General features: G+C 40.0%; 1 protein-coding gene across 2 annotated transcripts; it reads right to left on the bottom strand.

The window, feature by feature from the left end:
• Positions 1-12,423: 12,423 nt before the first annotated feature.
• On the bottom strand, positions 12,424-46,970 carry Tmx3 (thioredoxin related transmembrane protein 3). Of its 2 annotated transcripts, none has more exons than XM_004654637.2 (16): positions 46,841-46,970; positions 45,904-45,958; positions 43,384-43,423; positions 41,949-42,072; positions 35,084-35,129; positions 33,766-33,846; positions 31,290-31,389; positions 29,417-29,494; positions 28,206-28,272; positions 26,450-26,548; positions 23,438-23,495; positions 23,207-23,260; positions 21,904-21,960; positions 19,509-19,638; positions 17,364-17,432; positions 12,424-15,520 (listed from the first exon to the last, which is right to left on the bottom strand). In XM_004654637.2, the coding sequence occupies exons 1-16, from the start codon at positions 46,899-46,901 to the stop codon at positions 15,263-15,265; spliced, it is 1,377 nt and encodes a 458-aa protein (XP_004654694.2). In that variant the 5' UTR covers positions 46,902-46,970; the 3' UTR covers positions 12,424-15,262. The 2 variants fall into 2 exon arrangements, with proteins under 2 accessions (XP_004654694.2, XP_044990903.1); XM_045134968.1 differs by lacking the exon at positions 46,841-46,970 and adding an exon at positions 46,324-46,418.
• Between the last annotated feature and the right edge of the window lie 25,119 nt (positions 46,971-72,089).

A 72,089-nucleotide genomic window follows, 5' to 3' on the forward strand; every position in this document is an offset into this window, starting at 1 on the left:
ATATTGCATGGGATGTTCAGTAAGATATCATTTTGTTGGTATTCTGCAATTCTAATTTATCTATTTCATTTATTTTTGTTTTGTTTTTCAAGGTTGGTTCTGACGCTAGCTCAGGCTGACTTAGAATTCACTATGTAGTCTCAGGGTGGCCTTGAACTCATGGTGATCCTCCTACCCCTGCCTCCCGAGTGCTGGGATTAAAGGCTTGCACCAGCACACCCAGCCTATTTCATTTCTTCACAGCTCTATCACTAAGCTTAGGATACCTCCATCCACTGAACTCTAACACAGTTGTTATAAGTGAAAAAAATCAGAAAGATATTTATTTCTTTTTATGTCTCTCATGTTTGCACAAGTGAGAGTCAATTAAGATGCATGTAAAAAATTAAGTAAAATGATAAGCTAGTCTTAAACTTTGATTTTTTAGGTAATTTGAATCTTGGTTCTACATGTCCTTTTCTTTTGTGACTTTTGATTTGCACAGTTTTTTTGTGGTCTCTTAAATTATAACAACTGTGTTAAGCAACAGAGAAATTAACGTTAATTAAATTCAATTTCTTCACACACAGAGAAATATGTACTAGCTTTCAACTACTCTTTAAGGGTGTAGAAAATGTGACCTGCAGAAACTTTCCTTTGATGAAACTACCAAAATACTAGCTTTAGGAATGAAATTTATCAACTTGAACATTATATACAATATTGCTTACCACATTGAGATTCTACATTATTTAGGGATGATAGAGTATTAAATCTGCAGTCACTCACACTTCCTTGACAAGGGGCAATAAAAACAAATACTGGAAGTTGACACACACACACACAAAAAAATGCACCTTTATTTCCACTGTGCTGATCCTATTTTCAAGAACAACTTAATTATAAAATAGGTCAAGTCCAACAAGGTAAGTTGTTGAAAAGATTAAAATGAAGCTAAGATAACAGTGAGTTTTTTTTTTTTAAACTCTAAACCACATAAAAATTTCAGAATACATATCAAAGACAGCTCGTGTAAAAACACAGCATGTCAAAGTGCTGTTTTTATATGTTCCCTTAAAACCTCTACAGAAAAAAAAATTAAAAATGTATTATTTCATTTAAGTTTAAACTGAGCACCACCAGGAATCACTGGCTGTAGGAAATTTCATGGTGACGCTATTGATACTAAAAGCTAATATATAGTGTTTTTTACATGTGCCTGCTGGATTCTAAGCTACACATTATGCTGCTTCATTCTCAAATCAATGTCATGAATTGTTTCCATGTTACCGGTAAGAAAGCTTGGAACTATAGGATGTGTTGTGGCTTGATTGTGTAACAAACACCCGCTGTGCCATTGTCTCGTGGATTTGAACACTTGGTTTTCAGCTACTAGCTCTGTTTTGGAAGGGTGCAGAACCTTTAGAAGGTGGAGCCTTGCTGGAGCAAGTGGGTCACTGGGTAGGGCGTGGGGGTTATCTAAAGTTTAACTGCCGAGAGGCACTTTCTGGTCTTTCTCTGCTGTTCTGTAAGCCAGCGGATGCCCTGCTCCTGTCCTGCTTTCCGTATCCCAACAGACTCTGCCCTCGGGAACTATAAGCCAAAATGAACTCTTTTCTCCCTCAAGTTGTTTCTGACTGGGTATTCGCTCATGGGAAGGAGAAAGCAATTGATATAAAAGGCAAATGATTCCCTAATATTACAAAACTAGGAGGTCATTGAACAAGGATCACTCCATGAACTAAGAATTGATTTGGTTGGAATCCATCCCGCAGTTTGTTCATCAATGCCTTAATCAACAGAAGCTGTCCAACGTGTGTCATTGACTAAAGTATCGGAAATACAACATATAACCTGTATTGTCCTACTTTATGCCAAAAGCTTATATGTTGAAGATAGTATAATCATATCTATTTTATTGTCTTATACAGTTGAGACTAAGAGAAAAAGACAATGAATTCATGCAGAGTGACAGCTAGTCATTGGGGAAGCCAGAGTGTGACAGCTAGCTTCCTCATCACGCCGGTCAGCCATATTTGACAAGAGGCTGTGCCAACAGAGCTAGTCAACAGAGGTGAATGTCTGAGGGCCATAAGTTATCATGCAGTTGAAACCCATGACACAGTGCTCCAAAATCCAAATACTTAGCAGGTCATGGATCAGGAAGGTGGAAGTCAGCAAGGAGAGCGGTTGAATATTGTCAAAGTAACCAGGTACAGTTCCCTCTCTCCCTTTAGCTAGTAGGAAAGGCCTGAATATTATGGTCCACAACAGATCCCCATCTTATCACTATAATCAGCTTTATCCATGAACACTTGGCTCCCTGTTGGTGGGTTCTGCCCTGGAAGGTTCTGGAAACTATGAAAAGTGGAGCCCACCTGGCAATGACTAGGGATAGGTCCTTGCTGGTATGTTATTTCTGCACAACTCCCATCTCGCTCTCTGCTTCCTGGTCCACTGTGCTGTGAGCAGCCACAGTCAGGCAACCCTAGCATCCTGAGTGAGCTCCTCCCATGCCTTCCCCCTTGATGGACTAAGACCCTCTGAAACCATGAGTCAAAATAAGTCTTTCTTCCCATAAATCATTACTTCCAGGCATTGTGGTTATATGAAAGTAACTAATGCTGATGTTTGTAGTAAGTAAAAGAGATTTTTTTCAAAGGAATAGAAGGAGCAAACCATAATGGAAAAATATAACCTAATAAAAATGAATTAGCATATATGAAAACAACCATATATGATATTTATTAAATGTTTTAATTTAGAATAAAGTGTTAGAACAAAAATTAATTTAGATAAGCAGATATAATTAAGAGGTTCCATCAATGCCACACCAAGTTGCTCACATTGATATTTTACATTAGTGTAACACATTGGTCACAATGAACAAACCATACAGGCACATTATTATTAACTAAAGCTTGTGATTTCTTCAGACCTCCTTTACTTTCACCTAGTGACCTTCTCTCCCTAGGTCATGTGGAGATAACACTGCTATAAAGCAAAGCAGAATAATTAGGACCTTGGCCTCCAGCAAAGAGCTCCGTATCTACATTGCATGGTGACAGGTCTGGACAAACAAACCTGACCGGATGTGGAGGATGTGCAGACCCTGGCCCCGACAGGCCCTGCTAGGGTCAGAGTAAGAAGGTCACAATGTCAGATGGTTTGGGTAGACCACAGCCCAGCTCACCCAGGACCCACCACCCCATTAATATTTCCCTTGTGCTAGGGTGGACAACTGGAGCCTATGTCCAGGCCGGCTTGTAGAGTCCCTGTGTCCCCTGACCACGCGATGGGAGCTGTGATGAGAGCACGACGGAAGCCACTGGAACTGAGTGTCCCTCTGAAGACAGAACTCCAAAGCACTGCCCCACGTGCATAGTATCTGCCCAGGCCATCGCTGTCTCCAAAGCCTGCAGAGACACCGACCAGTGATTCTCGTCCACTCGCCTATTTAGCCTGCACATGACAGATGGAAATAGATTTAACAAAAATACTGAAAATGCAGTAAGGGAGGAAGTCCCACGGCAGCAGCTGTTCCAGATGTTCTTTTGCTGCTGCAGATTAACGCATCACCTCACATTAGGTATGAAGTGAGTCGGGGTGAGCGCCGGTTGTCTCTCCCCCAGCCAGACTAACGGTCAGAGCAGCCAAACCCAGCCTGTAGCCTGTTTATAAAGAGGCCTCGGGCTAAGCAAGGCTTTTACATTTTTAAAGAGTTGAGACAGAGACAGAAAATATGGAAAAAAAAATCTGAATGTGATCTTCAAAAACTAAATTATTTATTGTTTGGCTTTTTGTAGAAAAATGTTGCTGACCCCTTGTGGCGCATTAGAGAAAATATTTCTCTGTTGTGATTCCACACCGTGAGGAATTTCTCTTTTTCTTATTTATTTTTCATTAAATAGTTTTATGTTCAGTAATTACAGTCAGTTTGGTATTATTAGGCTCATCCGTGACCTACCCCCTCCCATGAGCCCCTTCTTGTTGAGGTATATGGGTCATGCATTCTGAAGTTAGCCCACAGCTATGGGTACCATAAATGTCTCTGCATATCATGACCCAACATGTGGCTCTGACATTCTTTCCGCCCCCTCTTCCGCAAAATTTCCCTGAGCCATGTTGGGTTCATTTTTGGTCTGCTTCATTGATGAGGTGTTGGGGGCCTCTGGGGCTCTGGCTCTCTGATTTGGTAGGAGTTGATTTTTCTCTGTGTTTATCTCCTTCCCCCTTGTGTTGGTATCCGGTTTATCAGGAAAACAGCACTCTTGCTTGTTTCACCATTTTTTTTCTTAGTTTCAGCCAGGGCTCTTTTGAGGTATGATGGGGGGGGGGGTGGCTCTCTCATTATCTGAAAAAGAGAAGCAGTTTCTCATTCCCTCAGTGGAATGGGACCCATAGCTGGAGCTGGGAAACAAGTCGGAACCATATCCAAACATAAGCCCACTCTCCATTATCAAGCTACCATCAATCATGGGCTACAAGAGGGTCTACACCTATTTAATTCTCTATTAAAAAAAAAAAAGTAAGGGTTATATCATTTGTCCTAGTGCTAACCTACTCTCTGTGAGGAATTTCTGAACAAACAGGACTGGAACTTGGGAGCTAGAATGAGAGGAATCTTTGGAGGTACATCTGACTGGTTTTGCAGGGTGCTGCAGAGGGCTGCCTTCTGAAAGTGCTTGTCTGTATTAGAAGGGTCCCTGAGTCTGGGCTTACAGACATCTCAAGTTGCTGATCTAGAGAGCAGGTGTTACCATCCTTTGGAGGACTTGAATGAGGATGCCAGACTCTTTGCAAGGGACAGCGCTATTTTCTCTTCTCTCAAGGAGGAACTCAGCAGCATGCACATTAGCACTAGATTCATTTCTGCGGGCTTCTCCCAAATAGCATCTCTCTCCATAAAGTGTGTTGTCATATCTCACAAGTCCGGGTACAGGGAACAATGAAATTGTTGTCTCTAAAGTAAATGATGAATTCACTGTGCTTGAAAGACAACATGGATGCATTCAGGATGAAGTCACAAACAGGGACATTTAAATTAAAAAATTAATGATTATTCTTTGTTTACTTCAGCAAAGATCAGAACAAGTATTTTTTAAGCTACTGAAACCAACAATATACCTTCACTATCTTCCTCCAGGAAGTTATCAGTTCTCTGTGCCTACCTCAGAACTTAGTCCAAGGGAACTTAGATGGCACGTTTTTTTTTTTTTTTTTTTTTTTTTTTTTGTTTTTTGTTTTCTTTCTTTCTTCTGTTATAGTATAGCATTGGTGATATGATGCTAACCAGGTCAGTTTTCTCGGGTTGTCATAATAATATATCTGGTTGGGAAGGTGACACTTAACAGCTACTAATTTTCTCACAATCCTGGAGGCTGGGAGTCCAAGACTAAGACATTGGCTCAGCGTACTGGGGAGATAGCTGAGTCATAAACTGCTTTGGGCTGGAGAGATGGTTCAGTCGTTAAGGTGTTGCCTACAAAACCTACCAACTCAGGTTTGATTCCCTAGTCCTCCCGTAAAGACAGATGCACAAAGTGACACATGCAGCTGGAGTTCACTTACTGTGGCTAGAGGCCCAAGCACAGCCATTCTCTCCCTCCCCCCACCATCTCTGTGTGTTTGCTTGCAAATAAATGGGGGAAAAAAAAAAGGCTTACCTGAAGAACAAGCACGTGAGTTCAGATCTTCAGCACACATATAAGAACCAGGCATGGTAGTATTCATGTGTAATTCCAGCGTGAAGGGAGGTAGAGATGGGGGGATCCCAGGCACTTGGTGGCTATCTAACGTAGCCAAATATGAGCTCTTGAGGTTCAGTGAGAGACCTGTCTCAGAACACAAGGGAGAGTGACTGAAGAAGCTGAGGAGACTCTCAGTGTCAATGTCTGGATTCCACACGTGCACACACACAGGCATGTATTCACGTGCACACATACGCGAATGTGTTTGCACACAGAGACACATACAGACCACACTAAAAAAACTGTGGGCAGATCTGGTCACCTGTGCGTCCTTCTTGGCCTCTGGACACTGCCTCTCTCCTGTGACTCTCCAATGGTTTTGAGTTCAAAGTTCTACTATGAAGGCATTACTTGTACACGGTGAGTTAACCTCTTCCACACAGATCCTATGTTCCAATGTAACCACAATCTGAGACTCAGTGGTGTAGAAATTTTCATATATGAATCTGGACAGGCCCAGGCCATGCCAACCAACCATGTGATCAGGAAGCAGAAACTAGACATTGCGTATTAGACGACAGAAAATAAATTTCACAAAAATTTAGAACCCTTACATCGTGATGAAATGGCCCAATAGTATGCAAAAGTAACTACTTCCAACACAGCAATCGTTACTCACTGGCTGGATTTGACAGGATTTATAAATTACCCTGGAATTAAATCTCTGCTCTCATCTCTGAAAGGTTTTCAAGATTAGGTTACTTGAGGTGGGCAGACCCCATGCTAAATGTAAACCATTCCATGGACTGGGTTCCTAGACCATATAGAAAGGAGAAAGCTAGGTGAGCCTTCAGCATTCATCACTCTTTACTATTCCCTCTCCCCCTACTGATGTGACCATGTAAACAATTTTCTTGTTGTTGCCATGTTTTCCCCTCTGAGAGCAGAATTTAATAAACTCTATTCCTTCCAGAAGCTTCTCCCAGTCTGGTATTTTGTCCCAGTTAAGAGGAAGTAACTGATGCAAACATACATACAAAGTTGGGGCGTCTAGCCCCTACCTCAAGCAAAGTGCACATACACTGACTGCATTTGGGTACACTTATACTATCAGGGGGCTCCCAGAATTTCCCACAGAGAGTGGGGCTCAGATGAAAAGAAAGTTGGACAAGAAATACAAACTACTATTTTGGTCATATGTTCTAGTGGATGTGATGGCATTTTTCTATGTGGTTGAAGAGATTCTGCTGAAAGCTTTTGGCAGGTTGATCTGTAATAATTCAAAGGCTGAAGCTTTCAAAGTAAAATGATGGCTCAACCTTGGTATTTTCTCAGTAATATCTTCTATCTTGCTTCTGGGCATTGCTAGCTCAGACCTTCATGTTTGGCCACCAACTGACCATGTGAACTTAGCTATCCATCAGGTTTTAGGTGACCCAGTAAACCATAGGTTTACTGAGAGTTGCACTCTCTCATCAAAGTGATACAGAACACTTCTATAAGCCAATGAATGGTTCAAAGACTGTTGGTTGATAAATTAAGCTTCAATCTTTGTGAATATTAATGTTACTCTAATATAACTAAACAACAGAACTCAGGCATTAAATACTTCTCTGAAAAACTACTATATAGTATTTACACACACACACTATATATATTATTTTCCAAGTTGAACAAAATGGTTGAAAATTTCAGCCTATTTCTCAGGCTTCTAAATAAAATTTATTCATGTATTATTAATGGTAAGCACCCCCTTTAAGTCTCATGAGCCAATTTTGTCCAAACTTTAATGTGTATCTTCGTAACAAGATTTTATCTTAAACCTTTAGGTATTAGGGTTATTGGAAATAGTCTTTCACAAATCCACCTGTAAATACTTCCATTGCACTTTACCCAAAGCCATGAGAATGTTCCATCACGTTTAGTAGTTTTAAAAATCTGTAGGGCATATATTAAATTCTCTACTATATACCACAGAGGCACATGCTCAGCCATTTTTCATTTCTGCTCTTTTCACAATAGCCGGGAACTAGATTCAGCTCAGATGCCTATCAACAAATGAATGGCTAATAAAGATGTGGTACACATACACAGTGGGATTCTGCTCAGTGGTAAGGAAAAATAAAATAACAAAGTTTGCAGGGACATGGAGGGACTTGGGGGATAAAAAAACAAAAACAAAACATGCCAAATGAGGCCACACAGGCTCAGAAAGACAAGTGCCACATACCCTCTGTCCTATGCCGTTCCTAAACTGGGTAAACCTTAGTTAACTGTAAGCTGTTTCAGTGGTATGGACATGGTACTTGAATGAAGCTAGGAAGAGGGGAGAAAGGGAGGAAGGGTTACTGCAGTAGACAGTCAACATAAAGAAAGATAGGAAGAAAGAGAGAAGGAGAAAGAGATAAAGAAGGCAAGAAAGGAGAGAGAAAAAGAGGATGGGAAGGCTTTGGGAGGGAAGGAAAAGGGGGTAGGGGAAGTCACAAAATTACTGGCAACATTAGTTGCTATGTGCTGAGTACCCCTCTCTTTACTGAGGGTAGGATGATATCCAGGAAGGTTCTATGGGACTGATTCATTTGTTCAGCTGGGCACAAATCCCTTTCAACTGCAGCTGCAGCCCTTGCAGTGCAGGCTATGGCGAATACTTTTCCTGTTACTCTCAGTCTTTACAGATAACTCCCGAACACGAAGGCAAAAAGTCTGACACCTGGATGCAGATACCAGCACCAGCAACTGATTAAAGTCGCCAAACTGCTGCTCATCTGCAGAGGGAGGATGGAGGCATGGGGACGGAAGTTAATCCCAGTAGTAGGACACAAACTGCATTCCTATTTGCAGGGATGAATACTGCTGATGCAGCCATGGCAGCGGTCCATGCTCTTGGACTGCACCTGCCTTCTAATGCCTGGAAGAATATCACAGAAATGCAGCTTCTCTCTAAGGCACTGGCACATGTACCCCTCCAAACCACCACTTAAGTGGCTGGCTCACACACTATGAGAACACATAATCAGTGGCTGAAGATCTTTCCCTTACGTGGGAGAGGAGGCTGTTTCCTAAATGCCCTCAGGATATTTTTCACATAAATAAAACATTTTGCCATGTTTCCCACACTAATATTTGACTTGCTATTTTAATGATGCTGGAGAGAAAAAAAAAACTTTGAAGGTTATTCAATATTTTAGAATATATGACCAATAGCTATAAAGAACAAACTTCATGAGAAAAGGCAAAAAAAAAAAAAAAAAAAAAAGAGAGAGAGGGAGAAAGAGAGAGAGAAACATTAAAAACACTTTCAAATGAGTTACTTCTACCAATTTAAGTAGAAGCAATCAATGCCAATTACATGTGGGTATTACTTGGGTAGATTTGACTGCCAATATTTAGCAAATTTCTTGCAGTCAATCCAATATCTATATGATTTTCAAGTAAGATAATCCCACTCTAACTTTACATTCTAGAATTCCATCTGTAGAATTCATGTGCTAATCCTATATAATTAAGAAATTTGCATTGTAATGACATCACTAATGTATTTGCATTCAAAATGTTCTCAAGCATAAATATCTAACTGATAAATACACTTTAATACAAGTTGAACATATCTTGCATGGTTTATGCTTTCAAGCCGCAATTATTAAGTTTAGTGGGTAACTTAAGTTTAATGTTTATGTAATTTTTAAAAACATATTGCCAGGGCTGGAGAGATAGCTTAGCAGTTAAGGTGTTTGCCTGCAAAGCCAAAGCATCCCAGTTTGATTCTCCAGGTCCCATGTAAGCCACATGACAAGGAGTCACACATATCTGAAGTTCTCGTTTGTAGTGGCTGGAGGCCCTGGCACGCTCATTCTCTCCCTCTCTCTCTCTTTGTTTTTCTCACTCTCAAATAAATAGAATATACTTTTATTTTTATTTATTTATTTGACAGAGAAAGGAGAGAGAATGGGTGTGCCAGGGCTTCCAGCCACTGCAAATGAACTTCAGACGCTTGTGCCCCCTTGTGCATCTGGCTAATGTGGGTCCTGGGGGATCGAACCTGGGTCCTTTGGCTTTGCAGGCAAATGCCTTAAACTAAGCCATCCCTCCAGCCCATAAAATATAATTAAAGTTATCCTCTGAACAAGGGATGCTAAAAAAAAAAAAGATACATTGCAAAATTAAGCCTTTACCAAAATGTTTCATAAATATCTTTTATCTAATAAGTCATCTGATTATCTGAATTATTTTTAAATTATTTATTCATTATTGAGAGAAAGAGGCAGAATGAGAGAGGAGAGAATGGGTATACCAGGGCCTCCAGCTGCTGCAAATGAGTCCAGAGGTGTGTACCACCTTGTGCATCTGGCTTACGTGGGTCCTAGGGCATCAAACCAAGGTAAGTAGTTAAGGCAAGTGCCTTAACTACTAAGCCATCAATCCAGCCCCTGAATTACTGATGACAGTACACTTTCATAAAGTCACACTCTTAAAACTTAAATGCTAACAGTTCAGAATTTGTGTAAAAATATCCTGGTCATCAGTTTTATAGAAAAAACAAAGGGATTTAAGACAGATTTATTTACCATTTATATGGAATATTTGTTATATGGGCATTTTCATATAATTACTGTATTTTTTGGCTGGGTTCATACAGGAAAAGAATTTGTGGGGCTAACGTAAAATACATATAAAACAGCAACTGTGGTGCTGCACAATTCACATGAAAAAAAATATACTCATTTACATAAACCAAATCAAAGGTGTATTTTCATATGAGTTTGAGTGGAAAAAGAAATACTGTCTCTGAATTCCTCCGCTCCATGGACTTCTCATCTATCTACATACAGTTGAATGCATCAGTGAACTAAATTTTGGGTATTTGTTGCTTTGAGAACGGGCTGTGGTATAACTGGATATAGAGTGTGGCTTTTGTGCTTGTCTCAGTGGCATGGGATCATGCTTCTCTCAGAATATTCCTTTTGCTCAGTGTTTCCTGACCCTGAACTCGACTCAAGCTCCCTGGACCCTCATTGTAGAAATGGCCACAGGAGCAGATACATGGAGTAAATCTGCACCCTTCACTATCTGAAAAGAGCTGATGTGTTCCTTTTTGCCTTAACCACTTAGCCTCCTCTGTAACCCTTCTATGTTAAGCAAGAGATTATATGAGAAGGGAAACAGGAAAAAAAAAAAAATCACTTCAAACTGAGCAATTTAAGGACTGATTACCCATTGCAGTGGCTTACACTCCAACAACTGATGCTCACTGTTGCTGATTTATCTGCAGCTGAACAGAGAAGACATTTCATGAAAACCCACTGAAAGAATAAATCATGAGAATGATCACTAGCTTTTTACTGCTTGATTAAAATACTGCTTAAGTTTATAGGAGGTGGACATAGAGAAAAGTTGAAGGCTTGACTAGTCAGGAATGCTGGCAGAAAAATAATTTGGCAATCTGTATTCAACATTCAAACCTACATCTGCCTCATCCCACACAAATCTATCTAAATAAGCTATTCACAGGCATCAATCAATAGTCTTTCTAGGCAGTTATGCCCTCTGGTGTGTATTCATTTTCACTAGAAGCACAGAAGGGGATTTTCACAGATGTCTAAACCTAAATATTTGTAGTTGTTTAATGTCAAGGTTTTTTTAAATTTCTATAAGAGAAAATGTTAGAATTTAAAATTGCAAAAAGTAGCCCAGTTTACATATATAATGGATTCACATTTTTAACGGCTTGGGTTTTCTCTGTTGTAAGGTTGACAGAAGTTCTAGTTGAAGCAAGAAGTCAGTTAAACCAGGAAGACAAGTTAATGAACTGTGACCTCTATGCCAGTCAAGAGTTCTGAATACGCCTCATGTAATCTTAGCAAGCCAGAGGTAGGTCACAGGTAACTTGATGAAATGGCTCCGAATATACACCCACGTAAGTGTTTCCATCATGCACACTCCTCACTTGACGCAAAACAAGTAAAACACAACAGAGGCTCACTCTCACCAGACCCAAGGCTCACTGACAATGGAAGTGAGGTGTCAACATCAAAGTTCAGGATCATAATTAAGCAGACCAATTTCAAACCCAGCTCTTCTAAACTGTAATTTCGGTACAATGATTGAGGGAGCCTTTGAAAAAAATTAGTATTTGGGCTGGAGAGATGGCTTAGGGGTTAAGTGGCTTGCCTACAAACCCAGGTTCGACTCCCCAGTACCCACATGAGGCAGACACACTAAGTGACACATGAGCCTACAGTTCATCTGCAGCGGCTAAAGGCCCTGACATGTCCATCCTCTATCTGCCTTTTTCTCTCTCATTAACAGACAAGCAAAATTAGTATTTAAAAATTATCAGGTCTGGGGGCTGGAGAGATGGCTTAGTGGTTAAGCACTTGCCTGTGAAGCCTAAGGACCCCAGTTCAAGGCTTGATTCCCCAGGACACACACAAGCCAGATGCACAAGGGGGCACATGCATCTGGAGTTTGTTTGCAGTGGCTGGAGGCCCTGGCATGCCCATTCTCCATCTATCTGACTCTTTCTCTGTCTGTCTGTCATGCTCAAATAAATAAATAAAAATAAACAGAAATAAATTAAAGGAATTAGGCTACAATCCCCTCCCAAGCCAGCTTAAAATTGAAAATTCTGTTTTTTCTTATTATGCATAACTTAATATCAGAAATAAATACTCTGTAGAAGATCAGCTTCTCCTTTTGCTTGTGTAGAGTATGCCAAACTGCTGGAAGATAAATAGCAAAAATAACAATTATGAAATTATGTTTTGAATTACTTTATTTTGGAAAAAACAAAGGTTTTACAATTGTTGCCACAAGGCAGTCTATCATGATCCAACAAGTTAGTAGGAATACAGACTTTCAAAAACCTCTATAGCTTTTAGTTCAAAGTAGAAAATTATTATTATTTTTTACCGACTCTTGGACTCAAAACACATTCAGGAAAAAATATAGATTTATAAAAGTAAAAAGGCAAACTTAACGCCTTCATTTGATAGTCATAATATCTCACATAGTTAACATTTCTGCATAAGGGCTGAGCAATTTTCCCCTGTCCTACTTCCATGTCATATTAAGCAATGAGGAAAATATTGTTTTGCAAGCCTAAAACCAAGACCCTGAAATCAAAATATTAGAAATATTATGGACCACTTACATGTCAACACTGGAGACAACTGCTTTAGCCAAGACCCTTCCCTCAGCCTTCTGATATTTGGCACCTATGTTACTTCTAAACCAGGTACCAGAAAGTACTATATGTGAAGAAAACAAAAATTCCAGGCCTAATCAATCTCAAACATGTTTTCAACATAGGAGGTATAAAAGTATTGATGCATACAATGAAATAAGGATTTTAGGGTACGATGGGTGTGTACAGAACTTGATAAAAACATGTACTTTCTCTCTTAGAAATATTGTTAAATATTGTTTGAGCACCAGAATTAGGAAGGATCTACAATATCAAATTCAGAAATGAGAAAGACATCATCATTGCAAGTCTGAAAGAAAAGGAGGAATATCAATTTCCTGAAGGGGTCTATTATGAGTGTTTAATTGAAGACACATTGGGTAAGAACATCATATATCCTGATGGCATTAAGAAATTTGCCTTGTCTCTGAAGTATTTTTGTGTCATGAAAATGTTCAGAGTAAAGCTCTGACATCCTATCGAAGGGAAAAATCTCACTACTTGGTTTTTAATATCTGTTGTTTGAGGCATTTGACAACATAAATAAAAATGTATCAAAGTAGAAACAAATAAAATGTAAAATTTTAATACAAAAAGATTATTATTCACTCAGATTTTCCCAATGAACACATTTTAACAGTACAAATGGAATGAGGCAACAGTCAGGTTGTGAAAAGGACATGAGAGCTAAGGCATTCCTCACAAGGAATAGTACCACAGGTTACCAGGACGACCTCGGTGCTGTGTGTGGACACAAGTTGCACTTCACTGAGATTCCGCTCACGGGAGATGACTGACAGCACTGGCTAGTGACAGACACGAAGGGAGAAGGTCAAGGTTACTCTACTCCTTGTGTCTTTCTGAGCAGACAATTTAGAGTATTGAATGAGGCATATGCGTGTACTTAAGGTTTTCACCATTCAACACAAGCTTGGGAATCTCTCCTGGTGCTGTGGAGAGGGATCTACTTATTAATGTAACAGTACCCATCTCCAGGTTCCATCTGAGACTATTTCTTTCTAATTTTTCCTGAAAGTCCCTGTGAATGCATATTTGTTTCATTATCACATGACAGGGCACCAACTATCAGGAATGGGTATTTGAGTATTAAACATGAAAAAAGCTCATGGACACAACCAATCACTGATGATTACTGACTAAGTAACATAGATGAGTTCTGGGTCACTTCTGAGCTGTTTTGTATCAGAAGCAATTAAGAGATGCTCCCCCTAGAAACTGAAGCCCTAAATAACTTCTGTCAGGACCATAAATTACATATTTTAAAATGTCCCATACATCCTTTACAAAGGACAAATAAATTATTCAAATAACCTTCCAAATGAACACTTATGTAACAAAAATTCTAAACATAGCTAAAATCAAGGCCTCAAAACTACAAAGTAATAAACATGCCAAACCCATCACAAAATTCCCACTTTTAAACATGGCTTGGAATGGAATTCCTGCATGACTGTGTCATGGAGAAGCTGAGAGGTGCTCACCAGTGGGGTGACAGGGATGAAAGAACGAAGAAGAGAACCCCCGTCTCTTTCTCACTGCTCAGGTCCCAGGCATGCTGTGCACCCCATAAGAGATGGGTGACAGATTTTATGTGTACAAACACAGACACGCATACACACATTTTTGGACCAGAAGTACTTATGAAGTTTACATATCATAAACTTACATGATCTTTTAGAACACAGATTGTTTTTTAAATGATTTTAGAACTTTTAGCCCAGGCATAAAATAAAAATGGAGCACAAGAATGCAAGGCTGCTGTGGCCGGAGCAGGTAGACGGAGAGGGCGCTGCCCTCCTGCGGGAGGGACACGGCTGAAGAGCGCCGCGCGGAGGGCGTGGCCAGAGCCGCTGCTCCCGCGGGCCTGGGTATTGTGTGAAGTCCATCATGTCGCTCTTCCCTCTGGCATGGGCCCATACAAACACGTTATAACCCCAACTGCGTATAAAGGTACAAAGCAACATTTCTTCTCCTTTAAAAACTAATAAAATAAAATCACTATCTTATATAAAACCACATTTTCAGAATCTTAAAATTGATACATGGGAAATGTTTAGTAGTTTTTCTTAAATTACCTACATTTTGAAGACTTACTTCATTCATATAAATGTTATGAATATTCAGATTGAGAAACACGCATGGAGCTGGCCAGGTAGAACAGCATCTGTCAGGAAAACTGATGGAGTAATGTGACTTTATTTTGGACAAACTATCGCTTTCCTCCACACATTTCCCATTTATGGAAGGACTATTTTAATCCATGCAGTTGTTATAGCAAAATACAAATAACATGTTCTTTTCTGTAAGGATCATGATTAAATCTCTAGATTCAATAAATAGACTCTTTAATAATTTGAAATCCTATCAAATACTCTGTATTTGTAAAGTCTCAATCTTTCTTCTTCTCTAATACATCTTTAGGCTCTGGCACAGGAGGCACCTGGGACCCCTCACTGCTTGCCTCTTGCTCCTGGCTGTCTTCTATCTGGCCCTGGCTTTCCATCTCTCCTTTGGACACTTCGTAGCGCTCTTCTATGTACCCTCCATCTGTGTCGGCTGTATAGATCCCGTAGCACATGATGCTGATGACACCCAGGGGCAGGCCGAAGAGAAAGCAGCCCATGAGGGGAGAGCTCCTGAAGATAGACTGCAGACAGGGAGGCCTCAATTGTGGTCAGATGGAATTTTGATATAAAAAGCATGATATGAATTTTAAAACACCACAGATTTCTTACTACTGCTACTTAATATTTTCATCCCAGTGAATAATTGTTAATCTCTGGATAATAACTACCATGATCAGGACCCTCTGAGAGATAGAACTTCTCTATTAATGCATATATGCATGTGTGTACATGCGTGCATATGTGTGTGTGTGTGTGTGTGAGAGAGAGAGAGAGAGAAAGAGAGAGAGAGAGAGAGAGAAGGAGGAGGAGGAGGAAGAGGGGGAGGGGAGGGGGAGAGGGAGGAGGAGAACAACAACAACACCTGAACAACAGCTATCATGATCAGGACAGTATGAGAGACAGGCTTCTCTATTCATGCATACACAGATGAGTGAGACAGAGAAAGAAGAATGAAAGAACACCAGCAAACACCAAAGAACCAGTAGTTATGGAAAGCACAAAAAGGAATGACACCCCCCTATACTTTCTCAAAGCATCTATTTCCCCATACTATTCACTGTGGTTGTGATTTTATATTTACCAGCATTAAAGCCACTTGCAGAACTACATGATTCTGCTTGTGAAGACTAAGTTCTTTGCCATGCAAACAAGCATACACATTCACTTCATATGCCATGTCAACATTCTACTTAATCTGGATAAAGTAAAGCCACAAGAACTCACTAATTCCCACCAATTTATGTGCTAGTTCTACAGTTCTCAGAAAAGTAACTTTTTGGAACATGTTTTTCCACTAAGATGTGTGCGAAGGCTACAGAACAGTCCAGAGGACTGAGGTTCACTCTAAGCTGAAGTAAAAGGCTCTATAGAATATGCATATACTTGGAGTTGGGAGTAAATGGATGATACACAAAGAAACAGAGCTAAGTAATGGAAGTGAATCAGCAATTATCGCCTAGAAACCTCAGCACAATCCAAAAGCCAGTGAGGAATTACAGCAGATGGTGGCCTTCTGATGTGTGCACAGAGCTGCTGGTACCAGTCACATTAACCATGCAGTGGTGCACAGAACTGACTGGAGCCCAGGAAGGAGAAAGCATGGGAGCCGGGGAAGGCAGGAGCCACTGTGCAGCTCACGCAGTAACGGGAAAGCAAACATGCCTGGTGAACAGGAGGCTACGTCGGTGACACTCAGCCTCCTCACACCTGCCTCTCACCAAGACAGAGGCTGTATGGGGGGGGGGGGTGCAGCAATGACAGACAACTGTGGTGAGCAACGATGGAAACAAGTCCTGGAAAAGGTTGGACCATCACGTGTGAATTTTACCATTAAATACACTTCTCAAGGAGGTGAAGAACAGAAAGAACAAAAGACAGACAGAAGAGAAAGAGAAAAGCGGGAGGCTGAGAACATCTGTACATGACTCTAATTATTTACCAACTGGAAAAAGCATTGGTCATGTGGATGTTAAAACTTTAAGATCTAAGTTATTTCAACCACACAAAGGAGTAACTGACTTCAATTAAAAAAAAATAAGCCATTTATACAAGATAACAATTAATGGAAGCAAAAACTCATGGCATCTACAGTTTCATCAAAATGACAGAAGCCTAGTAACACCTTCACATGTCAGGTCAAGGAAAGTCACCTGTCATATTATCAACATGATTCTGAAATTTGTGACTCACCAATCATAGAAATAGAGAAAATGTTTTCTTAATGTGAATAGAGACTAGTTTACAGCCTGAAAATTTAAGATGTATTTCATCCTAATCTTTCATAAGATAGAGTTCACCAATGTTAGTGATAATGAACCTCACTTTCCTAGGTACCAGGACACAGATGTAACTGTCAAAACTCACCACAACTGTGGACTTGGCATCAAATGCTATCCTTCTTAATCTCTGCAAGATGCTGTCACCTCCTTGGGCCTTCAGTTGTAAAACAAAAGGAAATGTTACTCAAACTTTATTATTCCAAGCTTCTATGCAATAGTTAACTGCAGCTTAAATGCTATACACACCACCAAAAGTGTCAAGTATTAAAACTTATTTCTCTCTCCATCTCACAGTACTGCCTTCTCATGTTATCATACCAGTTCTATGAAGAATCCATTCTCTCCTCACCCACCCAGCTCAGGCCTGCCCATGTCTGGAGTTTAGCTGGGATCATTTAGCCAGACTGCTGCAGTTTACCTTTGCGACCAGTGAGGGTGAGTGTTCCAGAGGAAATGCAGCAACATGCTGAGTGGCTCAAAGAAATATTCCTGGTGAAAAGAAGCCCCTGCATCTGGCTTTGTAGAAGGATGCTCACTGCCAGATTCCTAAACCGCAGGGCCAATGCCATCTCTGTACTGCTGAGAGCTGTAAGTCGGGCTTCATCCACTACATTACACAAAGAAGGATTCTCACTCCTACAGGTGAGCTCCACTTCTACCAAGATATCATTTCCACAAATATAAAATTGCCACTGAAGAGAATCAGTGAAGAGGTTCCCACCCCCCTTGGCTAAAAGCAGGAAATGTCCTTGAGCTTATAACAGACAATCTGTTTTTTCCTTATCTCCCCTTCTCTTAAAGGAGTTCCTCTCCTCAGGCACATGAAGATTTACAAGATGAGGTTTTTCTTTATCCCTTGAGGTTCCCTTCCCTAGAAACATGTGAGATTTAAATCACCAGACTGACCTGCACATTCCTCCACCCAGTCAAGCTTCATTAACCCCAAGACTCTAACTTCGCTGCTTTTCCATCTCTGGGCACCCCTCATCTCTTTCTCCTGAGCTCTATGGTAAAATCTTTCTGAACCCTCTATGGTGTGTGGATTTCTAAGGCAAGAACACGGAAGCCACTAACTCAGTGGAGGTTTTGTGTGACTGTGACTGTCTGGCACGTTAACTCCTTGGGTTACACACCAAGAACAGAAAAGGCTCCAATGCTCTCCAAGACACCCCAAATTCCCATATCTCCCCTACAGAATAAAGAACATTTTCTAAACTTCTAGACTTCAAACCAAGATATGTAAGCTTGTTGGTCTTTCAAATAGCTTGTGTAAAGTAAACCAAATGTATCAAAAAATTGGTTAAACTTTATGAAAGCAATGAAGACTCATGCTTCCTTATTTAGCTTATTGAATTAAAGACTGTGCTGGTTACAACCAGTAGTGATTTCATAATACTTAATATGAGCTGCAATCTATCTGGGACATACTTCAGTCAATCTATCTGGGACATACTTCAGTAAGATTTATAAGCAAACAAAAAGAAAACAAATGAAAGAAAGAGGGAAGGAAGGCAGGCAGCCAGAAAGGAAGTATTTTTGACAAATATTTTATAGGATTTCAGTAAGAACTCTCTTTGCTAGGGCTTTAGATTATTTCTTTATCTCTTAAAAAACTGGTAGGTTTACAGGTTTTCTTTTTTGTTAAATTTTTTTGGTTTATTTTTATTTATTTACTTGAGAGCGACAGACAAAGAGGCAGAGAGAGAATGGGTGCGCCAGGGCTTCCAGCTACTGCAGATGAATTCCAAATGCATGTGCCCCCTTGTGCATCTGACTAACGTGGATCCTGGGGAATCAAGCCTCGAACCGGGGTACTTAGGCTTCATAGGCAGGCGTTTAACCGGTAAGCCATCTCTCCAGCCCCAGGTTTTCTTAGATAACCAATTTTCTAGCCTACTGGAACTAACCCAGAAAGGTCTTTGTGTGTGGAAGGCTTACTGTGAGGTCACTCCACAGTGCAGGCCTCTAAAAGTTCCAGCACAACCATAAATACCACCACTTTTCATCACTATAACCAAAAAGCCTCAAAATAACCCCTAGCAAGGCATTTCTATCTCAGAGCAACCTCTGCCACACTAGAACCATCTGCAACTGGAGAGTGTGAGTGCTTGAGGCAGTAGCCAGCATTGCACAGGAGAGACTCCCACTCACACCCAGAGATGGGAACTCCTTTCAGAGTACGAGTAATGGCACAGCTCTTGTACCTGTGCAGTGGAGATCAACTACCTACCTGCACTGTGCCATCCAAAATACTGTTGATAAACTCAACCATGTCACTGGTGTCCTTAATATGTCTATCCAGCAGAAAATATTGTTGGTTTGAAGTATTCAGGACAACGACAGTTGGGACTGTCAATTCACTGAAAATATAAGAAATCAAAACTTTTATTCTACACCGTGGTAACAAAGATTTTGGTACTTATTTATATCTCAGTAACCATAGTTACATAGAGGAGCTATTTTTAGTAGCATTACTCAAGTTGACTCTAAGAAAATTTCAATTTTTACATAAAAGTCCACCACTAATTACTATTATATGAGAATGTGCTAATACACAATAGACAGCTGAATAATCACAGTTAAATTTCCAAAGTTATGGTATACAGAGGTTCAATGTTCCTTCCCACATTATCTTTCGGTGGCATGAATGTTAATCATATACAACCCCACCTCATCTAGACAGCTCCCAGGAAAGTAGAAGACAGGGAAGCGTAGAGTATGGTCTCCAGTGTCATAGTGCTGTGTCTCAATCTACAGCTTTGCTTCAACATTTTTCATATACAAAAAGGAACACAATGAATAGTTCTCCTGCTACACAGATTACATGAGGACAATCAGACTAAACTTTCACTAGTATACTTTGCATATGACATGTATTCAATCAACTCTATTGTGAACTCTGTACTACAGTGTTTTGGACGTTACCCGACAGCAACAGAATACACATATTTTCAAATATACATTCACGAGATCACATCCTAGCATAGGAGCATGGATGTGAAACGTCTGCAAGGTTCATGTGCTGAAGGCTTGGTCCCCAGCTGGTAAGGTGACTTTTGTAAGTGGTGGAATGTCTAAGAGGGAATGCCTAGCTTGAGGTGGTGAGTCGCTGGTGATGTGCTGTTTGGGGATCGGTCTCGCCATTTCTTCCCTTCTTGTTTCTTTCTGCTTCTTGGCCGTGTCGTCCTTCCCCCTTGCACCGCCGTGGCGCTGAGTGTCCCCTTGTCCTTGTTCTGGGGCAGTGCAGCCAGCCAGACGCTGGAACTTGCAGCCCACCAGTTGGAATAAATCTTATCTCCTAGTGAGTTGGTGCCTCAGGGATTTGTCCCTGGGACAAAAGCTAGCATTCCCTTCAAACCCAACAATTTAAGGGTATGTTCTCTCAACAGCACTTGTTACTTGTTAAAGAATTGTTAACCTATTGCTAGATTTTCTGAATACCATCTTGGGTAAAGTTGTTTATTGGAACAAAACTGCTTTAGCATGTTGCAATGCTGTTTTACTGAATCATGTCATCTTATTGCAAAGGATGTTAAGAAACAGTCTTGTCATCATCTCACTAGATACCTGGTAGAATTACACTTCTATTACAGAATCCCCTTCAAGAGACTGTACATCAGTTCTGTTCAGGTTTATGAGAGACCAACCAAACAACTCCTATGAATAAGCTGTTCCACAAACCATAGGAAATATGTAAGAAGTGTTTTCCATGTTGTTCTGAGCATTAAAATCTCAGTCTCATAGCAGGACATGATGGCACATGCCTTTAATCCCAGCACTCAGGAGGCAGAGGTAGGAGGATTGCCGAGAGTTCGAGGCCACCCTCCATAGTGAATTCCAGGTCAGCCTGGGCTAAAGTGAGACCCTACCTACAAAAAAATAAATAAATAAAAATAAAAATCTCGGTCTCAAACATCTTTAGTTATGACACACTTTATTTTCCTTTAGTTGATTTCACAGCATATAAGTCTGGCATTATATTTTGTAAATGCTCGTACTTTTCATGAATTTTTAGTAGTGTATTAGAATATTTTCTAGAATACATTTGACTTTAAAAGCTAAAATGTCTATTTAGTAAAATAATTACCTATTAAAAGTGAACTTATTAAAGGCAAAACCTACAATAGATCCACGTCTTCAAGTACTGTCTTTTGAGAATACATTAAGACGTATAGCCCCACGGCCTCACATTTGTAATGAAGCTTCCTAGTCAGCCCTCAGCCGGTGGAGGCGTGCTGCTGGGCGAGGACAGTGGGTTGCGGAGTCCAGCCCACTGTGTTCGCAGGCAGCTCGCTCTTGCCAGCCCTCACTCTGCTATGGACAGGAAGTTGTGTGCCAGTGGCCAAGCTTGTCTCCACTGTGATGAGATTCCCAATAATACCAGTGAACCTGAAATAAATTCTTTCCTCCATAAGCTGGTGCTGGTCAAGTGGTTTGTCTCAGCAAAGAGAATGTAAGTACAACAATATTTCATGGGAGAATACCTGCATCAGAATGTAACAACCAGTTTTATTTTTATTTTTGGTTTGATAATCAGCTACCTAGCCTTTCTGCCTATGTCTCAGAAATGGAAGAAATTTAAAAGTGAATAAATTGACAGAAAAATCATTCTGCACAGTACTTACTCCATCAGCAAGGTATTTATGTAGTCATTTCCATCCATATGGCCAAACTGAAAGTCCCTAACAACAACAACACAGAGAAAGAACACTGTATGGGAATTGTATAAAAGGTTAAGAGTACAACAGAGATTGAATCAAGGGCTTGGACGTACATGAACCACAAACAGGTAACATGTGACTCACTACACCACACATACTATTTGAATGCTTCCTACTTGAAATAAAGAAAAATGGCCCAATTACTGTAAAATAGGACTTCAGAAGGTGCCATCTACTGTCTACCTCTGATTTGTACTGCTATTTAAACTTAATCTCAGATTCATGAATACTTATTCCTGGTTTCTTCCCATGACGCATATGAAATAGGACCAGGGAACAGGCATGAAACAGGTGTAAATGACAGGAATTTCCTTAACTTTCAAATACAAAGATGTGTCTCAAGATTAAGACAGGTCTTGTGGGAATCACCATTGCCACTCAGTGCAGTGCATGCTGAAAAATCATTGCTGCTGCTCAGTGCAGTGTACACTGGAACCACTGCTGTTGCTCACTGCAGTGCCAGCTGGAATAACTACTGTCTCTTGCTGCAGTGCATGCTGGAATCACTGCTGTCGCTCACTGCAGTACATGCTGGAATCACCACTGTCTCTCGCTGCAGTGTATGCTGGAATCCCCACCATCACTCACTGCAGTGCATGCTGGAATCACCACTGTTGCTCACTGCAGTGCATGCTGGAATCACCACTGTTGCTCACTGCAGTGTGTGCTGGAATCACTGCCATCACTCACTGCAGTGCACACTGGAATTTCCACTGTCACTGCAGTGCAAGCTGGAATCACTGCCGCCACTCACTGCAGTGCACGCTGGAATCACCGCCCTCTCACTTGGTGGAATTCCCCGATTAGACTTGAAGAGTATGAACTGCAGAGTGTCTTGTACCCAAAATGCTTGGGACTATAAGTTTCTTGATTTCAGACTTCTTAAAAGTTTTGGGACATTTGCACATACACAACTGGCTACCTTGGGAAGGGGACCAGTTTAAAATACAAAACTAACTTGTGTTCCATCTGCACCTTATGCTCTCATCCTGAAGGAAATCTCATACACTGACCACTGCCACAAGGACAGATTAGGCTTTTCCTCACTGCCACGTCCGAACTCACTCTCAGATTAAAGAACACTTCATGATTTCAGATGTTCAGATGAGAGAGCCTCCACCACCTTACTGTCTTTGTTTGATTACACTAAAAATGTCATTAAACAAAAAAAAGAAAAAAAGAAACCTTCTAGAATGTAAGCACATACCTATGGAAGTGGTCTCTGTAATCTCTAGCAACTTCCTGAATAATTGACTTTAATCTGTAGAAGAACAAACAAATATGTCACAACTTTGCCTGAACAGGGTAATTACTCATAGTATCAGTTGGCTTTTCTAAATCCTGAGGGAAAAGCAAGACACCTCAAGTTTAACTACAGTGAGGCAAAGCTTACCTCAGAGGACATCTGAAACTGAAAATGATTTCAAGGCAACTCTACCTGGTGTGCTCAAGTGATGTGTTCTTCTCATCTATAACTGCAATGGCCACAAGCTTTCCTGAAATTAAGAATGATGTAGCTCTTATTACAAACTCTTCAATCATCACCTTCATTCTGATAAGGAATTAGCAACAAACACTGCAAGATTTTAATTCTTATCACCCTTTACAAAAGCTGAATCACCACATTATGGTACAATATGTCTGGAGACTGAATCAATGAACTAGTTATCTGCAAAGCATAAATTTCCTCCCTCTTCTAAAATGTATAAGATGATAAATGTATAACAACATTTATTTTAATTATTTTATGGAAGCCTAAAATATACTATTTTCTAAAACCATAAAAAGAATAGGTTGCTTTAAAGGTTGTGAGAACTGTTACAGCTGAAACAAAATGGTAAATAAAAGATGACTTTCACATGCTCATTTCCTTTGGTACAATGGATCACTACAATGCCTCTAACACACACGTAAAGTGAGTCCATTTCTGAAGCTGAAATGGAACTAGATCTACGTTGATGTTGTCTGGGAAGGTAGCATGATAACATGTGTGCCGGTGCTGATTTCTAAGCACTACCCAAGCCCTAGACAAAATGGTCAGGCACCCTCACCCATTCGCTGTGTCAGTTAACTTCAGGAAACTTACTGGAAAGTTGTATGAAGCTGCCACAACAACCATACTGGGATTTCTATTTCAGCACCACCTCCACTGAACTGCTGCTTCTTCCCTGCACCTCTACAGTCTCCATTCACTTGAACATGCTGCTTAAGACTCCTTTCTTGTACTAGTTCATGTATTATTCTATGTAGTTTTTGTTAAGTGCATCTTTAATTTTCAAATGTCCCTTAAATAATTCTGTTTTCACAATGCTACAGCACGTGGAGTATTTTCCTGAGGACCAAACAGGATTCCAAGAAGCACAGGCACTGTTTTCCAAACAGTGATTAACTGCTATAGAGTTTCATCACAGAACTGAAATAGAAGCTGGACTGGTCAGTAAGATGCAGCTACGGGCTAGACAGAGATAGGCTTCCCTGAGCTACCTGTGCAGGTTAAAGCCACCATGCGTGCTGAGGGAAAGGAGCTACTCCTGGAAAAGCACTTTTAGAGGACGGACATCAACACATCTTAACAGGCCAGGGAAGGTTTTCCAGAGGAGGCAATATGTAGTCTGGGTTTGGCAGATGGAAATGAATTAAGTACATGTCTCAGGTAAAGCAAAGGGAGGCTATAAAGGCGCACTGGCAGAGAGATGGCAGCTGTGATAAGAAACTGGGGCGTTGATGTGGCTGGAGAGGGAGTGTAGGGGAGCCCAGAATAACTAGGCTGGAGGTGGATGCAAGAGCTAGAGTATGCAATGGCCTATTGTCACAAAACTGCTGAGAACTCAGTATGTGTTAAGCCAGAGTCAGAAAGCAACTGCTATGTCAGGAGCAGGGACACAAGCACAGCAGATGCCCAGACAAGGTAAACTGTGGCAGAAACACAGAAGGAACACCACACAAGCTAACTGCTTGCTTCAGAGTAAAGCGGGGAGGTAAGCTGTTTAAGGGGAGCCAGAGCAGCCTACTTTAACCTCCTTGAGGGCACGCTGTCTGTCATGACTGTCACACCAATAACCAAGCTGCAATCCTCTTAAGGTTTTCCTCTTTCCTCTCTTCTCTGAAAGAATCAGGTAATAAATCCACAATCTTTGACAGTAACCATGGCATATCCTACTAAGTACTTAACATGCAGCTCACCAAATGCAGTGCACTAAGAGCATGTTCAGGAACTAAACAAACTCCTAAGTGGGAGGGGATCTAATTTGCACTTTTTCTTTTGCTTGGGTGTGTGTGTGTAGAATATATGCAAGCTGTGATGCATACATCTATGTGTACATATGCATGTGCTCCATCCATGCATGCCACACAGGTGGAGGCAAGAAGAGAACACCACGTGTTTTCTCTCATCACTCACCTGCCTGTTTCTTCCTCTGAGACAGGACCTCTCCCTCAACCTGGAGCTGCTGTCTTTTAGGTCAGCAAGCCCCAGCAAGTCTTGGGTTTCCGCCTCCCTGTGGACTGGGGTACAGATGCATGTGGACACATACAACTTTGGACAAAGCTTCTGGGGAGGTGAACCTGGTGGTGTCCAGCTTCAGAAACCCTCATGTTTTAGCACCAAGAGTTCTTAGCCACTGAACCGTCTCCTCAACTCATCTAATTGGCATTTTTTAATTTTAAAGATTTATTTTTATGTATTATTTATTAGAGAAAGAGAGATGGGTGGGAGAGTGAGAACGGGCGCACCAGGGCTTCTTGCCATTGCAAACAAACTCCAGACACATGCACCACCATGTGTATCTGGCTCATGTGGGACCTAGAGAATCAAACCTGGGTCCTTAGGCATTGCATGCAAGCACCTTAACCACTAAGCCATTACTCCAGCCCTAATTTGTATTCTTTTTTTCCTCTTTTTATTTATTTGACAGAGAAAGAGGGAGAGAGGGAGGGAGGGGAGAAAAAGAGAGAGAATGCCAGGGCCTCCAGCCACTGCAAAACAAACTCCAGACATGTGTGCCCAGACTCTTTTTGTCTTCCCAGTAACCTTGAGTCCTATGGGTGAACCCTCTCAGGCTCACCTGTGATCGTCACAAAGGTACATCCTTTGGTGATATTATTCTCTGCTTATTTATTTATTCATTCACTCATTTATTTATTTGGGGCTGGGGGAGAATGGGCATGACCACTAGCTAATGCAAAGGAACTTCAGATGCATGCACCACCTTGTACATCTGGCTTATGTGAGGACTAGAGAAGCAAATCTAGATCTTTAGGTTTCACAGGCAAGAGCCTTAACTGCTAAGCCGTCTCTCCAGCCCTCACTCTCTATTCTTACAAAACAGAAGTAGCAATCACACCTACTTAATTATGAAATGCAGTTAAGTTCCAAGTTTTAAACAACCACAAATCTAAGTAAGAAAAGAATAATTCTGTGGAGACATGGGCGCTGTACACATGCTGTTACCTGTGTCTCCAAGTTCATACAAGAGGAAGCCATCCATAGTGAGGTAGTTCTGAAACCTCTCCCTGCTGATCCATGACGACAGGTCACCATCTTCATACTCTTAAAGACAAAGCAAACAGAACACTTCAGAGTAGCACTACAATCTGGTGAGAAGAAGTAATACTGATTTGCTTCAACGGCCAGGTACATAAAAATACAGTGTCAAGGAGTGGACAAGTGAAGAGGTGTACTCACTTTTATATATACTAAGTTCCTTTTTCACTTGGAAGCTAGCATAAACTTTCCATAAGCATCCGCTGAATGAGCGGCAGATGTCACAGTCTAAGCCTCTCTACCCAACATTCTCAGTGACCTCCCTTTTGAGGTCAGGGTCATTATATCCATGTACTGTCTAGCCAGAAATCACTGATTCCAAGTTACCTATGTGAGACAGTACAACTACTGTGTAACAACTGTGTAAATGGTGGCGAGTTATTAATGTATAACAAGAAACTAATTCTATACAGTTAAAGGCAATGAAAAATTGAAATCCTTAGTTTCTTCAAGATGACTGTCAAAATACACCCAACACTCCTTTACTGAAACCATAAAAAATGCTCTTTTCATTGGGCATTTTTTTTGCTCTTGCAGATTATTTATTTAATTCCAAGTCTATGGCTGTAACCTAGTTCTAGCTTCCTTTCTATAGTATAGCTTAATGAGAAAACTAGGCACTCTAGAATGTTCCTCGAATGGATCAGATGCCCACATGTGGTCATTTTCAGTATGGGGCCATAACTAAATAAACTGTAAGTCAGAATGTTAGTAGGGTTACTGTCACATGGGACTCTGCATTCACATTCAACTTTGGTGGCTGTGGTGTCCAACAGATGTCAACTTGCTGGCATTCCTCAGTATATAGTACCTCCTGGCATCTTGTGAGTTTCCTACTCTACCCTGGGGTATCTCATATCACAGTTTAGGAACCATGGATGTTGTTATTGATAACTATCAAGGAATCAGTAATTGCCTCAGGTAGGCCAAATGTTGCCAGATGATTATCTAAAAAGTACAGTCTACATTAACAACAACAACAAATTACAGTGATGGGATTTGCTTAAAAATGCTTAAAACAAAAGAGAGAAAAAAAAAGCACCAAAAGAGAGCTGAAGTAAATGTGTTAGGATCATGTTAAGTGTGTAAACTTTTAGCAATGGGTAGTAGGGTTTTATCCACTGTGTCTGTATGACAACAGAAACAGAAATCTAAAATGACATCAGTATGCATTGTAACAGAGCAGTTTCTCTGACAGACAGAGAGGTATGAAGAAGGCCATGCTACTGAAGACCTTTTTTTCTTCATCTTTGTGTAGGTATGAAATGTTCTTAAAAGTATCAAAATTGCACACAACTTACTTTTCAAAACAGGCAAGAATTCAACGGGGAACAAAAACACGGTAGTGAAATTCAGAAGGGAAGTACAGCAGATGGACAAAGTACTGCTGAAGAATCAAAGCATCTCACTCAACTGAAGAGAACCAGAACCCCAGCAGCATCTTAAAACACCGTATTTTCCCAGCGCTCAAGTGGCAGAGGCAGAGGCAGGAGACTCACTGTGAGTTCAAGGACAGCCTGAGACTACAGAGTGAATTCCAGGTCAGCCTGGGTGGGCTAGAGCAAGACCCTACTCTGAAAAACCAAACCAAAACAAACAAACAAAAAACCCACTGTGCTTTAAGTGCAAAAGGTTTTATATGAGTTAAAGCTCTAGAACTTACCATCATAAACAAAGTAGGTTTCGTCTTTGAAAACAAGCACAGCAGGCATTTCTTTCAATGTGACATACTGGAAAACATTAGGTTAGCTGTTATCACTCAAAGTTTTTTTGTCACTTTATTTTTTTATTCTATCTTATTAAGAACATATTTTGTACAGATACATCATGTGTTGGTAGCATCTTTTCCCTCCTCCCTGTTAACTGATAGGTATAATTTAAAAACTACTAAGAGATACCAGAAAACACCTATACACATGTGCACAGGAGCAAAAGAGAGACAACTAAAAAGAACAGTCAGTCACAGGTCCCTGCAAAAGCAGGGTCTGGCTGTTTCTGGCTGTCCTTCCACACAGTCATCAATCTGCATGGTAAGAGCCGAGTTGGTAAGGGACAAAGAACAGCCTCCGGAGAGGCAAAGGACAGGGTACCTCTGAGCAGCAGGACATGTCACTCGGCCCACCACCGGCTGCTGCTTGTCCACCACTGCAGCTGCGGGAGCCAGAGCCAGACCCGTGTCCAAGACCGGCTGCCCCTCCTGCGAATGTGAGGCCACTGTGTGCACTCAGCTCAAGGGGTACTTACAATACAGTCAATAATCAGCACTACCAGAATGTACAGTATCTATAAAAAACACACTGCTACAATGGACACCCCCTACGTGGTTTCTGCTAGCTCCTGTCTCCTCTCTCGCTGCACTACAAGCTCACTGGCTAGCCTCTCTTTCTCAAAGACGTCAAGTGTGCTGCCCTGCACCATCTGTGCTACGTGTTCTGTCTCTGGAGTTGCGCCCATGGCTCTTTACACCACACAAGTCCCAGTTCATGTGTTTTTCCTCAGGCTGACATTTCTTAATCAACAAACAGGGCAGTCACCCCAATTTGGGTTGCCCAATTCTCTCAGTGCCCTGATGTTTCTTCTTGACAGCACAGAAGGAATCTTGTTTACAGATTTGTTTACTGTTGGGTGTGAGGGTCTAAGAGAAGACTTATCTATAAAACACACACCCCCAGGAGCTGATTCACTACTGTAAACAACTTAATGGCTTGAGAGCTCACTTGTTGCCAGTAATATCATTCAAAAGATGTTTAGTCTGATACCAGCAGTTAAGTATTTACTCTCTCCACACATCACAGTAACTATATCAGATAACTAAAACCAAGTAGTAATTGTTAAAAGGCAATTTGCTTCATCAGGCCTAATTTCAAATATTACCTCCGGCACCACATCTTCTGAGGCAGAAAAAAAGTATGTATACACGATTAGCTCTGAAGCAGCATCTATGTACTTCTCCTATGAAGCAAACAGAACGAGGGTTTAATATTTCAAAAAATCAGAATTCAGTTCTCATGAAACAATCAATGCTGCCTTCTGTAAATAGTATCAGCTATTTGCTACTATGTGACTTTTTCCATGAAAAGACAAAATATAAAATCAAATGAGTTGCTTGTAAGGGAGATGACTATTGTAAAACATACAATTCTAGGCAGCACTCTGTCAAAGTACTTGATAACCTGCCTGAGGCAAAAGCTAAGACTATTGCTGAAGACACCATATGCTGATGACACAGAGCACAGAGAGACCTGGCTAGAATTCAGAAGAAAGCTAGTCCCCACACAGCTAGCCTGTCTAGTCTGGAAAGTGCTACATGAGCTACTGAGGAAAAATGGACAACAACAGTCTAAGCAACCAGAGGTCTAAGCTACTCAGAAGGAACCCTGACATGATATAAAGTCCAGTGCAACCATGGCACACAGCTTCAGTGGGTAACCAATAGCTTTCTGATTGACTAAGAGACCTGCTCAGTATAAAGAAATCCATATCTGGAATTGGGAACCAGATCAGAATCCTGTGGAGACAAAGATTATCTTCACCAGTGTCAAGCTCTCACCAGTCTTTGGCTAAAAGAGGGGCTACATACATCTAATTCTGCCTAAATTAATAATGCTTATCCCATTTAAAAAAGCATACTGACTTCACTGCCTTTGGGGAATCTGTACTTTTTCAGATGGTAGTGAGAATGAAGGATATAAACTACCCCTCACACTTCAGCCGAGCCACAGTTGAAACCACAGAGGAATTGAGACAAGCAAGAGTGCTGCTACCATTCTGTTCCTGATAATAATAAAGAGGCAGACTCTGGGGATACTCAACACCTTATCAAAATAGAGATCCAGAGGCTCCTAAAGAACTCATCAATGAAGTAGACTTAAAAATTCAGCCAACCGCCGGGCGTGGTGGCATACGCCTTTAATCCCAGCACTCGGAGGCAGATGTAGGAAAATTGCTGTGAGTTTGAGGCCACCATGAGAACACAGAGTGAATTCCAGGTCAGCCTGGGCTAGAGTGAGACCCTACCTCAAAAATAAAATAAAAAAAAAAAAATTCACCTAATCAATGGCTCAGAGAATTTTGTGGAAGAGGGAGAGGAAAGATTGTTAAGAGCCACAAGTTGAGACATCATGCTGAAAGCAAGGCATTTCCTCCACCCAAAAATAATTGACTGCTGCTCCCACAATGCATAAACTACAACCCCATGGGGAGTACCTGCAACCCTAGTGAGGACCAACCTCAATGTAATGGGGGCAGGGACCACAGAAAAGAGGGTACCAACACATGATGCATCTATATGAAACATCTTGTTAATAATAATAATAAGCATTTTAAAAATTGCAAAAAAAAGAAAGCACTTCTATCCTCCACCAAATAGTTGATTAATTATTATAATTACTGTGACCTCATTAATTCATATTTATTAATTTACATTAGCAAGGATGAATAAAGTTGACATTGACACTGCATTTTGCAGTAGCTGATTTACAATGTTAAAAAGAAATATAAAATATAAATAATCAGGTCAGTACCAAAAGAAATACTAAGGCAGGCAACACCTAGCTACACTTCTACTCACTTCTGTTTCAATACTGGCAAGTATTATAGAAGACATGTATACAAGAAAGGGTTTTCACTGTAAAAATACTTAGGTTGGGCCACAATATAAGCATTTTCATATTTTGGTTAAAGTTTAGCTACACAGCAAGTGAAACTGTAACAGTATGTCTGTTTATGCAGATTTATAAGCCCGTACTTTCAAGGGTGATTCTCCACCTATGTAAACAAAAAACACACGATGTCTCTTCTGGACATGTCCAAACATTTGCTGACTTGGAAGTGGACGAACCAAAGCCCTGTTTGAAAAAGCAGACAAAGATGAAGTAAGGCATACACACAATTCAGTCTCATTTATGAGATTCATCATTTCTCAAATTATAGTTTCACTACTGAAGCTAAGTGTATCACCAAGTCCATATAAAGCTAATAAAACCCCAGCTGATGGGGACTCATTCATCACTTACTGACAATTTATATAGTACTCATGATTAAACCTGTCAGCTTTAAAAGTTATGTCAAATATTCCTCTCTAGAGATTAACATTATTGGCATTATTTTGATAAGTTAAAAGCAGAACTATTATCTATTTGCAGTCCATGGCTAACAACAAAGGAATTCACCTGAGAATTCTTTCTCCTATCAAAAGAACATTCACAGAATCTAACTATGCAATAGTGTCCCAAGAGTAAATAGCAGGTAAGAATATTTATACAAGACCTGTCAACTTAAACATTACATAGTTCTTAAGTATTCTATGGAGGTTAAAACCCTGCTTCAAATTTAGATTAATATTTTTCAGAAAAATAAAATGGAAAACAGTTATACTAGTATATGAGTAACTCCAAAAGTCATAATTCTACAAAAGTTTATTATACAAGCATTTCTCAAAGCAGATCGACTGAGAATATGACATCAAAACAATGAGCTCTGTTACTGAAGGTGCAGTCAGTAACCTGACACAGTCTTCCAAGTACGACAAATACCATCACACTCGTAGCTCAGAAAATTTGGAAACTACACAGAACCTGTTTTGCAAAGTCAAGCATTTTCAAAGCACAAAGTTCTTAAGACGGTTGCATCACTCTCCTCTGGCCTCTGTTTCAACACCTAGCAATTAACCAGCAAGTGATGCAACCCCAGAACTGACTCTTGAAATAGCAACTATAACAGAATCACCCTTGGTTATTTCAGAAGACTCTCTTCTTAGGCATAATAAACGTAGCACATGAGGGGATATAGGACACTACCAACATGCCTCTCATATGACACAGCCATTTCAAAATTCATTTACCAAGTACATAAAGAAAATGAAACATGATATCACAATGAGAAAGTACAGTCAAAATTATTCGTAAATACTACAACTTTAATAAAGTTTAGTACATATTCTGGGCATGTGCACAAATTTACTGTTGTTCCACATAACAAACCCATCCTATTTTAATTTAACACTAGCAAGTATTACCAGTATGTCATGCCAAACTAATAAGGAACTGCCTACACGTTAAGGTCAACATACAGTAATGTGTCCTGACAAATGTTCTCAGTAAGAATTTCATGTAACCAGATTAAACATATGTAAACCCTGATTTATTAGTCAGCAAGATATGGAAGAAAATCACATTCAAACAAGAATAACTTGTGAAGAATTTGCTTCCTTGCCAGCAATTCCTCAGAAATTTGTAGACCAATCCCAACGATCTGCAAGTACTGTGAGAACGCCTCCTTGCAGCTGGTATGAAACAGCCCGTGGTGATAAGGAAGGATTTAACTATCTAAACTGGCATTTTCCAGCATCACAGGTTAGCTATTCGAGTAACATATTGGAGTAAAATTGCAAAAATAAAAAAATTCAGATCTATAAAGCTGCTACAGCACCCCCCCAGTTTCTCTTTCCATGTATGAAATTACCCATACTACCTGTGGTATGAAAATATTCCGTGGGAAACTACCACCATAAGCAGTTCTTAAGTGCAACAGCGCATCGTTCTGAGTCATATGAAACCTCACCCCATCTCTACCAGATGTGAGTCATCCCTGTGCCCAGTGTATGCAAGCTGCACATGACACCTGCCCCTGAGCATGCCCCAGCCCTCAAGTCATCACACTACAAGTACGTCAGGGATTGTGTCCAACCAACTGTTACTTCACTTCATAGTGGCCCCCAAATATGGGAGTAGCAATGCTGCAAATTCAGATACCAAAGAGAAGTCATAGAGTGCTTTCTTTTAAGTGAAAAGTATATTTTAAGGGGAAAGAAACCACTTTCATATCACTTTTATTACAGGGTCTTTTTATGATCTCTTATGGGATGCAGTATTAGCTACAGTGTCAAGCATCTCCCGGTGTGAGGAAGGGGGTCTCAAAGGATGTATCAAGAATAAGGAGGGGCTATTGTGCAAGTAATCAAAAGACTGAAAATGTGTTAAAACTCATTTGGGATAAGTTTTCCTACACAACAAATGAATTAAAATGTAGAACAAAAAATATAAAACATGATCTGATTCTTTGCAGCATTTCCTTGAAGATGCTACAGACTCTGTATTTTCCAAAACAGGAAGCACATTTAAGTAAGTCTCTAAAAGGTGTGTGTTCAATATATCCTACAAAAATGTACCTAATTTTCAAATAATAAAATCATAGAGTTAATACTTTTCCTAACAGGAACTTACCCAGAAACTCTGTGTGCAAACTCAATAATATCATCTTTAGTCCGTGGTCCTTTGTAATTATATGCCAAGTCCCCCTTCAATCTTAAAAAGAAAAACAGAGGATAAGAACTGGAAATGATTTTCACTCTGAGTATTAAGGGCAATCATTCCCTCCTGTAATGTAACCTTGCAGGCCATACAGCAGTAAGTGCAGAAGCCTTGGGAAGTACACATGCAGTACGCACATGGAGGGACAGCAGCTCCCCCCACATGACAAGAACCATGTGCCGCACTGAGTTTACACTGGCAGGCTTTCCTGTCTCCACAGCTGCATATGCGTGCCTTCTGAAAGGTGAGTGATCTACACCCCAGCCAAGGGCTGCACACCAGCCTGTCACTGAACTCCCTGGAGCAGGATGTGGGAGGAGGCAAACACAGAACAACATAGTACCCTGGCTCCTCCGTGAATGCTCCAAATCCTCCAGTTATGATAATGACCACACTTCTAACACCCAGAATGATTCTCACAAAGCCTCCCAATGAATAACATGTCTGATTAACATGTCTGAAAGTATAATCAAGAGGCCTAAGGGGAGACTTGTGAGTTACAAAAGGTAAAGACAATTAGCATAAAATGGAACAGAAATGTAGCAAACATTCGTCCAAAGTGGAGGGATATGGTCAATTAAAAAAAGAAACACTGACTAGTGTTCTCAAATATTATAATTTGAGACTTTAAAATATGTTTTTAAAAACATATTTTAAAAATAACTGAAAACTACTCCCAAGCTCTCTATATTACTGATGAGAAACTTCAGTAAGATTATTACATATAAAACAGTTCTTTTAGGTTTACCAAACCATTTTTTCCAATCTGTACCTGTATTTGGATTAGTCAACACACCTACAGATTAATTATCCACCAATTTGGATTCTCTTATAGTTAATATCTTCAGTGAAGTAAGTTTCCTTAATTATTCAGAAGGCTGAGTCTACTAGGAGACTGACTTCAAGGACAGACCTGCGAGAACACACACCAGGGCTACTCAAGGATGATTTTCCATAATTTATATCTCGCCTTGCCCAGTAATGACAGATAGGAAGTATTCAAAGCACAGCACCGAATGAGCCCTGAGCAAGACTACTTCAATTTGAAGAAAGCATAGAGGAATGGACCCTCTCCTTTCATCATACACTCTGCCTTAAAAAGAAGATACTGATCCCAAATCCTCAGCCTTTCAAAGAAACTATTAGCAATAAGTCCAATGTAAGCAGAGTGAACCTAAAAAAAAAAAAAAAAAAAAAAAAAGCACATATAAACATACAACACTCAACTTACAGCTTAATTGTTGGATAACCTCGAACTCCAAACTCTGAAGCAAGACCTTGATAAAAAAAATAATAATAATTCTAAATCTTTTTGAACTGAGAAAACTAGGTAACAAATGAGCCAGTTACTACATAAAGATATATTTATACAAACAAAAGTAGATACAATTTTTAGGTATTAACAACTCACAAAAAGGTTTTTAAATCTTGACATTTACATATAAAACAGTTCCTTAATAATTTAATTTAGGGAATGTAAGAAATACTGAGATTAAAAAATGACTTCCACCAGGAGGAGGGTGTAGGACATGGATAGCCTCACAATGGTACCAAATTGACTGTATTCGCTGAGTATAAAACTAATTAATAAAAAAAAGAAAAAAAATGACTTCCAGAATAGTTACAATTTGTCTCTTGAGCACTCATTTTAAAAGCTATACTATTTTAAAAAACAAAAACAGCAGCAGTACATAAAGTATTTCTCATCTGACTTCTTTTGAGAAAAAGTATTTCAACCTACATCACATTGAGTCCTTTCCAAAAAGTTTACGTCTCCCTACACAGTCTTCTGAGTCTTCACAGAAAATAAGGATATTTTAAACTTAAAAATTAAAGCTTTAGGAAAATTTCTCAAGATCTGTAGTCATTAGATGATCGAGAAGAAGTTTTGTCTAAATTCTGATTTTTCTACTTTTTAGCCTAGAATTCCAATTTTCTCAAACATATTAGGATGGAAAATATATACTAGAATGCCATCTGCTAAGGTGAAAAAAAATACAGACACAGAAAATGTCAACAGGAAATTAAGCCATCAGAAGTATAGAAATAATTTAGCAATCGAATATTATACAATTTCATAGGCAACTAGGCCAGAAAAGTAGAAATAAGACAGCCTTTGTTTTCATTACACAATGTAAAACACGTGTCACTCCGAAGTAAGCTGCATTACCCACAGGGTGCCCCCTTCTGTGACTGTATTTCCAGGAAGCATGCTTGTAAGAGGTGTGTGTGTGGGGGGGGGGGGGTGTCATGGAAACTACTCCTGTACCTGGCCCTGGCTTCACAGTCACTTCAGTACTCTCCATCAATCTCATCACTGCTCAGTCTGATCCCAAAGAATTAGCTCTACCTCCACATGCTCCGGAAAACTAGACCAGTTACATAGCTTGTTTCCATTTTAAGTTCACAACGAAATGCTGTCATGTAGATTGTGTTGACTGTAACCGGGTCTGTCCAGCTGCATCTGCATTCTGTGTCTAGGTGTGAGTGTGCGTGCGGGCACAAGGGTTGAGAGTGCGGTGGGGAGGGGGACGGCGACAAACACGCACACGGGCACGGAAGCTGGAGATCGACCTCAGCTGTCTTTCTCAATCACTGTCTACTTTTTAAAAAAATATATTCATTTATTGTTTAAGGCAGGGAGAGAGAGGAAGATGGAGGGAGGGAGGGAATGGGCATGCCAGAGCCTCCAGCTGCTACAAATGAATTAATGTCCACATGAATAAATGTCAACTTTGTGCATCTGCCTTTACGTGGGTACTGGGGCATCAAATCCAGGTTGTTAGACTTTGCAGGCAAGCACCATAACCACTGAGCAATTTCTCCTGCCAGCAACAACTATTTTACTTCTAGGAAATAGCATTTCAAAGCACTTTTCCCTGTCCTTTGGCTCTTATGTTCTTTCTTTTTTGTGGTCAGGTCTCATTGTAGCTCAGGCTGACCTCGAATAGACTATGTCATCTCTGGCTGGCCTCAAACGCAAAGCCACCCTCCTACTGCTGCCACCCTAGTGCTGGGATAAATGCTTGGGCCACCACACCGGCTTCGCCCTATGTTCTTCGAGACAGGGACTAGACCACCTGATCAGGTATGCATGGCATCTCGCTGTGTGAAGCCAACAGTGACACTTTAGATACAAGCCACCATGTCTGGTTTTCCATGGGTCATGGGGATCTGAACTCATGTCGTCATGCAGGTATGGAGAGCACCTTTCTCACTGAGCCATTTCACTAAGCACTGCATTTTTTTTTTTTTTTGAAAGCAAAAGTAGAAGGAATGTTTTTGCAGAAATGATTGCATAAATCGACTCTTACTCACTGTCTTCCTAAATTACAGAGGCAAGTAAGTGCAAGCCCTTGTTATCACTTAGAGCTCATTAATGTTTTCCAAAACTGACTAGGGAAAGGGTTATGATTCACTAGTGATTCTTCTAAGGACAAGGAAAGTACAATGAATGGTACTTCCCAGCAGGATGTTGAAGATCCCATGGAAGAACCATCAGAGCAGAAATGCCAGTTCCACACTGAACCCCATCCCTAGATTTTCCTGACCTCAGTTTTCATAGTTGGGAGAAATAGCATCGCCCCAGCTTACTGTGGCCCCTTGTCTCCTTGACCAGTGACTCCAAAACATCAAGAGCCTTAGCTTTCCACATGATGGGATTAAAGACACATGAGCCAAGCCTGGCTTACCATGACAGGGATGTGTGGACATTTCCATGTGAATGTGAAAGTCTGTAACTGTCTCTTCTCCAGCTTCCTCTGTGCGGACACCTCCGCTTGGGCAGAGGGATGGAGGGGTCTGATTCCTTGTTTAAGTTACACAGACACAAGGGATTTCCGGCACTTGAATGTGTTTCTGCTTTATCCCTCCCCCACTGCTCTCCTGCAGCTCCCTTCCTTCCTCAGCACCCAGAGACCTCCTTGGGCTCTCAGTCAGGATGGCCCTCTACTGACTTTTTCTTCAGCTTCCACTGTCCTATGTTAAGACCTCTTCTTTCCTTCTCTCCACCTATCTGCCTTTTAGTATTATGAGCAACAAATCCTCATAAATACCTATTAAAATCTAGGAGTTCCTATGAGAGAAAACATCAAAAGGGTTTGAGACAAGATGTAGAATAGGCCTGACCATGGTGCAGACTCTGTTGTGGGACCTCACTGGTACTTCAGTAACTGATGGCACGCCAAAATACAAATATCAATAAACACCAAGAATGGTTAGTTTCAAAATAGCTGTAATAGTCTTCAACCAAACCTCAAACCACTTTTGTATGAAGAAGAAAATAAGATTTTGGGAAGATCTGACAACTTGTTTGAGAGAAAGTAGCAATGAGGAAGCAAACACTGAAACAGAAACTCACTCTACAAGGCAAGTTTTTATTCCTAAATGCTTATACTAGAGATTCAAGTAACAATCTCAGACCAATCCTTTCACAGCGGAAGCTGTAACCTGAGAAATTCCCCTGAAGCTTTGTAACTGTAAATATTCCTTAGTGAATGAAGGGAAGCAGGAAGCCTACTCCCTGGCTGTTTTCTCCTTCAATTCCAACCAATTAAGGACAGGTGACCTTGGGATCCAGCTCTAACCTTTCCTCTAACTCTGTGGTGTGAAAAGAGCCACTTCACCTTTAGTGGGGCTACTTTTTTCTTTTTTTAGTTCCATTACTTTTTGTCGAACTATGAGCTGTAAGCTGGGGAGGGGCTGAGAAGTTAAGACTTCACTCTGAAGACCTTTCAACAAGAAAACAGTACAAAGTATCACATTTAACACTCAGTAAGGTGGAGACATTTTTGGTGGATACAATGGCTGCGGATGGGGAGGTAGAAGTGAGGAGGGGTACTGCGTCGCTATCTGTGGAGTAGGGTCAGAGATGTCAGGAATCCTACAATACTCAGAAAGAATGATTATAGCACAAAAAAGGAACCCCCAAATACTGGTTCCTAATGTCAGCAATGCCTGAAATACTCCTGTAGATAAAAAGACCTCACAAGGACAGTAAAATTAATTTCCAAATATTCTTAAACAAGAAGTCAGAATAATAATGTTTTGGGCCAAATGTCATTGTATGTTACACATCAAAGCCAAATGAACATGATCTTTTACTACAAAATGTAATCAATAAACATAAAGCATCAACAGAATTCCGGGGTTATCACAGCAGAAGTCAGTGTATCACAGTAGGGGCATTATATCATGAGAAGCGTTTTCAGTATCCATTCTTGGAAGGGAGACATACATTAAAACATGGAGAGGCTCAACTACATATCTGAATTTACACACGACATTATATAACTTTAATTATTAGTTAAAATTAAATCAAGTGAACTTTGGTACAATTACGAACATATAAAGCAAAATAAATCCCAATAGTTCAAAATTTTTCTAGTTCACAAAGTCTGTACACGGAGATTTGTTGGGTTCATTCTGATGATACTTGCTTTCAGCCAAAATTTCATATTTGAAAATTTAAGCCACCACCAATGGAAGTTAAAAGAATTTTTCTATATAGGATCATGTTACAATTCTCTCACTGGAACCCAAATTATGTAACTATCTACTCATTAAAGTAATATTCCACTTTCTGGTTCCACAATTTAAACTGTACAGTAAATTTATTTAAGTGCATGCTAGATCTATACTCATAATCCAACCTGAAAGACTTCCATATGGCTGGGATGCTGTGGGACTCTGAGCTTTCAGCTTACACGGAGCACCCAGGCAATTTAAGAAATACGAGTAACCCATAACTTGAAAGAGGTCTATGAAACAGCATGATTGGTATTTCTCAGCTAAGAGACAAAATAATGACATACAGACTAAAAACAATGCAATTCTTTAGCGATTTAACTCCAAATTCTACTCAATGTCTACATGAGAGCAGTCTTGAAGTATTTAAGCACACACAGAGACATATAACTAAAAATCTAATCTCTGGACAATGGTTTTTGAATATCACCAATGATTTTTGGAAAAATGATACTCGTTTTCTCTGCAGCACAGTTCATCACTCACCAACACAAAACACTACATTATTTTACTTATTTTTGACTGTTTATTATCTGTCCATATTTCATCTTATAACTTGTTGCCAAATTATCTTTATAAATCATTTGCTTTCCCCAAAATGTGTGTTTCCTCGCTACTGACAAACGATGAGATGAAGACGAGGGACTTGGGGAGCTGCTGTCAGTATGACATCATCCGTTAAATGCTACATAAGTGCTGGCCGTCGAAGCATGGGGTGTAAACCATGAAACATACATATAATCTTCACCACCATGAAGACCTCTCTCCCACACAGAAATGAAAAGTAAAACTGACAGGTGAAGTACTTCCTCCAAGTTATAAAGTAGGACAGGAGAAGTGAGATTAAAGCACAAGTCTGGGGACAGGATTGGGGAAGGGGAGGGGGAGATGGCTCCACAGATAAAGCATTTGTCATACAAGAATACCTGAGTTTGATCCCCAGAGCCCACTTGAAAGTTATGTGCGATAGCATGAGATCTAGAGACTCCCAGTGTAACCACAGTGAGAAGGGAGGTGGAGACAAGAGTCCATGTAAGGTTGGCGGCCAGCAGTGGTGAACAACTTTGCCTCATCAGGATGGAAGGCAAGGATAAACATTCAAAAGTTGCCCCCTAACTCCACACACGTGTCATGACATAAACACGCTCTCATTTACACACATGATCACACACACACACACACACACACACACACACACACACACGTAACTGTCTTGTTGTAAAATCCAATGTAGAATACAAAGTTCATATCCTAAAAAGGAATTATATGGCTAGGTGTGGGTACCACCTGTAATGACACTGCTTCCAAGACAGAGACAGGAGGATAACATTAGTTTAAGGCTACACAGTGAGTTCCAGACGGGCCTGGAACAGACTGAGAACATGTCTGAGAAAACAAAGCAGAAAAAAAAAAAAAAGAAAAAAACAACCAAACAACAACAAAAACAAACCAGCACATTACATACTTTTACTTTCTTTATTAAGAAAAAAAAAGGGGAATCATCTCTAACAATGTTAGTTCAACACCATCCAAATTTCATAACACAAACATCACTACAGGAAGCATGACAACTAAATCGTTACAATAAGGAATTCCAAGCTTTGAACCCTCAGTATCCTTCCCAGAGCTGCACGCTAAAGCAACAGGCAGTGCCAGCCTTGCTGTGTGGAGCCACGCCATCCCAAATTGCTATGATGATTCCTACTTCCCTAAACCGGAAGTTTGCATCTCATATCCTGTAAACATTTTTTATAATGAGCAGATATTTTAAGCAATGGGAGACATGAGGTTTCTATTACAACTACTCAGTTTTGACAGTGGAGCCTTAAAGCAGGAGGACAATAGTAAGCTAGTGACTATATACAGCAGCAGTTGAATTCACAAACATGAGCAGTAGGAGAATAGCCTCTGGACAACTGCCACTCATTCAACTCTGCTCTGCTCTCTGCACGTGCTCAGTAAGCACATTCTCCACTGAATACACCCTGATCCTCTAAGCAAACTCCTTTCCGTTCCTCCTCATTCCTCGATCATTCCTTCTAAACCTATACCACTAACAATATCAGTAAAGATTCAATTTTCCAGGCTGGAGAGATGGCTTAGCAACTAAGTTGCTTGCCTGCAAAGCCTAAGGATCCAGGTTTGATTCCCCAGTACCTATGAAAATCCAGATGCAAAAAGTGGAGCATGAATCTGGAGTTCACTTGCAGCAGATAGAGGCCCTGGCATACTCATTCACATTCATTCTCTCCCCCGCCTCTCTTCTTGTAAATAAATAAAATAACAATAAAAAAAGATTCAACTTTCCCAGAGGTCCCTCACATTAAATGCTAATGTAAGTGGGTTCAACCAGGGAAAAGCCACAATTTGGACAATTTCAGTAGGCCTGAGATTACCACACACTTTACACTGACTATTCAATGCAAACTCATTTAACTCCAAGTACAGAGTCTTGTATTATTAAGAAACCTTTACCTGATAAAACTTTTTTCTCCTTACCCCAAAACCTATTATCATAAAAATATATTCTTTATGAGAAAAGGAAAATAATGAACTGTTTGAGGGCTTACTAGAATAGGAAGTAGCATCCATCTTTCCAACCTTAACTGGAGAACCAATGTTTTGCATCTCAAGACCAACTTCATTCCAAATTGGCTCCAGCTTTTTACAATGGCCACACCATGGGGCATAGAACTGCCAAAAAAGCAGAAGAAAATGAACAAACATGAAAATGTTACACTATTCTGCATACCAATCATGATATTTGCAGACTCTCTTTAAACAACTTAATTATCTATTTCAGGTAAAAGTTTATCATGTTTAAGAGGCAGGATATCAAAAGATATAGGAAGCAAATCAAAGCAGCATAATTCTTACCACATTTCTCAAAATTAATACTAGTTAAGCTCATTTTACATGACTAATACTTATTTAGAAAAGATACATAGTCAATATATTAAACAGCCTGCTTCCAAGGGAATGTATCCAGGTTTCATATCAGATGTAATCAGTAAGTAAACAGACATGCACTATCCCATATGCAACACCTAAGTGCGAATGCCAAACATCAATCTATTTTTACTATAATAGTTTCAACTGAGGTGCCTCTGCTAACTGTTGTGCATTCATTGTCAAGATATGACCATTGTTACGACAAGAGGTTTAGTATAAGGACAAGTTCAGTTCATTAAAAGCATAGTTCTTTCATACTTCAAAGCATGAAATGATGGGATGAAACTTATATTCTCCAGTTCTGTGGTGTAGTGTAATGCTTACTATATTTTCATGTAGTAAAACTTATATTACTAAGAAAATGTTTAAACGTACAAAAAGGAGAATTCATGATTGGACTATTATGACTCATCATCCATCCTCAGTAATTATCAACTCAGCCATTCTTGTTCCATTTCTTTGGTAGCTAATGATTTTTGGTGAGGCATGTTCAAACAAATCTCAATATATCTTGAGGTTTAAATGTGTTGCAAACTTACAAAGAGGAGAGTAGTAGATTTTTCCTATTGTTTAGTTTGAGCAATTATCAACTCTGCCATTCCTGTTCCATGTTTTGGAGGGGGAGAGGGCAGCTACTTTGGTTTTTGCTGAGGCATGTTAAAACAAATCCCATGTATCATAAGCTTTAAGTATATTGTGAACTTGCAAGTGAGAAAAGGAGATCAAATTTTAATTTTGATCATTAGTAGGGTATAAGATGTTTGAGACTACTTAGTTAATAAATTCAATCTCTTGATAATGTAAAGAAGCAAGAGTGAATTTGATACTAAAATAATACCATAATCTCAAGACAGGATTCACAACCCCATTATTTAAAAGGATTCCCGCTTCCCTTTTTAGTAACCCTACCCCAAGAATATCATCAAAAGTAGGTTTCCTTGCCAAGAACCTTACTAGTATACAAGACCACAAATTTCCACCTCTGAATGGAAGAGGCTGGAAATAATACTTAAGATGTTCAGAGTAATTAGCATATAACATTTGTTTACTCACATCAACAAGCCAAATGTCATCTTTTCGAGTATCCTTAAACCTAAAAACAAAACGAACACCAAGAGTGCTCAATATAAGAACACAGAACAAATTCTCTGAATTCCTATATTTTCCTGTGACCTCTGAATCTTATCCATTCCATTAAATATTTTAAGAATTAAAACTGAAACCAGAACAAAGAAATGGCCATTAGGAACAAAGGATCTAACAAAATGGGAAAGTAGTAGGGAGGAATAGGAATGCAGTCAGCTTCATCTACATAGTCTATCAGGGAGGAAGGAGTGCCTTTATAATGCAAGAAGTGGCTTTCTTTTCATTATTCCATAAACAATATAGCTAACTCATTAAACAGCATTTATTTATATTATGTTAAACACTGTAAGTCATATAGGGACAATTAAATCACACAGGTAGATGTGTATTACGTACATGCAAATAACTGACCTTATATAAATATACGGTACTTGAGCATGCAAAACTTGATAATCTGTAGAAAGCCCTGGAAAGAAGCTCCATGGGGGCTGAGGGATGACTGCATATGCCTAAGCTCTTAATCCCCCTACTTCATTCTAAACCTGGGCAGGAAATATATTGTATCAGGTCAAATATTATGCCTCAAAATTCTGCTTACAAGGCTAGCCACTTGCTGGTATCTAGGTGTTTGGATTTTAGGAGAATTCCCATGATTTTCTGGTATGGACTCCCCAGTTTTCATAAACTATTTGTGAAAAAGATCAATTAGAGAATTGCTGCATAAAGATCCTTGGCCCAAAGTGTGCACTACAAGCCAGGCTAAACTTGTGCCATCAGCTGGTAGGCTGGTCCTCTTTAACTGTCAATTAAAATACTCAACCCACCCCTATGGTTTTGGGCCACCCTGAGCAAGGAAAGTACACTGCCTGCCCATGTCTGGGTCCATGGAATGCAGACTGAGTCCAACTCCAGGGCCACTGTCAGATGCTGCACAGTCATGCAGGACTTATGTGGGGCAAGTCAACACAAAGCACAGGCTGACTAATCCAAACCTAGAGACAAGTCAACCGCAGGGAGGAACATTATGGAAAGTATGAGGGGTTCAACAAGTTCTGTGTGGTGAGAATACAATGGCTTGTGGACTTGAGGAATCGAGTCTCTGTGTAGTAGCTTTTTAGGTCTCAGTTGAAGAGTGGGACATGTTTTTAGGTCTCAGGAGAAGAGTGGGACATGTTTTTCTTACTGTTTTGGTCAATCTGGGATCACACCGGAATTCTCACGGTCACTGTCTTACAGGCAGAGGTGACAAACGGCTGCACATCCCCTTGTACTACTGCAGGAAACGATGCAGTTTCCATACGCATTTGACAAGCAAGGTACTGGTATTATTTGTTCCCCAGTGTGCGTGGTAAATAGCAGAATGAGAAGTAGAAGATGAATCCATTCACCCTTAACCAGAGTTGCCACAGTTAGGGGGCTCTGAAAAAGGTGACCTATCGTGATGCACTACTGAGTTCAATAAAGTAACCTTGCTGTTAACACTCTTTTCCTCATTCAGAAAACTGCTGTAGTCAATTTGCAAACATTTCCCAAGACACATTCGTATAAGGAAGACCCACAGGCCCTTTACACACTTCATTTATTCACAATGGTGCAATACTGTACTGACCACACCCTTCAGTAGATGACACTGTCCATGGGGCTCAGAAAGGACAAGAAGCCAATCTGCAAGTAACAAGTCTTGGTTTATCCACAGTGACAGTAACACACAAAAAGGATATATTAGCTCCTCAATGTTCAGTTTTCCACCAGGAAACAGCATCATGCCAGCATTAGGTAGATGCAGTAGAGTAAAATACAGCCAAGGAACCCAGAACAAAAGCCGCCTTTCTGCCTCTCTGCTAGTAGGAAAGTTCCTCAGCTGAGACACTCATATCTGGGATATGCCTCAGGAGAGGTCTCTAATGATGAGGCCTCTAAGTAGAGGGAACTGGACTAGGAGTGCCAGTAACCACATGAGCATGGCTGGGTCACCTGCTTCCTTGACTACTGGTGTCTCCAGAGAAGGCCATGCACTTGGTGTGGGAAGAGCACCTACCTTCCCTCATGTGACCTGCCAGGAAAAGCACTGTTATCACTTGGGAGTCAAAGCTGAATGAGCAGGCAAAGAATTTTGCAGTGTAGCTGGACTATTCACTACTGTAAGCATGGCTTTGTCATTAACCCTGTGATAGCAGAAGCATAAATACTGAATTCCTGCATGTATTCTGCATGATTAAATCCAAAAGAAACCACAAATACAAAATGAGATGATAAAACAACACAGAAACATTTGCTAGCTATTTCATCTCATGACAACTATCAAAACACTTTGGGGTACGCTTCCATATAAAACCCTCAGAACTAGTAGAAACAAAATTAGCACTGTTGGTCACTACCATCTTCTAGAGTTCTAACATCTGTGCATAAATGGTTACAGCGCCTGTCTAGCAGGTAACATGAGAGTTGGACAATTTTAAATAATACTTTATGTTGACGTATACTCACGATTCATCTAGTTCTTCTACAAATCCTTTGCAGAAAGTCAGGTCTAGTAAAATAACTAGAAAAGAAAGGAAAAAATGTATAGAATGGCAATTTTTCATTTCACTCTTCTGTAAGCATAGTCATCTATAATTTTTTCTTCTTCTTCACAATCTACCAAAAACACACCATTGATCCTTCACATGACAGTATCCATTGATCCATCAGCCTAGAGTGTAATATGCTCTAGAGTTCGTCCACTTAATAAAACTTGACCCTGCATGCAAATATATTGCAACTGGTAAATGCTGTATGAAGTACAGTTGATACAGTTTTCTGTACTAGCAACCGTCCTTCAGTCAAAACTCCAAACGCTATTTCAAATACTGTCGCACCTGCCAATACACATTGACAGACAGACGCAGACAAAACGGGGCTACACACCTTGCAGCAGAGCACTAAGTGGCCCACAGAGGCCCTAAAAGTGATGGTTCATCACTGGGCATACCACCATGGCAACCAGGACACCCTGTGCTGACTGCAGGTCACTGCACACTGCCCAGTCCTGGGGAACTGACCATGATCTATCCTTGACCTATTCTTTCTTAAGCCCGGGTAGTAAAATTCAAAATGATAAATAAATAAAGAAAAATCTCTCAAAGGTGACAAGCTTTCAGAAACTATAGATCTCCTAAAGCTGACTCGAGGACACGCTTGATGCCAGTGCGTGGAGCCGGTGCTGCGGACCCTTGCGGGCACTCAAGACAAGTGGAAGCATCCTCTCCCGCCCTGCCCCGCGCCCCGGCGGAGCCCCAGGGCGGCCGCACCGGAAGCCGAGCAGAGGGCAGGACCGCGGGCGGCCGCGGAGGGTCGCGGGGGACCGGAAGGGTGGGACGGACGAGGACTCCCCCCCGCCACCCAGCCCCAAGCCCTGGGGCCGCGCCCTCGACGCACGGCTTACCTGCGGCGCACAGCCCGAGGGCGGCCCGGCTCCTCCGCCCGGCCGCGCCCGCCCCCGCCATGGACCACGGTGGAGGATGAACGCGCCGAGGCGCACACACGCTGAGAGAAGCCCGCCCGCACAGGGAAGCGACGACGACCCCGGCGCGCACACTCGCCTGGGAAGCCGGTGGGCGGGGCCGGCCGGCCTCCGTTACCCTCCCAGGGACCCGGCTGCGTCTGAGCATGCGCGGGGCTGGCACGCATGCGCGGGAGGGAGGCGCATGCGCGCTGGCGTTGCCGCGCATGCTTTGCGCGCGCAGAGCTGAGGGGAGCGTGAGAACCGCGGCTGCTTGCGGCTCGCTGTGGAGGGAGAAGTGCCGCGGAATCGGCTAAACTTCGCGCTGGGGATGAGGTGGGGTTAGAGCCTCTTTTGAGCTTCTGGGTGCAGCAAATGCTCCCTAGGGAGGCAAGGCGTGTTCTCCCGTAGCGTAGCTACTGGCGTTGAGCCCGTACTTCTGTAAGTAGCCTCCCACTCTCGGCACCTGTAAGAAACTGAAGAAAGTCATTAAAGGGAAAAGAAAAAAAAAAAAGGGCAAATATGAACGTAGGTGGACCAGAAGTGGGAAGTGGAAGGGGGGCAGGTGGGAGGGGGAAGTAAATAGTGAAAATAATGGTGAATATGGTAAAATACATTATGTACATATGTAAAGGTGTGAAAAGACACATTATGTATAATTATCGTGTGCTACTAAAATATTTTAAAAAGAAGAGAAAGTAGAAGACCGGATTGCTGAGCAGTGCCTCCATCCGTACATTTCCAGAATGTATTTGGAATCTTATTTGGAGGATATCTTGCAGCACTATAGACACAGGTACCTGTAGTAACAGAAGATTACTTCTAAACCTTGAAAAATCTCATCTATAACATCACTTTTTTTTAAAACAGTTTTCTAATTATTTGGGTAACAAAGTACTTAGTGCAAAATATTTGTGTTAAAAAACAAAGTATATGGGGGCTGGAGAGATGGCTTAGCGGTTAAGTGCTTGCCTGTGAAATCTAAGGACCCCGGTTCGTGGCTCCATTCCCCAGGACCCACGTTAGCCAGATGCACAAGGGGGCGCACGCGTCTGGAGTTCGTTTGCAGTGGCTGGAAGCCCTGGCCCACCCATATTCATTCTCTCTCTCTCTCTCTCTCTCTGTTTTTCTGTCACACTCAAATAAATAAATAAAAATGAACAAAAAAAATTTTTTTTAAGTATTAACTGAGTACGGTGTGGTAGCATTTGCCTTTAATCCTAACACTAGCACTTGGGAGGCAGAGATAGAATCTGTGTGAGTTTGAATACACCCTGAGACTACTGCATAGTGAATTCCATGTCATCCTGGGCCAGAAAGAAATCCTACCTCAATAAAACTAAATAAACAACCTGTTTGGTTATTTTTCCCCTAAAACACGATTTTTTTTTTTTTTTTAGTTAAAAAAAAAAATGCTCTTTGCTTTCTCCACTCTTCCTTTTTCCCATTTCTTGATGGGAGCATCCAGATGAATTTGTCTCTCTTTCCCAGCATAGCATAGATATTTTTCTTCTTTTGTTCTGTCTGTGTCATGCCTGGTGGGTAACTTATGACTTTGATTGTATGCAATATTTATCTTTGGTCTCTTGAGTCCTTCACTATTTATTAATCCCCTCTAGTCTGTTATTTAAAGGAGGCTTCTATGTCTGATCTCTGTATGGAGAAGGAAGCGCTCCAGCCTTTTCCAGAGCTACCAATTTCCCATAAATAAATCTCAGGAATTATGATTTATTCCTAAAGAAACTCAATAATTTATCATTAAAAAGATACCCTTTTAGAATAAAATGTACTATGCAACAGCCCATATGATATGGGGATTTAGGCTCACCAACTGAACCTTGGCTCTTGTGGGCTTTGGAGGTAAAATGCTGGACACTCATGGTCATAAAAAATCTCCCAGAGTTCATGGCTTCTAGATTCCTGCCATAGGAATTTGAAGAATGAACTTCACAGACCACAGAAGATTATGTTTAGAAAGTTTTGTTTGTTTTTTCTTCTTTCAACCGAGATTATGAGAAGTAAAGAATACAGAGCTCCTGGTGGCGTCTGGGAAATGAGAGAGTGTGCCTGTACACAAGACTGGGCTCTTTTATGGGACTGCATGGAGTCTGAAATGGCTAGTCTAGCTCTAGGGGCACTATTGTCTTCAGCTAATTTTAGTGTAGTTTTGAGAGCCTTGTTAACTTTAAAGTGCCTCAATTACATTTATTTGACTTAGGTGAATTTTTTTATATATCATACAGTGTCACAAGCCTTTAATCCCAGCACTTGGGAGGCAGAGGTAGGAGGATAGCCATGAGTTCAAGGCTATCCTGAGAGAGACTACATAGTGAAGTTTAGGTCAGCTTGAGCTAGAGTGAGACCCCACCTCAAAAATAAGTAAATAAATAAATAAATGAATAAGTAAATAAAAATAAACCAGATGATTTAAGTTAATCCAGTTCATGAAAACATGTTATGAGAATGAATTAGGATGTTAGTTAGATTCACTTTAGGTTCAAAGTCCCAACATTGATTTCATTTCAGAAACATTTACACAGATACTTCAGAATAGTGTTTTACAAGCAGAATAGTTGTTATCTACCTGGGAATCCTTTGACACAGTTGACATATAAATTAACCATGGTGTTATTGTTTCAAATTCCATGAGTGGCAAAACTGGGAACATTTCACCACTTCATCCAATAAGGTTAGTAGAAAATTGATACAAAAACCAGAGGAGTTAAATATGGGTAAGGAAAAATGGGTAGGACTATTTCAGTCATTGAAAAAAAAGATGACAAAATATTCTTAACAAATTATCATCAAACTAAATATTGCGTATAGAAAGATAATCACTTGACCATTTTCCCCCAGAAATACAAAGATTTTACAGGAAAATTTTAGTGTAACTTTTCCCCACAACAAAGGATGAAAAAATACCATTAACTAGATAATACAATAATTGAATTTTGTATTTTTAAACCACTAATCATAACAGCAAACTAAGAACAGGAAGTCACATATAACATGATGTGCTCCAAAGTTTAATTTCTACCAGCTCTGCCATTACCCTGAAGTGTTTGGTTAAATGTCCTGTGTGGCACTAATGTCTGGTCACAGTGCTCATGAATGGGCTTTTGTCATCATAGAACCTAGGAGAAGTTTTCAAATTCCACCCATCCCCTAAACATCCTTGGTGTTTTCTATTTGTCACAGTGAAGTTGATGGTTTGCATCTGGTCTCATTGTGACTCCTCACCCCAGTGTCCTTTACTGTTGAGGCCGGATTTAAAGCAGGACTATATGTAAGCATCAAATAGGATATTCAAATTCCAGCAGGACTCCACTGTCTTAGTTCCAAAGCATTCTGTGCACATGTGGGTGGTGGAAGAAGTGTGCACATCCCTGATCTTCTAGATCCTTCTACAAAGAAGACAGGAAACGTCATCATTTTGAAGTGGAACAGCTACGATTGTGGTTTGGGTGTTACTTTGAAAAGAAGTTAAACTGGTCAAAAATGAACTACTGGTGCAGAGGAAGTTCAAAGCCATGCGTAATCTGAGGCAGTGCAGCATTGGAAGTCAGCTACTGACAACAGACTCTCCTACAACCCAGAGATGCAGACCGTGACCTCCGGGGCTATGCAGAAGGGGAAGCTAAGGCCAGGTTGACTCATTTCCCTGGTGTGGTGCCACTCCCAGCATTAGCACTAGTGAAAGTAAGTACTGCCTGTCTTTGATCTGAGTCTCACCATCTCCAGCTAACAAACGGAATCTCACACAAAAACCCTGAACCCTAGCTTATGATGCGGCAACTAAGCCTGGTCACACAATTGTCCTCCTGGGGCAGGCTGCTGATGAAGGTGTGGCAAAGAGCGCTACAACATGATCTTGAGCTTCTGTTGAAGTATCCCCTGAGGTTTTTTTTTAATGTACAATTTATTATTGACAACTTCTATACTTACTGACAATAAACCATAACTCTCTCCCCTCCCCCACTTTCCCCTTCCCAACTCCACTCTCCATCATATCTCCTCCCTTTCTCTGTTAGTCTCACTTTTATTTTGATGTCATTGTCTTTTTATCCTATTATGCGGGTCTTGTGAAGTTATTGCTAGGCACTGCAAGGTCATGGATATTGAGGCTAATTTCTGTCTAGACAATTGCATTGTAAGTAGTTATACCCTTCCTTTGTCTCTTACATTCTTTCTGCCACCTCTACTGCAATGTACTCTGAGCCTTGGAGGGTGTGATAGAGATGTTTCACTTCCATCACTTCTCAGCACTGTGTTGCCTTATGGGTCGTCCCAGTGGTCTCTGACATCTGAAAAGAGAAGCTTCGTCAACCAAAAGTGAGAGTAGTATTTATATATGAATATGAACCTTAAATGTAGTGCTTACTGGGCAGTTTGGTGAGCATAATATATGCATTTAACCAGACAAAAGCAGACTTTATGCCCCTGTGGCTCATGACCACCCCTGATGTACTTTAAAAAAAAAATTATTTATTTGCTTGTCTATTTGAGAGAGAGAGAGGAAGAGGCAGAAGGAATGGGCACTTCAGGGCCTCCAGCAGCTACTGCAAACAAACTCCACATGTATACACTCCCTTGTGCACCTAGCTTATATGTGGGTCCTGGGGAATTGAACCAGGGTCCTTAGGCTTTGCAGGCAAACGTCTTAACTGCTAAGCCATTTTTCCAGCCCTGCCATAGGCTTTTGATTAAGTTTTCAGTACCAGGCATATATTCCCTCCCATAGAGAAGGCCTCCAGTCCAATAAGAGAGGAGTTGGCTTCCCCTAGAGCAGACATGCCACTATTGCACCCATTCAGTTATTTGGCCTGGCTTGCGAAACTTGAGACTTCCAGTGTCCACTGTTTTCACCACTGATGACTTCTGTCTCCCATTGAGCTGCATGCAGTGCAGCTTTTTCCAGCTTTCAGTTGGCTGGTCTACATGGAGGAAGTTTTTAGCTTAGCTCCAGTTTGATTTCTAAGTGACCTTGCAGCCCAGGAATGTGAAGTCTTCAGCAGTAGAGTCTTACCATCTGTTTCTCCTGGGAAACCAAGGACCTTGGCCATAGCCTGTGATGTTTTAGAGTCAACAGGGACCTCCCTGGCTAGCAACTCACTGAAAGGTATCCCATCCCTGCACTGAAGATTTTCTAGTAAACACTCTATGGCTTCTGGGTGTGTCATTATCCAAAAATGTAGGTTTTCATATGTGTTGTTCAGAATATCTTGAATTTTGATTGACCCCCCCCCTCTTCTTTTATTCAATCTATTCCCCTGGCCTCACTTAGGTCATTCCACTCCCTGTAATCTGTTCTTCTACTTACTTATATATAACACCGTTCTCCTATGTCCTTTCCTCTCCTCCCTCCCTTATAGCCTTTTTCTAGCTTATGGGCCTCTGCTACCATTTTTTTTTTTCCAGCTCACACACAAGCTATACATTTGTAGATAGGATCCACATATGAGACAGAACATGCAATGTTTGGCTTTCTGGGCCTGGATTACCTCAGTATAATCCTTTCCAGATCCATCCATTTCCTTGCAAATTTTGTAATTTCATTTTTCTTTACTGCTGAGTAGAAATCCATATTGTAAATGTACCACATCTTTACTATCCATTTATCTGTTGAGGGACATGTAGGCTGGTTCCATTTCCTAGCTATTATGAATAGAGCAGCAATAAATATGGTTGTGCAAGTATCTCCAAGGTAGTGAGAAGAGTCCTTAGGTTATATGCCTAGTATTGTTATAGCTGGGTCATATGGTAAATCTATTTTTAGCTGTCTCAGGAACCTCCACACTGATTTCCACAATGGCTATACCAGACTACATTCCCACCAACAGCGTAGAAGGGTTTCCCTTTTTCTGCATTTTTGCCAAAATTTATCACCATTTGTTTTCTTGATGATAGCCATTCTGACTAGAGTGAGATGGAATATCAGAATAGTTTTAATTTGCATTTCCCTGATGGCTAAAGATGTAAAACACTTTTTTTTAGATGTTTATATGACATCCGTATTTCTTCTTTTGAGAACATTCTATTTAGTTCCATACCCCATTTTTAATTGAGTTGTTTGATTTCTTATTGTTTTATTTTTGAGTTCTTTGCATATTAATTCTCTATCAGATGTGCAGCTGGTAAAGATTTTTCTCCCATTCTGTAGGTTTTGTCTCTTTGCTCTATTCACAGGGTCCTTTGCTGTACAAAATCTTTGTGTTTTTATGAGATGCCAGTGATTGATTGGTGGTTTTATTTCCTGAGCAATTGGGATTATATTCACAAATTCATTTCCTGTGCCAATATGTTGAAGGGTTTCCCTTACTTTTTTCCTCTAGTAGTTTCAGAGTTTCAGGTCAGATATTAAGGTCCCCTGATCCATTTGGACTTAATTCTTATACATGGAGAAAGACAAGGATCTATTTTCATCCCTTCTACATCCAATTTTTCTGGCACCTCTTGTTGAAGAGGCTGTCTTTTCCCAAATGAATATTTTTGTCAAAAATCAGATGGCTGTAGCTGCCTGTATTAACATGTGGGTCCTCTATTCTGTTTCATTGATCAATATGTGTTTGTGCCAGTACCATGCTGTTTTTGTTACCACAGTTTTACAATAGAGCTTAAAATTGGTTAGGGTGATACCACCAGCCTCCTCCTCCTCCTCTTCCTCCTCCTCCTTCTTCTTATTACTCAAAATTATTTTGGCTGATTTGAGGTATTTTGTGCTTCCAGGTGAATCTTAGGATTGTTTCTTGTATTTCTGTGTAGAATGTCATTAGAATTTTAATGGATATTGCATTACTTTGATAAGATTGACATTTTTACAATATTGATTCTTCAAATCCAAGAATATGCGATGTCTTCCCATTTCCTAGTGTCTTCTGCCATTTCTGTCTTGAGTGTTTTAAAATTCTCATTGTACAGATCCCTCACTTCCTTGGTTAGGTTTATTCCAAGGTACTTTTTTGTTTGTTTGTTTCTTGAGGCAGTTGTGAATGGGAGAGATTCCCTGATTTCATACTCTACATGTTTATTGGTAGAATGTAGGAAAGCTACTGATTTCTGTGTGTTTATTTTGTATCCTGCTATGTTGCTACAAGTGTTTATCAGCTCTAACAGTTTGCTGGTAACGTCTCTAGGGTCCTTTATGTATAGAATCATATACTTTGCAAATAATGATAACTTAATTTTTTCCTTTCCAATTTGCATACCTTTTATGAGTGTCTGTGGCTTATTGCTATAGCTAAGACTTTCAGTACTATATTAAATAAAAGTGGGGACAGAGGAATCCTTGCCTTGTTCCTGAGGTTAGTGAAAAAGCCCAAGTTTTTTCCCCATTTAGTGTTATGTTGGCTGTAGGTTTGTCATAAAAGCTTTTATGTTGAGATATGTTCCTTCTTTTCCCAGTTTCTTTAGGACTTTTACGATGAAAGGATGTTGGGTTTTGTTGAATGCCTTTTCTGCATCTATTGAGATGATCATGTGATTTTTGTCCTTCAGTCTATTTATATAATGTATTAAATTTATCTACTTGGGTATGTTGAACCATCCCTTCATCTCTGGGATAAAGCCTACTTGGTTGGGGTGAATAATCTTTCTGATATATTCTTGTATTCTATTTGCCAATACTTTCTTCATAATTTTTGCATCTGTGCTCATGAGGGAGATTGGTCTATAATTTTCCTTCCTTCCTTTTTTTTTTTTTTTTTTTGTCTTTTTTTGTGTTTTGATGTCAGGGTGATTCTGGATTCATAGAAGGAGTTTGGTAGAATTCCTTCGTTTTCTATTTTATGGAAAAGTTTGAGAAGCAGTGGTGTTAGTTCTTCCATGAAGGTCTGGTAAAATTAACCATTGAATCCATCAGGGCCTGGACTTTTTATAGTTGGGAAATTTTTTATAACTGATTAGATCTCCATACTTGTTATAGGTCTATTTTAATGGTTTATCTCACCTTGATTTAATTTTGGTAGGTCGTAAGAACCAAGGAAACCATCTATTTCTTTCAGACTTTCATACTTAGAGGCATATATATTCTTAATGTATGTCCTTATGATTTTCTGAATTTCTTTGGTACCTGTTGTAGTGGTGATTTTTTTCATTCCTAACTTTATTAGTTTTTGACTCTTCTCTCTTTCTTATGGTCAGATTTGCTAAGGGTTTATCAATTTTGTTTGTCCTTTCAAAGAACCTACTGTTTGTTTCACTGATTATTTTGGTTTCTATTTCATTAATTTCTGCCCTAATCTTTATTATCCTTCCTTTCTACTGATTTTTGGTTTGCCTTGTTCTTCTTTTTCCAAGGCCTCAAGGTGCAGCATTAAATTGTTTACTTGTGAACTCTCAAATTCCTTCCTTCCTTCCTTCCTTCCTTCCTTCCTTCCTTCCTTCCTTCTATCCATCATCCTTTTCTTCCTTTCTTTCTTTCCTTCCTTCCTTCCTTCCCTCTTTCTTTCTTTCTTTCTTTCTTTCTTTCTTTCTTTCTTTCTTTCTTTCTTTCTTTCTTTCTTTCTTTCTTTCTTTTTGAGGTAGGGTCTCACTCTGGCCCATGCTGTCCTGGAATTCACTACATAGTCTCAGGGTGGCCTTGAACTCATGGCAATCCTCCTACTTCAGCCTCCCAAGTGCTGGGATTAAAGGCATAAGCTACCACAGCCAGTCTCTAATTTCTTTTTTTTTTTTAATCTTTTTTTTTTTAATTTTTATTTATTTATTTGAGAGTGACAGACACAGAGAGAAGGACAGATAGAGGGAGAGAGAGAGAATGGGCGCGCCAGGGCTTCCAGCCTCTGCAAACGAACTCCAGAAGCGTGCGCCCCCTTGTGCATCTGGCTAACGTGGGACCTGGGGAACTGAGCCTCGAACCGGGGTCCTTAGGCTTCACAGGCAAGCGTTTAACCGCTAAGCCATCTCTCCAGCCCTCTAATTTCTTAATATAGGCACTGAGGGCTATAAATTTCCTTCCTAGGACTGCCTTCAATGTTTCGCTGTGTTGCATTATCATCATCATTTGAGTCTATGAATTTATTGGTTTACTTTGTGAGGTCTTCAATGACCCATTCATCATTCAATAGTGTACTGTTTAATGTCCATGAATTTCTGTATGCTCTGTAGTTTTTCTTGTTGCTGATTTTTAGTTTAATCACTTTGTGGTCAAATAGAGTAGAAGGAATTATTACAATTTTCCTGTTGAGATTTGCTTTGTGTCCTAATATGTGCTGCTGAGAAAAATGTATATTCTGTAGCATTTGGATGGAATGTTCTGTAGATATCTGTTAGGTCCATTTGCTCCATGACATCTTTTATTCCAGATGTCTCTCTGTTTATTTTTAGCTGGGATAATCTGTCAATTGATGAGAGTGGGGTATTGAAGTCATCCAATACAATTGTGTTTGGTTTTGTCTGTGACCTTAAATCTAATAGTTTTTGTTTGATGAAATTGGGAGCCCCATTGTTAGGTGCACATATATTTAGTATTGTTATATCCTCCTGTTGGAGTGTTCCCTTAATCAGTATAAAGTGACCTTCTTTATCTTACCTCACTAATTGATTTGACATCTATCCTGTCAGATATTAGGATAGCAACCTCTGTTTGTTTCCTATGTCAATTTGCTTGCAATACCATTTCCCATCCTTTGACCCTAAGACAGTGTCTATCTTTTATTGAGAGATGAGTTTCTTGGAGGCAACAAACAGCAAGATCCTGCCTTTAATCTAGTCTTCAAGCCTGTGTCTTTTGGATGGGGCATTGAGGCCATTTATATTAAGAGTTAATTGTGAAAGGTATATGTTTATTCTCGCCATCCTTATTTTATAGTGCTTCCTGTTTTCCCTTTACTCACATATTGTAAGTGATATTTCAGTATGGCCTATTTTATTCTGCTTCCTCAACTGTGAGCTTTGCTCTCTATTAGTGTGAAGGAGTCCTTCAACTATTTTCTGTAGATCTGGCTTAGTTGTAATAAATTCCTTTAGCATATTTTTGTTGTGGAATATCCTTATTTCTCCATCAATTTTGATAGATAGCTTTCCAGGATAAAGTGATCTTGGTTGACAGTTGTTATCATTCAGAACTTGGAATATATCATTCCAAGCCCTTTTGGCTTTTAAAGTTTGTGTTGAGTAATTTGCTGTGATCCTGATGGGCTTGACTTTATAGATGACTTCCATTTTCTCTGTAACTGCTTTCAATATACTTTCTTTGGTTTGCATGTTTAGTAGCTTAATTACAACATAGCAAGGAGAGGTTCTTTCCAGGTTTTGTCTGTTTGGTGTTCTAAAAGCTTCCTGTATCTGCATTGGCATTTCTTTCTCAATTTGGGGAATTTTTTCTTTGATGACTTTGTTGCAAATGCCTACTAGGTTGAAATTCTTCTACTATACCCTGGATTCTTAGGTTTGAACTTTTCATAGTGTCCCAGGTATCTTGAAATTCCCATTCATACCTTCCTACTAGCTTGTCTTTCTCTTTGTTGGACTGTATTGTTTCTGCCACCTGGTCTTCTAGTTTAGATATTCTGTTCTCTTCTTCATCCATTCTATTGATGAGATTTTCCACAGAGTTTTTTATTTGTATGTTTTTCATTGCTAGGATTTCTGCCTGGATTTTCTTCAGTATTTCTACTTCCTTACTCATGTCTTATAATGACCTCCTTATTTCATTAAGCTGGTTTCCTGTGTCCTCTTGGAATTTTTTCAGGAGTTTGCTTTCTTCTTTAATTCCTTTGCTTTCTTCTTTGATTCTTTTGATTTCTTTGAGTAAAGATAAATTTTTTTTTTTAATCTTTGTCAGGCATTTCATCTAAAACATTCTTATTGGTTATCATTTCTGATAGATTTATAATTTTTGGTAGGGGTAGATTATCTTTATTCTTTGTGCTTCTTATACTGGACCAATTTTTGCATCCTGAGTTGATTTGATGCTTGGGTTTTCTAATTATTTGAGTTGCTCTTAGACTTGGAAATCCAACCTTACATACCTTCTGAATAGGAGTCTAAGGTGCAAAGTGTAGCTCTTATACTCCAATGCAACTGCAGATGTAATCCAAGGTATTGAATTTGCTTGCTATTCAAGTATTTTAGTGGGCTCGGTGGAGCTATTTAGTGGCAAAATTCTACAATTCAGCTGAGGAAAATATACATTCAATAAAAACCAGCACAGAATATGAAAATATGTATATTGAAGCAAACAGACAACCTTATAAAGCCCAAATCCCTAAGGGTGTGTATTGCTGTACACCCTTAATCCTGTCTGCTGGGAGGCTGAGATTTCTGTTCTGAAATGGGTTCCAGGTCAACCTGGGTCTGCATCAGACTCTGCCCCCAATAATGACAGAAGAAAAAGACAAAGGCCCCTTGAAACTGAAAGCATCAAAGGCAACAATAGCCATCCGCAAATACAGCTTAATTGAAAATGGCAAAGCCAACCACGAATATGTAACCCATAATCTGCCCTGACATCGAAAGAGACCTTTGCATTTCTAGTACAGTCCTATGTACCTGCTTTTTTGCCAGTCGGCTTTATTACATTGGGGGTGGCTTCCAATCTCAGCAATGCTGAATGCCCACCTCAGTCCCTCTGTGTTGTACTGTGGAGCTGGTGCTCTGATCAGTTGGGTTGGATGGCCTGCTTCTCAGGCTGAATTCATTCTCCAGAGGGTCAGGGTTCTGATGTTTGGGGGAGGGGAGAGTGCAGGAAGCCTGCTGTTGTGCTGCAACTGCTCAGCTAGACCCCCTGTATCCCTTTCCACAGCTCCTCAGCTGATCTCCAGTCTCCCCGTCAGATTTGATGAGGATGGAAAATTCCCTTGTTTTGTCTTTGCTCCTGCAGCTGGGTACCAGACTGGCTGGCTGCAGGGATCCATGTGGGCTGCAAGCACTTCTGTGGGATGCTGGCTGGTTTTCTCCTTTCTGATAGACCTTGGTCTCCCCTACTTCTCTGCTGTGGCCAATAAAAACCTATATACCTTCACTTTTCTGAAGAAAATGTATCTTGTTGTGGTTTTGCTCCCTCCCTAGGCTGGTTCGGTGTGACTCATATGCAACCATCTTACCCAGAAGTCTCTCCCCTGAGAATTTTAAACGCCCTATCCTCTCACTTGACCATTATAAAGTGGAGGGATAGTTGTGTATTGGTCTGCACTCTCTCTTGGTTACTGTCTGTCTGGGGATGGTTCAAGATGTCTGTGTTGAATGGAGTGGACTACAGAGTCAGTAGGCTTTGCCTGAGAAGTGATTGCCCATGGTGCCTCCCTTGCCATTCAGAGTGTCTGCCAAAGACTCAAGAACACACTGCCTACTCCACCAATCCTGGACTGACGTTAGTACAATGGATCCAAAACCTGTGGGATGCCACCAAGGCAACATGTCTGAATGTCTGAACATGGGAGTCAAGAATTCCCACCAAAACTCAACCTCATGCCTGTTCTTGTTTTCAGAATGTAAAATGTATATTAGAGGCAGGCTTTGGATTCTATCCAAGATTCCTGTTTCAGACTTCAAGTAGTAGAAAGGTTAGGGTTTTACAAAAAAAAGGAAGAAGGGAAATTAAAAGAGAAAAGGGTAAAACATTAAGATGGCATGGTATGGAAAGTTTTACCAGGTTAACTTCCCTTGACCTGCAAAGGAGGAAATTGGAAAAGTGCCCACTGAAACCTTGGTGGAATTTAATAGGAGCAGGGAAACACAATGTATTCTTATCAAACTTACCAAGATGTAAAAATAGCAAGGTAGATGTGCTGAGCTTGTCAAAAAAAAAAAAAAAAAAAAACAAACGAGGAATTTTGGATTGAGAAGCTGCTGGTGAGCCTCCAACCTTGGTTTCCAAAGTACTTCTTTCTCTGCCAAGGTGATGTGTTAGTTTTTCCACTGGACCAGTTTAAACAACCCAATTTATTATGTGCAAGTTCTGCTGAGAACTAAGTGGGCTTCTCTTCTCCCAGTCTCTAAAATCCTTTTTCTGGAGCTTCTCACAGGATGCTCCAGAAAACAACCTGCTTTCAGGTTCATTGAGCTTGCCAATGAATCTCTCTTCCTTGCGTGAGGTTAAGTAGGAGGCCCATGTTTCCTTGCTGGCTATAGGCTGGTAGGTACGCTCAGATTTTAGGGGTCCAAACTCACACCTGGCCACTCCTTTCCCCCAACCTGTATCAGCAAAGGAATTCCTATTTCAGTCTTCTTTCTGGACCTCCTACAGCAACACTCTAATTCCTCTTCCCACTCTGTGCTAAAGACTTGCTACAGTAGCCCACCTCAGTAGGATTTCGATGTCTAAAAATGAATGATGCCAACCTAAAGTTCTCCTAGATGTTTACTATTGAATGTAATAACATAAGATTTCCTCAGGATTGGACAGATGACTCAGCAGTTAAGATGCCTGCCTAAAAAGCCTAAGGATCCAGGTTTGATTCACAAGCACCCATGTAAGCCAGATGCAAAAGGTCATGCATAAGTCTGGAGTTCATTTACAGTGGCTAGAGGCCATGGCTTGCCCATTCTCTCTCTCTCTCTCTATGTATACATACATACATACATACATACATACATACATACATACATACACACACATATATGTATGTATGTATATCTTCTCTCTCTAATAAATAAAATAGTTTAAATAGAGATTTCATCTAAGTGTATTCCTGATTAAACATTTCAGAATAGGTTCCAGACTGCCACAGCAATAGATCAACTTTGTGTATCCTTTAAAAATATGAAAGTCAGCCGGGCATAGTAGTGCACGCCTTTAATCCCAGCACTTGGGAGGCAGAGGTAGGAGGATCACTGTGAGTTGTGAGTTCAAGGCCACCCTGAGACTACAGGGTGAATTCCAAGTCAGCCTGAGCTAGAATGAGACCCTACTTTGAAAAACCAATATGTATATATATTTCATATATATATATATATGAAAGTCAAAGAAATATTACCACTGTTAATATACTTTTGTATTTACTTCTAAGTTTTCATGGAGTTGATCTTGCTAATATAATTGTAGAAATCAGCTGACATACCAGATTCTCCACTTGTGGAGAGGTAGCTCAGGGGAATCACCTATTCTTGTCCATGGGCCTGAAAAATAGTTTGAAACATATTTTTATAGTCAATAGAAGACACACTTTATCATACTTCCATCTGCTCAGAAATCTGCACAGTTAAGTACTTCAACCATGCTGATAATTTTTAATATTTTCCTCAATTGCTTTTTGTTTTATTTATTTTTGAAGTATGGTCTCACTGTACCCCAACCTGACATGGAACTTACTCTGTAGTTCTAGGGTGGCCTTGAACTCACAGTGATCCTCCTACCTCTGCCTCCCAAGGGCTGGAATTAAAGGTGTGTGCCCCCAAGCCTGGCTCCTGTGAATTTTTAAAATTTTCAAACCTACAACAGCTCACTGATATTAATTAAAGTTTGTAAATCATACTGGTTTAAGAAAATGATAGCAAATAATTTATGGCTATCTTATATGTCTTCACCTGATTGTATGTCAGAGCAATGAGCTCATTCTTTCAAGCCAGTTTTCCAAATGATGTATTTAATGCTGAGCTGAATTGTGTCCTTCCTCAGTGGAATAAATACATTTTAATACCAAAGTACTTAGTAACAAAGCCCTTTAGAAAGATCTTCTGATCTCTTTATCTCCTGTGGTATAAATATTATTTATCCTTTGAATGATCATGGTCTCAGGATTTCCATAAACTCAATGTATTTAATTGTCCACAATCATCCCATGTGACATTTCTATCACCAGCACCAAGCTACTAACATTTGTTTTCAGTTTGGGGGGGGGCGAGGGGGGTGTTCGTTTGGTCAGATTATTTACTGTTCAGTGAAATCATGGATTCTTTTATAAGAACTCAGAATTTTTCTTCCCCATATCTAGGCTCAGCTACCATTCTGAAGAATGTGAGCTCCTTTTCTTTGGAAAATTAGTTTTAGGGGCTTTAACCTGGGCTCTGTGTTTGTGTGTTAAGTTGGTTTTGTCACAAATATCATTGCTGTAGGTTACTTCATTGGGCTGAGGAAGCAAATGTCTATGTAATTTATCATTATTAATTACCTCACTAATGATTTAATGAGTATATATGCACTGTACGCCCTGCTACAACTTATGCTAACTCAGGTATGTGTCAATTGCTACATGCATGTTGAGAGAGCTTTTTCAAACAGACATTCTTCAAACTTTAGAATCTTTGCATGTTTCCACATCAAAGTGTAAAAAAAGCGTGTCAGAGACTTCAGCCACTATAAGCGAACTCCAGTCATATGCGCCACTTTGTGCATCTGGCTTTCCTGGGTCCTGAGGAATCAAACCTAGGTACTTTGTCTTTGCAAGCAAATGCCTTTACCATTAAGCCATCTCTCTAGTACCTCAAGCCTTTTTATAAGGATTTTTTTTGTTGGTGTTGAGACTGATTATATTTAAATATTAAAGGTAAATGAAGTTTTTAGATTAAAATATTTATTTCAACTAAATACTACACTTTTTAAATTGTCTCTAATGATTTTATTTTTTTCTAAATCAAATAAAAAGGGGGTTGAAAAATCATTTTCAGGGAACAGGAAACACATATCAAAAAATTTCTAAGAAGTATAATTGTCATAAGAATCAATTTTCTTTACAGATGATAGTGTACCTACTTTATGTTTATTTTGATAGTCCTCCTTATTAAACAAGTAACTATGTATTTTATGCAGTAAGTAGAGAATAATTTATAATTCACAGCTCACAAGCCTGTTACTTCTCATAAATGTGTAGCATCAGTACTTGAGGGTAATTCAACATAAAAATATGTATCGATAAATCAATCTTCAGAGTTTATGAAATCATAGTAACTAAGTAGACTTATCAGTATTTAGAATTTAATTTAGTTTATGATTATTGAGGATCTGGATTATTCCATAGACCTAAGTGTCTAAAATAATTCTCCATTGAAGTCTGTGATAATTACCTTTAAATATTATGATAAAGTTTTGACAAACATTTTTAATATGTACAATCATATGAAAATAACAGAAAACCTTAACACATATGTAATAGGCTCAATATATCCATTTACCCATAGGCAGTGGTAGTTTGTCTTTAGGAGCTATGAGCCTTCAAACACATAAGCTATTAGCTCAGTTTTAAAAATATATATTTTATTTTATTTGAGAAAGTAGCAGATATAAAGAGAGAATGGGTGCATCAGGGTCTTCCCCTGCACCAAACAAACTCCAGAAGCATGCACCACCTTCTGCAACTGACTTACATGGGCCCTGGAGAATTGAACCTGGGTCTTTAGGCTTCACAGGCAACTGTCTTAACTGACAAGCCATCTCTCCAGCCCTTAACTCAATTTTCAGTATCAGAACTCAACACTAAGGTATCTCTAAAACACCTTCGGAGGCTCAGGAAACATTGTAAAAGAAGGGGCAGAAAGAATGTAAGAACAGGGTTAGAAGGAGTACTTTGGAGCCCTGTCTTCTGGACATGAACTGACTGGTACATTTATGATCTCCCCATGGTTCTTGTTACCTTCTCACGACCTGGAGCCCACTAACATTTTGACATAGAGGAAAGAGAAAGACAAAAATAATCATCAAAACAGAAGGACTACTTGGAATGTGCTCAATGGAATACAGGAGCTCAGAAGGTAATAGCAAGGGGATAGTCTCAAATACAGCAAGTTTATGTATTGAAATTCCCGTTAAAAAGTTACAAAAATACAACTTGAAAACTGAGTAGAAAGAAATTCAAATTAAGTATAAAAATATTCTGAAACTGGTGAGAACTACTTTTTTATTATTATTAGGAGCATACTTAGTATGGATACATCATGTGTTGGTACCACCTTTTTCCTTGTCCTTGCCCCATTTAAAAATAAAAATAAAAAATAACCAATTCCTCAACTGCTTGATTTAGTATTCAATGGTTGCTATGGTAAACATCTTCTATTTGCTATAATTTTAGTTACTCACTGTTAAGATTTGTAAAGTGGAAGAGTAATTTCCACAAAGCATTCAGCTTCAGGGAAGATATTCTGCATCTCTTGAGTGTGCCAGGTGTTATTTATTGAGCATCCTATTTAATTATTTATGATATTTCTATGGGGAATCCAGTAAATAGCTCTGAAAACAGAAATTGTATCATGAAATCTTATTTTTCCAAATGAATGCTTGGCCTTTCTCAAAGGACTTTCTGAGAAATATATCCAAATTTTCTTTGTTTTGGAACTATCCCCTGACCACATGTCAAGATTTCCTTTTTCCAAGTTTTCTCCCAAGTATTTTGGGATATCATGATACCAGAATTGTGGATACAAATCTGAAATTTTTGGTCACCCTTGCCAGGAACCATTCTTATTTAATACCAAATGGCAGGGGTGGGGATTCCATTTTAATTTGACTATATTGAAGATACAGACAAAATCAAGGCACCCAGCTTATAAGAACCATACAGAGAAGATGTGAGAGCTGTGAAGAGGCCAGTGGAAATCACAGGCTCAGTACACAGTTTGTGATCTTGAATTTCCATGTTCTACTGAGTGGAAACAGCTCAGCAATGGTATCAAAGCAAGCCATACTTCTCTGACAGTGAAAGGCCATCATGAAGTGGGTTGGGCAGTTAACGATCCACCACACACTTGCTCTTTGAACTGGAAAATAAAAACAAGCTCAGAATGTTACATAATTATGGATTTGTGAAGAAAATACATTTAAAAGAAAAAAAATGAAAATGGAGAATAATGTGTTTGACAGTGTGGTTCTTGAATACCAAAATCTTGTGCAATCACATTTGACAGTTGCCTCGTGATTGGTGTGGACCCACAGGAAATGTGCTCCATGATGGAGATGAGAGGCAATTTCTGAGAGAAATCACAAAACTTCGAAAAGCTCTTTAAAAGCAGAACAGAAAATTGGTATTTCAATTAAGTAGACTGTTACAGTACCTTGAAAAGTATCAAGCTCCCACCAGTCTTGGGCTACAAGAGGGCCTACACCTATTAAATTCTCTCTAAAATAATTGACCTGGCGCTGACTTCACTCTTCACTGGAGTAGGTTCTCTTTTTCAGATGGACACAGATCCTTAGGAGACAATCAGCCCATCACTTCTCACCAGGGCCCCAGCTGAAACCATAGAAGAATTGAGGAAATGAGCAAGAGAGCTGCTTTCTTAGTGCCTGGTACCAGCACGAGGGTGAGGGAGATCTACACAGAGAACACTCAACCTCTACCAAACCAGAGATCAAGAGACACAGAGGCTCCCAAGACCTTATCACTAAAGTAGACCTAAAATGAACCCAACATCGCTCAAGGAAGTTCATGGAAGAGGGGGCGGAAAGATTGTTAGAGCCACATGTTGGGACATTATGCAAGAGACATTGCCTATTCCCCATAACTGATGGCCACCCCCACAGTGCATGACCAACAATCCTAACCAGGAGGGTCCCTTCTGGAGGGGGAGCATAGGACAGGAAGGAGGCTAACCATGATACCAACATGGCTGTATACACACTGTGTACATTACTAATAAAAAAAATCTATTAAAATTGTCAGGCGTGGTGGCATGCGGCTTTAATCCCAGCACTCAGGAGAGAGAGGTTGGAGGATCACTGTGAGTTCAAGGCCACCATCAGACTACATAGTGAATTCCAGGTCAGCCTGGACTAGAGGAAAACCTTACCTCAAAAAAAAAGAAAAAGAAAGAAAGAGAGAAAAACACCAGAGAGAGAAGGAATATGAATGAGAATAGGTAGCCTGAGATCCTTTTCCCTGGGAATGATCTCCAGATACATGTACCGTTTTGTGCATCTGGTGAATCAAACCCAGAAAGGCAGGCATTGCAAGCAAGCACCTTTATCCACTGAACAGTCTCCCCAGGCCTGTTGCATTGTTTTGCTAGTAAAATAGCTGAAATTATCTCCTTCAAAGTACTGAAGTACTGAATGTCACCAGTGACTGGGTTTTTCATAGGTTTTGTTTTTCTACCATATCAATTCTTATGCTTGGGAAACAAAGCATACTTGCACTGGGCACATGACACAGGATACAGAAATGGTCCTGAATGGGCAGGTTGTGGTGGTGCATGCCTCTAATCCCAGCACTCAGGAGGCAAGGTGGGAGGATTGCCATGAGTTCGAGGCCACCCTGAGACTACGTAGTGAATTCCAGGTCAGCCTGAGCTAGAGTGAAACCCTACCTCGGAAAAAAAAAAGGAAGTTCTTGTACTGGAGAGATGTCTTATCTGTTAAGGCACTTGCCTGCAAAGCTTAAGGACTCAGGTTCAATTCCTCAGGACCAAGGTAAGCCAGATGCAAAAGGGTGCACATGCATCTGGAGTTCGCTTGCAGTGGAGGAAGCTCGATGTGTCCATTCTCCCTCCCCCTGTCTCTGTCTTTCTCATAAATAATAAACAAGCAAATAAAATATTTTTAAAAATAGCCCACGTAGTTGCTCAATTGTTAGGCACTAACAACCCTTCCTTATAGATGGGTACCTAATATTTAGGGGTAAAACACCAAGAAACATAACGTGAGAATTTACCTAAGAGGTTTCCCACTCTGAAAGCTTAACTCTTACAGAGAAATGTTTACACTTGATTGCAAGGGTTTAATCTATTCACTTTGCAATGATTTTTGCCCTGTATAAGAAGCTAGGAGGTACCTTTTCTTGTTGTTAATGAACAGTATGTTGACACGTGCCGGAAGCATGTTTCACCATGAAAGAAGAAGGTTTGATCAATGTGTTTGACCCAAATAATGACTGTGTTTCCCAACATTACTGACACAAAGGCAAATAGAGAAATAACAATGAGCCATCCTTTATGGAGAATAATGATTTAGATTGGACACAGCCAAACTTGAGAACTGCAACTTTATAGAATTTTTTATTTTTTATTTTTTTGGTGAGAAACTCACACAACTTAAAGAGTCAGAGAAAGCATTTAGCAGTGGTCGCTATGGTAGCAAATGTAAATCTGTCTTCCGGGAAAAACAGAAGAGAACAGTTCTTCCCTCCAGGGAAACTGGCTTTAGGGCTCATTAAGAAGACACAGGAGACAGAGAATACCTACCTTAAAAGACAATCAGTTAGAGAAGAGTCTATCTGTATATGCTTTCATTATTTTCAAGGCAGAGAGATTAGCCCACATGACAAGGTGTGTGTGTGCACATGTGAACAATGCCATTTTGTATGAAATATATTGTACATATGTGGTGTATATATACATATATGGCATGTACATATATGATCTTAAAGTCCAAACTTCATTTTACAGTCCATATGATGTAGGATGTTTTAAATACCATGACAATAGAAAGGGATTACTGTCATCACCTTGCCTAGGGAGAAATTTTATGTATCGCATATATTTAAACCACAGATAGGAATCCACAAATGCCAACGGGTTTATGTACACTGACTCAAATGTCACAATTTCGTGTGTGTTTCATATTTAAAGCAATGATTTCCCCTTCAGTATTCTCAAAACGAGGCTTTTATTTTCTTCTTCCACAGTTTTATAAATGTCAACCTTTTCAGAGAATTATCAATCCAAAGATCACAGCCATTTAAGCATGTTTCTGGAAGTCAACACTTGATAGTTGTTGTTACTATTCTCTAGCCATTTTCCATCTTATTTTCTGCAACTCAGGTGGAAGGAGACACCTGTGTGGGTGGAGAAAACGCTCCTTTCATCTCCTGTCTGCCCCTGCTGAAGTCCTCTAAAGACTAGATGGAAATCCTACTTTCTTCTGAGTTTCTTTAACAATTGGATTTTAAACCTTAACATACAATATGATGTCATATGACGCTCCTTTCATCTCCTGTCTGCCCCTGCTGAAGTCCTCTAAAGACTAGATGGAAATCCTACATTCTTCTGAGTTTCTTTAACAATTGGATTTTAAACCTTAACATACAATATGATGTCATATGATCAGCCTTATGGTCCTTACCTGTTGTGTAGCTCGTTTTAGTATTTCCTTCACTAATGCTTAGAAAAGAAGTTACATAGAAAAACTTCTGAGGCTTTGTATTACTGATACATTTTAGCAATATAGATTGTACATTTTAGAATGACATTTGGCTTGTGATTTCAATTTTGTTTATTACACTTCTGAAATACTTCAAAACATTAACATTCTGTTCTTTGTTCCTTGTTTTCTGTTTTGATAAAAATTAAAATATGAAATAAATATATAATTGTAAATAATTTGATGCATAACATTAACAAACACATATTTTTTAATATTTTATTTTTATTTATATATTTGAGAGAGAGAGAGAGACAGCAAGACAGAGGGACAGAGAGAATGCGAGCAGGCTAGGGCTTTTAGCCACAGCAAACAAACTCTACATTCAGGGGCCACCATGTGCATCGGGCTTAAGCGGGTACCGGGGAATTGAACTTGAGTCCTTAGGCTTTTCAGGTAAGCACTTTAACCAATAAGCAATCTCTCACTCTATTTACTTTTTTAAAATAAAATGTATTCATTCATTCATTCATTCATTTGCAAGAGAAAGAAAGAATGAGAAATGAGCATACCAGGGCCAAAGCCACTGCAAATGAACTCCAGATGCATTTGCAACTTTGTGCATCTGATTTAACATTGGTACGGGGAATTTAACAGTGGTCGTTAGGCTTGGCAGACAAGCTCCTTAAATGCAGAGTCATTTATTCAGCCCCCAAATTATTTTTTTTTAAGTTTATTTAAAAAAAAAAATACACAGGACTGAAGTGTATGTGTGTTTGCGTGTGTGTGTGTGTATATATATATATATATATATATATATATATATGTTTAATTTGTTTACAAAGAATTAGGATTCCATATGGTTTATTCCTAACCTCTTTGATTTGATTAACCCTCTTCCCACCCCATCTTCTTCTCCATTCTTCGCCTGACCCCACTTACACAATTCTATTCGCAGAATCCCACACTCACACCTGCTTTCTTGCATCCAGTTTCATAGTTAGGTTTAGCGTCCTATGTTCCGTATTTATTTGCAAGCGAGCTGTACACAAGCAGGACTCCTAGTCACCTTAAGATTTATAGATTTCTAAATATTCCCGGGCACAGAGTTTTCACATTCTGTCTTGCGTGGTGGGAAGGACATCCCCCCATTCCTTTCCCAGAGAGACTCTTCACACTTCTCACCAAGGGAATGTTAGGAAACTCTCCAGAGCTTTCCAATCAAGTGGTCTTTCTTTGATAAATTATTTGTGCACTCCCATGCAATTTAGGCAGTTAGAATCATTTAATGTTGTAAATCTGTAACGCCTGGTTCTTACTGATTTTTTTTTTAATTAGTTTTGTATTCAGCAAATACAGGCAGTTTGGTACCATTATTAGGCTCATCCGTGGCCTACCCCCTCCCCATTGGCCCCTCCTTGTTGAGGTATATGGGTTGTGCATTGTGGGGTTAGCCCACAGTTATTGGTACGATAAATGTCTCTGCATATCATGACCCAACATGTGGCTCTGACATTCTTTCCGCCCCCTCTTCCGCAAATTTTCCCTGAGCCATTAACTGCAGAGCCATCTGTGGGTCTTTTCTCTCTCCAACTTTATGTAATAGCGACATCGCGTGGCCATCAGAGGAGGTGCAGGCAGCTTCCTTTTGTCCCCCCACAGTTCCTGAAGAGCACAGCTGTTTGCCAGCTGCTGGAGGCACTTTTCCCTAAGTTATTTTTTAAACGCCAAGTATTATTCGCTTTTATACCTAAGCTAGTAATTTTCATCGGGTAATATTTATTTATTTATATGATATTTAAAGTATTTTTGAAAATACTGTTTTCAAAAGTCTGTGTTAGGACACACGCTGAGCAGTAGTACAAGCTTCCTGATGAATGCCGTTTTTGAGAATGCCTTAAAGGTAAATAATTAAATATTTGATTCATCATCACATCTTTTATGAGATCCTTCACTTTAGGAAACCATGAATTTTCAGTCCTTTTCTAAATTGATGATAACCTTAAGTACTGCATCCCAGACCACTCACTGAAACAAATCTCATTTTGTACCTTGATGGTGATTTAGGGTAAACTGCGTGCGTCCTTACACAAGACTTATCTGCTGTAAACTGTGGTTTTACAGGATCTTGATCAAACTCATTACTGTTATTGCATGGTGAGATCATTGAGTCCCAGTACTTTGAGTTAAACAAGTTTCTCTCAGAATCTTTTCCTGGTGTACTAATCATATTGCTGGTGTGTTTTTGTTCTTTTTTTTTATGATTTCTGTTATATCTAGTTAGTTGTGGAGCATTGAGGAACCAAATTACAGCACATTTTTATGCAGTTCACTTAGCAGGGCCCAACATGGTTTGTTTGTTTTTATTTTCAAAAAATTTAAATTCTTTATTTGCAAGGGGAGAGGGGGAGAAAAATACAGATTGAGAACAGATGCACCAGGAACTCTAGCCACTGCAAACAAACCCCAGATGCATATGCCACTTTGTGCATCTGGCTTTATGCAGGTACTGGGCAACCAAATCCAGATCGTTAGGCTTTTCAGGCAAGCTCCTTAACAGCTGATCCATCTCTTCAGCCCCATTATGAGACTGTGGGCCAAATGATTTAGCTAGGGACTGCTCTTAGGAGGAGGGCCCTGGGGAGGCAGGACAGACAGCCATGAGGATCCACTTGAACAGAAATGCGATATACTGGCCTAGCTTCCGTCGTGTGCCCCAGGTGAGCTCTGGAGCAATGGGATCTGATAGAGGTATGCTGCAGCCCACGTAGCGCAGCGGTGCCTCTCACTGCCAGGATCCAGCTCTGCTTACTCGTGGAGCACAGAGGGAAGAGAAAGGACTCCTTATACAAGTTTGCCTTGAGGATTCCCTCGGGTTCTTTGAAACTCCCACTGACACCAGAGGGAGCACTTTCCTGCCTTTACCAATATGCCCAGAGGCCAAGTTGAAGGACAATGGGGAAGAGGCTTAAAGCCTGCCAGGAGTTAAAGACTAGAAAATTATCAGACCATGTATTGGTTTCCTGGCTCTAAAGGATTACAAGAATAGGAGCTTAAAAATGATAGAAAACGCTGGTGTCATTGTCACAGTCCTGGGTCTATCATCCCACTGTCTGCGGGGTTCATTTCTTCCTGATGCTAAGACAATCAGCTTCTCGTTCTCTGTAGGTTTTGCTGATGTCTGGCAGACCTCACTGATAAATTTTCTGGACTACATAGTGATCTTTTTCTTAAAAGACAGACAGGAATTAAATTATCTTATAAGGACTCTGGCGTTATTTGGGGGAGTATCTGTCTGACTCTCTAACAGGCAAAATAAGGGTAATGGAAATAATAATACCCAATTTAGATTTGGTTGCCTGAGGTAGTTCATGATTCTAAAGTGGCATAATAAATTAGACCTGGACTTCTCAAAACTTTTCCATTCATGACTTCTTTTTGACCAAGAAATTTTTGCATGCATATTTTTACTTAATTACTAGAGAGAGAGAGAGAGAGCCTATGGGTACAAGAGGACCCCTTACCACTGCAAACACACTCCACATACATATGTCACTTTGTACATCTGGCTCTAAGTGGGTCCTGGGCAACTGAACCCTAACCAGCAAGCTTTGCAGGCGAGTGACTTTAGCCACTGTGCTTTCTCTGCAGCCCTGTCCAAGAAATTTTTATGTGACCCGGGCTACATAATTATGTAAATAGGTATATAAATCATTTACGGATAAATCTTTGGTATGTAGATAGTTTATTAACTACAGCGGAAAAATTTCATCCTGATGAGATGGTTGTGCATGTGTATTTTTAGAGAAAGAATTAAACCTTGCCTGAATGTGTGAGACTACAGGATGTAGTGTTTTGCAGAATCAGTACATATTTTCTTTTCATAATTTTCAATGCTAAGGACACTGCTTCTCGTAAGTACACAGTTAAAAATGGCAAAAGTATGTTTAGGCTGATTTCAGAAATTATTAAAAATTCAATCCTAATCCTAATGAAAATTCATATAATGATTTTTAGATACTTTATTTATTTTATTTATTTGAGAGAGAGAGAGAGAGAGAGAGAGAGGAGACAGACAGAGAAAGAGAGAGAATGGGCACACCAGGGCCTCCAGCCACTGAAAATGAACTCTAGACACATGTGCCCCCATGAGCAATTGGCTTATGTGGATCCTGGGAAATTGAACCAAAGTCCTTAGGCTTTGCAGGCAAGTACTTTAACCACTAAGCCATCTCTCCAGCCCTCATT

This window comes from Jaculus jaculus, chromosome 15 (genome assembly GCF_020740685.1).
Source record: "Jaculus jaculus isolate mJacJac1 chromosome 15, mJacJac1.mat.Y.cur, whole genome shotgun sequence".
Classification (NCBI taxonomy): Eukaryota; Metazoa; Chordata; class Mammalia; order Rodentia; family Dipodidae; genus Jaculus; species Jaculus jaculus.

Bases quoted from the DNA above. Each gene is read 5' to 3' on its own strand.
- Tmx3 (XM_004654637.2), bottom strand. From the start codon at position 46,901: ATGGCGGGGGCGGGCGCGGCCGGGCGGAGGAGCCGGGCCGCCCTCGGG. The intron at 43,424-45,903 runs GTGAGTATACGT...TTTTGTTTTTAG, and splicing joins GTAGAAGAACTAGATGAATC to GTTTAAGGATACTCGAAAAG. The intron at 31,390-33,765 runs GTAAGTTCCTGT...TTTTTCAAACAG, and splicing joins TTTGCACACAGAGTTTCTGG to GGCTTTGGTTCGTCCACTTC.